Source organism: Citrus clementina, unplaced genomic scaffold (assembly GCF_000493195.1).
Source record: "Citrus clementina cultivar Clemenules unplaced genomic scaffold, Citrus_clementina_v1.0 scaffold_8, whole genome shotgun sequence".
Taxonomy (NCBI): domain Eukaryota; kingdom Viridiplantae; phylum Streptophyta; class Magnoliopsida; order Sapindales; family Rutaceae; genus Citrus; species Citrus x clementina.
Genome location: NW_006262022.1, coordinates 9,513,243 through 9,585,331, shown reverse-complemented (window position 1 = coordinate 9,585,331; position 72,089 = coordinate 9,513,243). Strand labels below are relative to the sequence as shown.

The 72,089-nt window shown below is 33.5% G+C and overlaps 1 protein-coding gene, 2 non-coding genes and 1 pseudogene across 3 annotated transcripts; 1 reads left to right on the top strand and 3 right to left on the bottom strand.

Moving 5' to 3' along the window:
* Window positions 1-18,880: 18,880 nt before the first annotated feature.
* LOC18033733 (geraniol 8-hydroxylase) lies at window positions 18,881-20,632 on the top strand. Its single transcript, XM_006423615.2, has 2 exons — window positions 18,881-19,902; window positions 19,969-20,632. The coding sequence occupies exons 1-2, from the start codon at window positions 18,991-18,993 to the stop codon at window positions 20,560-20,562; spliced, it is 1,506 nt and encodes a 501-aa protein (XP_006423678.2). The 5' UTR covers window positions 18,881-18,990; the 3' UTR covers window positions 20,563-20,632.
* Window positions 20,633-24,728: 4,096 nt separating this feature from the next.
* LOC112096549 lies at window positions 24,729-24,832 on the bottom strand. The gene has a single exon (XR_002904450.1). It is a non-coding gene; the product is annotated as a small nucleolar RNA R71 (small nucleolar RNA).
* Window positions 24,833-42,954: 18,122 nt separating this feature from the next.
* LOC18034961 lies at window positions 42,955-46,770 on the bottom strand (annotated as a pseudogene).
* An 18,198-nt stretch (window positions 46,771-64,968) lies between these two features.
* LOC112096622 lies at window positions 64,969-65,074 on the bottom strand. Its single transcript, XR_002904519.1, has one exon. It is a non-coding gene; the product is annotated as a small nucleolar RNA R71 (small nucleolar RNA).
* Between the last annotated feature and the right edge of the window lie 7,015 nt (window positions 65,075-72,089).

Below are 72,089 nucleotides of genomic sequence, written 5' to 3'. Positions count from 1 at the left end.
CCTTGTTCGAAACTTAAAGGTTGTGAGAGGTGGATTAGGTGAACATAGAGGCATGGAAAGTGAAAATGAAGAAGTCAATGTAATAGTTGAATCCAATGGCCTAAAAGTTGAACAATTGCCATTGAACATTGACAATTGGGGCGAAGGAAAAGTCAGATAGTTTTGGATGAAAATGCAAGAGACGAAAATGCAACGCAAGAAATCCTACAGTGAAGAAAAATAATGAGGATGTTTTGTGCCATTTAGGATTACAATTACAAGCATTTTTTGAGGTCAATCCACAGTGCTATCGCAAAAAAGAGGTACTGTAACATATGGTTATGTTGACATAATATAAATTATTATATAGTTGAATATGTCATTTATGTTTTTTTGATTATTTGGATGTTTCGATGCATGATGCAGGATATGATGAGCAAAGACAATGCAGTTGTTTCATCTTCAGTGAATAATCCGTTAAAGGAGGTTGTGGAGTTGCTTGTTGAGATGACCAATAGAGAAGTAACAGAACAAAAAAGGCCTTGGTGTCATTATGGCCATTTCAGAGTAGGTCCCCATGTTCTGACGTTTCCTGCTATAGAAGATGAGTGGAAGTTGATTGGATATATAATTAATGAACACCTTAATGGAAGGTATGATAAAGGGTGGTATAGTTTTCATAATAATTATCTAGTAATAGGTAACGAAATGTTGACTGGATATGAATAAGTCATTTCAAGTGAAATGATATATAATGACAATCATTTGTTGTGATTGTTGGTAAACTATTTTTCTTCTAAGAGTAATTTGTGATGTGTAATATTATAGTTTTGCAGTCATTAAAATGTTTTGTAGTGAAATTATTGTTCAACCAAAGATGAATTGGCTACGTGGGAGGGATTTATTGTCTTTATGTCCTAAAAGATGATCCATGGTGAGGTGAGTTAGGCCAATGTGTTGACAGTCTTACATAGTCTAATGTAAAAGAATTTTAAGTGCTTTGTACTCTTGAGTAATATTGTAATACATTTTTCATTTTGTAGAGAATATCACTTGTGGCTGAGATTTCGTCAAACGGCGAAAGCAAAAAAGTTTCAGACAGTCCATTTACCTAGTTTCTTCCCACCTACTTTGCGATTAGTTATAGTGATTGTGAATGCATAAAAAATCTTCATATTGTTGGAAGGAAATGTAGGCATATGCAACAATGACATTAATTGTTATTAGAAACAGTAAATGATTCTAATTCAAGGAAGTGATATAGCATGGCTAGGGAGGTGGAAGCACTCGAGTAAGTGCTACATGCAAGACTTGGCACAATGTGCAAAGGCATGCCTAGATGTTTGATGAAATAAAAGTAGCAGTAGTGAATTAACAGAATTAGAAAGTAGACAATATGTTTATAGAAATTTTATGAATAATAAAATCGTTAAATCCATCACATTTGTATATACAAATTGATACTTTAACAAACAATTAAGTTGTTGATATAATTATTTGAATTTATTATAAATAGATTGTCATTACCGTAAATCATAATTCATGGCACTGGTATGTTCTTGTTGTTGATATTCCTACTATATGTGCTGAGATTTGGGACTCATTACCAAGTGCCACCAAAAAAATGCATTAGTTGGAGAAGCAAACACAATGGTAAGTGGATCAAGAAATTTGGGTTTTTATGTGTTTTGATTTTGTTTATCTTCCAATATTTTCTTGTATTTATTTAAGTTAAAGTCTTACTTTGGTGATGTAGGATGGTTGTAAATTATGCATGGGATATCTTTCAGAGAGCATAACTTGGGCTACATGTGTTCGCTTTTGGCGTATAATATACCGTTTTGAAGCTTGCGATGAGAATGAATCAAAAATAAAATAGCTTCATCATTCTGCCCCATGGTCAAGTCGAAAATACTCTTTCTTTCCTGATCATTTTTAGTTTTAAAATATTTTCCTACATTTTCTGTTTCTTTTAGGACTTTTATCTTTTTTTTTTTTTCCTAGAATTCAGATTTAGACACCATTTGTTTTTCTTTTCTTATTTAGATTAGGAAAATTTTATCATAAAATAATATTTTAGATTTATCTATTTTGGTAATCTTTGTCAATCCATAATTATTCAATAAACTTGATTATTCAAAAACTTTGTTTCAACAATAAACTTTATTTCAACTATCTTCTACCTTTTATGTTTCCATTTCGTCATTTAGAGTACACACTGATTGCATTGTTTTTTTAATCACTATAGTTGAAAGCACTTAATGAGATATTGAAGGACAAATTCGGATGTTACATGGGAGCGACTTTAGATTTCAGAGTTTTCATTCCCATCACAAACAATAAAGAATTTCGAGACAGTGTAATGGGTATATATGTGGTATGTTTGTGATTTGGTGGATGGAGAACCTTACTATAGCACAAATTCCTGATTGCATGGTTAGTCAACCATTTGGTTTTGTGAAAATTTAGATTTTCGTGGATATCTTGAGTGGATAAGATTAGATAGAAATGATATTGAATCTGCATTGCACAAAATTTACTTGATCTTACTACTGACCTAAATTTTGTTTGTTTGTTATTTCAAAGAGTATAAATTAGAGGATGAATGGAGGAAGTTGGCTGTTCAATTTCTTGTGTCTAGAAGTAACGTGATGAAAAAGAAAATGATCTTATGTGCAAAAGAGTTTTTACGTGATGAACAACGCAGATAAAAGAAAGACTGGCCGGTATTATTAAATGAATTATCATGCGCAAGCAAAACATTGTACATGTAAGGGTCACGGGCATAAATTATAGATTTACAGGTGACTTAATCTTTAGTTTTCAGTTATTGCACAAGAAAAAGAGAAATGAATCATCGTTAAACTCATTATTAGGTTCTTTGAGTGTTATTTGAAAATTTGATAGGCTTTTTCCTGAAATAGTTTGGTAATTATTATGTCTTCCAGGTTCAATCTTCCTCTTTCGAGGTTGCTTTTAATTTGGTCCCGGGACTATCCTTTCAATGTTTTATGCAATTGTACATTTTCTTTAAACTTCATTTCATAAAAGGAAATTTGGCCTACACAATATTCTTAGATGAAATTTTGTTGTCCTTCAGAAATTAGAGAATATTCCATACTACCTGCTCTGTATGTACAAGTTTTAGTTATAATGATGTCTATAAAGCAGTATGCTAATACTTAGCACCAGTTCTTCACTGAGCTTGGAAAGCAAAATGATAATGCAGTTTTTTAATCCATGCATCTGCTGGACAAAAGTCATTGAGCTTTCATTTTCATCCCGAACATTAACTAGATATATGGTTCTCGCTAATTCTCCAACTTCGTTTTATAAAATGCCACATGTTTGATTTCTATATGTATTTTACCTAATGTTGTGGCTACAACATTTTGCTTATTCCACATAATAAGAAAAATGATATTTTGTATATGCAATTCATGAACTATGTAATAGTATTGTTAGAGCTGAACATGTCATATTCAAGCAAAAAAATTAGTTGACATTATCATTATGGTTATTCAATATTTTGCTCTTTGAAACTACTGTTGCAAATGGTGGATCATTTTATTTATTTGGTACTTTCACAAGTACGAATTTATGAGGTACGATCAACTTCGTACGTTGATAGGAAGAGAAGTCATGGTTGGGAGCACTTGTAGGAAATAAGATGATCTTCTTTGAGGAAATATTTTTGCTTAGAAAATCTATTGACTTTTCAGTCGATCTGCAACCAGTAACATTTATATTAATAAAACAACACTGTCATACGTTTTAAAATGTTACAAGGTAATAGTGGCAATCAAATCAATTTTAATACACCATTCGTCCACAAACTTATAGATCTAAAATGCGTTGAACAAAAGTTATAAATTTTTTTAAGCAAAACCGAAGGCATCCATTTATTCATTACATCATCACACTGATGTCCTTAAAACTTGAAATTTTAATAGGAAAGCATAAGCAATATGGATTTCAACTTGTATACAAAGTTTAGAACTATTCGAATCACCGTGAAATTCCTGAAAATACTAATGGACATATAAATGTACAACATATAAAGTTCTTCCGTCATTTTAATAGCACATGAGGTTAGCACATCAACCAAGAAAATCGATCAAGCAACAACTGCAGTAGCATGACTTGGAGCAATTATAAGAGAATGAAATACTGATAGGCTTCAATCAAACTTTCCAAAAATAAATTACGCATATTGAGTGATAACAACTTACCCTTAAAATTTGAGGTCATTCTGGTATTTATTGACAAGTGGTTTTTAAAATAGAAGGAAGTTGGAGAATCTGTAAAAGAAAAAAAAAAAACTAGCCACAGTAGTGGCAAACTTTGAAAATTCATCCAAAAAAAGTGACAAACTAAAATCACCTAAAAATTTATAGATCTTAATTATATACATAGAAGTACAATATCTCAAAATTTTAGCTCATTTTAACATTGTTACACTATTCTTCTTCAACATAAAACTTCGCACACGGGTAAATTTTGATAAGAATTGATAGTAATGAATAATGAGATGAATCCAATAATATCAGTCGTAAACCATTTTACTCCACAATTTCTAGAATTAGAACACAAGAACATTTATCTATCATTTCTCAACATTCACTATCAATCGTGTTGGGAAAAAATCAAGTTTTTAAATTTTTATAAAACCTTTTGAAGATCGCTCTCATATAATAAATAAGAATTCGTATTCTAGAAATCGTACCTTGAAAGTCCGAGTTGGCTTTTTCCGCTGAAGTGATTTAGGCTCCTAGATCACGATCCGCCACCACCACTCTTGTTAGATCACGATCCGTCACCACCACGCTTGTTAAATCACGAACTGTCACCAATGATCTTCCAGGTTATGACTCAAGTTCGATCTGCACTTGACGTGTGGTCGCCTTTATCACTACCAAAGCAACTAGCACAAGAAAATTTTTTTCTCAATCATGGAGAGAAAAATCTTATTCTCTGATTTGTATAAAGTGGCTTCTCTTTTTCTTTTTGAGAAAATAAGCCTTATATATCTCCCTTTAGTGAAAACCCTAGGCTCCAAATAATGCCCTAAATAAAACTCACGTTATTTTCTTTTTCAATAGGGGACCCACCTTGTAAAATAACATAAGGCCCCTTATACAAAAGCTCATTAAATGGAGCCTCTCACTAAATGATATATTTAGGCTTTTGACCCAAATAGCTAGTTATCTTACTTATTAGTCCAGTAGTGGTGCAGTCAATTAAATGAGCTAACCCGGGGATCATTTGGGAACATACAATAGTGGCTACAATAATTAGGCCTGTAATTAAACTAGCCCAATTATTTAATTCCAAATCTACTGCACTAAAAGATTGGAACTGACTTCCATAATTGTATGCTCGAATAATAATTCGTCCCAAGCCACATTGATTTCTTTACTGCACAATCCTTTGTACCACATCGTTAATTAAATTGATATCTCAACTGTCCAATCAATTTAATAACATCTTATTCTTTGATACTTACTGGTTTTCTCTAATGATCATTTTCAACATACTAAATATGTTGACACACTCTGGCCAGAGAATTCTATGATCAAGTGCTGAAAACCCATCAAGAGATGTGTTGTACAAATTCTATATTGTTAATCCATAACTCCAATACTCATAATTGCTCCCACCAAGATACCGGGTAATCTTGACCGCAAGGATGTGTCGTGTCCATTGGTAACTCAAATGGAATAACAATTACAATCATGAAATCATAATTAACTCAAGATTAAGATTACAGTAAAATCAATGCCTATGAGATTTAATAAGTCTGACAGTTATTACAAAGTTAATTAAATCTCACATGTGATCCTGTTCAATGTAGTCGTACTACATCAATAAATTCATACATGATTAAGACAAATCATTCAATGAATTTATTACAGTCTATACCTAAATAAAGTGCCCAACTTTATTTATCAACTGCGAACTAAATTTATTTAATCATAAGATAACTTGTATTTATGTCTTCTGTGAATCCACATGGTGATCACATAAATACATATAATATGATTAAATGGACTTTAATACAAATATTAATGCAATTAAGATATTTGAATAAAATACCTCATTTATTTTATTAATCAGAAAAATTATTTATTACAATTAAATAAACACATATGCTTTTAAAGAGCATATTTTCCCAACAAATTGAACATCAATTACGTAAGTTCTGATGCAATCAAACACAAGGCAAAATAGTAGATATGTTGAAATCGAACTTCTAAGTTAATAAATCTCTATATTAGAACCTACAACTTTCATTTTGATCTAGCATAATAGAAACACAATCGTCATAAACCTAATTCACTCAACATGTTAAAACAACAAACTATTGCCATGTATCACCAACATAAATAATATGAAAAATATAAATTCATAGTCAAGGTAAAATATTACCTCCTCGGTAGAAATAAGTGGTTAGCAAGGCATTTATATACAACCTTAGTATGCTAGACTGCTCCCAAATAGATTTAGCTCGGATGGTACAGTAATGCCAATTGATTGACTAATATTAAGCCATGATCCTGATGCTTGAGTCGAGGTAGGTTATGAGCTTCCATCAAAATATTTATTGGTCCAAGTGGAGGTATCAGGGTCTGATTCGTCCAGGAGATTGTTCGATAGGTGGTCACGGCAATTATTCTGGCTATATATGTAAGTTGGAATTGGTGACGGGTTATAAGTGCAAGTTCTAATTGTATAACCAGGGTTATCACATCGAATGCATTTGCCTTTTTTATTTTTAGGCCTTTTTAGGCTGGCTCAGTGCCCCTTTTGTTAGTACAAGCATAGAGTCTTGAATGAGGTTGGGATTTGCCTGAAAATCTAGTACACTTGTTCTGTCTGAAGGCAAGGACATAGACTGTAGCAGCAATGTGTGGTTTGGAGGCCTCATTCACTCCTCTTATTCTTCTACTATTCCTTAAAGATCGACTCCTCTGATCTAATTATCTGCTTGTCTTTAGAAAAAGTCCCAAACTTTTGTCACACTCTTGGACATAAGTGTTAGCCTATATGGCTATAAATATTGATTTTGATGATAACAAACCACATGTATTTTAAAAGCTTTGATAATGTTTTTAAAGTTTCGGATTTGGACTTATTTGAAATTATTTAAATGGTTTTGGGGTCATTATATAATTTCACAAAGTTTGGGCAAAGTCATAATTTCAGAAAGTTTGGGGTTAACGAAGAATTATTTAGAAATTCTGAAATTGGACTTATTTGCAAAGTTTCATAACGTTTTGGGCCATACTACAGTTTTATAAAGTTTTGGGGTCAAATTATAAATTTTGGGAAATATTTTACTGTAGCAGTTACTGTAGCAAGCGGCTTACCGGATACTGATAAACGGCAAGCCGGATACGGGGCAGTAAGCACCAGAACGAAAGCGGCTTACCGGATATGGTTAAACGGCAAGCCGGTTACGACAAAAAATGTGCATAACGGCTAGTAACGGCTAGTTTTTGAGTTCAAACTATATAAACTCAAAACCAATTCATTTTTGGTAACTCAAGCAAGCATAAACAAGTGCACACAACTTATATTGAGCTTCAAATTCGAAAATCTTCATAGATTAAATCTTCATTGAGCTATCATTTGTAAATCCACTCTTAAAGAGAGTTTTTGTTGTAATTTTCATTTCTCATCAAATTGTGAGAGTACAAGTGTGAGAAACACTTGGAGTGAAGAGATTGGAGAGATAATCTCTTGTTGTAAAGGTTCATTGACACCTTGAACTCAATTGTAAACGTTTGAAGCCTTGGAAAGGCTTGGATAGTGAAATCCTCAAGCCCGGTGTGCTTGGAGGCGTGGACGTAGGCGGGGATTGCCGAACCACGTAAAAATCCTTGAGTTTGCTTTCTCTTCCCTTGCTATTTAATTATTGTGCTTTGATTGAACTTATTGCTTTCAATTTTTATTAAGACATTAGATTGCTTGTTGTGTGGATTTGTTAGTATAATTTTTAAAATTCCAATTCACCCCCCCTCTTGGGTTGCACACTCATATTTCAATAAGTTCACCTCCATTGGTGTCTATCAACCACTCTTCCATATGTGGCAATAATTCTTTTAGAAAATATTGGCACTGATGCCATTTTTCAAACACATAATGAGGACACTTCAAGAGTACACTACTACAAAAATGATCTTTTATGACGGTTTTAAATGACATAAGATGACGGTTTTAAAACCGTCATCTTAGGCACCGACATTAAAGAGGGTATGTTTTTAATGACGGTTCACTAACCGTCATTAAATGTATATTTTTAATAACAGTTATTTAAATAACCGTCATTAAATATCTATTTTTAATAACGGTTTATCTAAATAACTATCATTAAATGTGTCATTTTAATGACGGTTTATTGTAAGAACCGTCATTAAATATATATCTTTAATGACGGTTTATCTAAATAACCGTCATTAAATGTGTCATTTTAATGATGGTTTATTGTAAGAACCGTCATTAAATATTGAAACAACATTTATTGACGGTTTTAGAAGAAAACCGTCATCTTTGTTGTAGAACACTACATTTGATGACGGCTCTTTTGAAATAACCGTCATCCTTATTATTTATTATTAAAAAAATAAATTTGAAAAATTTAAGGCTATTTCAAGCCCCTATTTTAATTCTAATTTCATATTAAATTCTTTACAATTATTTTTCACAAATGTTTCATATACAAAAAGATTCAAATGTTTCATATACACAGAGATAGCTCTACAAAAATCTCCAACAATCATTAAACTTCTACTAGTGAATGCACTAGCAACCAACAAGATTGGCATGTGTGAGTACATCTAATTTCTCATCAAGTTTTCAATTGCAAATGAATCTCACCAGCTTCAGCAATCTACATCATTCTTACAAAGAATAAAGAGAAATTAAGATATATTCATATATTATAAATCATAAATATTAAATCATTTTAGTGACTTAAGTTGTAAAACAAGACTTTAAAGTACCATATCACTATTAATTAATAGACTTACCTCAAGTAAGTTAATCAACCATGTGTTCAGATAATAAATGACAACACATTCGCCAAAATAGAGACAATAAAAAATTATTAACTACATCATCCATAAGAGATCCAATACCTACCCATTATACACTTGGAAATAAAAAAATTAAGGCCTGAAGTTTAGAATACTACATCTCAACCAAAGAATTAACAACATGCTTAGATATTATCTTGCAAAAGTTGTACCTGCTTATTACCAAGGGGGTAAAAGATTAAGTATAGACATAAGAGAAAAGAACTGAAGAAGGTTCAAAACGACATCTGAAATTATTAAGCTGTACTGTTAGTAGCAAAATTTCAGCGAATTAGCACCCAAAATTTCTAAGTGCAATTTTAAATACAAAACAACAGTAAAAGAAGCCCTTGAATGCTTCCAGGTGCTTTGTTTTTGCATAAAATGCAGTAAAAACAACACTTGGAAGTTTCCAGGTGCTGTTTTTACTGCATAATAGCAGCTAAACAAAACCTAGAAACACTTTTAGGTGCTATGTTTCTGCATAAACAGCAGTAAAAATAGCACCTAGAAACTTTCAGGTGTTGTTTTTACTGCATAACAGCAGTGAAACATTACCTGGACGCTTCCTAGTGCTGTGTTTTTACAGAAACAACAATAAAACAGCCTTTTGTGCTGTTGCACAGCAACAAAATACTGCAATTTAAACTGAAAAAATATAAGTGAGGACGGGTTAAGCAGCCAAAAGTAAATCCATCTACACAAGTGCACAAACAAAATGAACAATTCACTTTCAAAAGCTTCAATAATTTTTTTACCTTAAATGGAGGAAAGTTAAAGTGCATTAAGACAATTTCTTTGCTTTGCTAACTTGAACTAGTGAAATCAACCCACTGATAAAATTTTTGCCCTGCTTCCTTAGAACCATAAACATATATAATTGAATTAATTTTATGGGAACTTCATCAAACATCATATGTAAATGAATGCATTATTCAACTTCCAAATATAATCGAACTCTAAATCCATGAGATAAAGTCCAAAACCAAAATATCTTATCAATCACACAATTATCATGACATAAACTTGGGGTCTAGAAATATGGCTAAAAAAAAAAAAGGTTGAATACTAAAGTCTAACATCTTTTCTCTTCATTAGAATGGTTTCTATTTTAGATTAAACCTACAAGATACTAGATAGTAAATCTAAAATGGGAAAAAAAACATTTTACAGGTTTTTGCATGTCTAGCAAGAACAAATCCAAAATGCATCACATAGAACAGCCACGATCCAATAAAAATTTTGCGATGATTCTAACAAAGAGCTTGACAGTACATACCTTGTCCCAGATGTTTCCCCTGATGTTATTCTAACCTTCTTCCTCATAATGACTGCCATCATAAACCCAAATGTGAGTGTCATGCAAGCATTGTACATTTGCCAATTGAATTTCTAAATGAAATAGGTAATCAATCCATAGGCATAATCAGAAAAATTGAGAGCAAGACTTTATGGCATTAATAGGGCTAAACACTTTATCATTGGGAACTTTTGTATGGTCACTAATTAAGGGGACACAACTCAAAACAAATATTCCAGCGCCAAGTTAAAAGATTGTTTTATGTGCAAGCACATTCAACTAATTGTCATACTAATAAAAAAGAAAAAAAATTGAACATTAACAGGACAAAATAAATGATAGTTCAAGTTGTTAGATATGAAAACACATTCAAAATGTTTTTGATCCGTAGCAAAAATCACAAATCCGACAGAGAAAAAACTCCCAAATTCACTGTTGGAGATGAAAATATGAAATTAAAAGTAAGTAACTAACTAATTAATCACAGAGAACTGACCAATCGAAGCAATGGAATCAAAGCAATTGTCTAAAAGCTTCGGCCAACAAAGAGTGCATATATATTATCAAAAAACAGAGACTCTCCTAATAGAGTGCTTTCTTCAGTGAGTCAAACGAAGAGTGATGGTAAGGCTAGGGTTTATTTGGTTTGATGGTGATTGACGGTGGAGGCTTTAATTTCAAGCCATTAAGGATTGGGTTTTCTTCGACGGCGAGGGTTTGGATATGGGTTAGAGTTTTCTTGAGTACGTAAGAGGGCTATAGTGTTGACTTCGTCATAGTAGAGAGTGAGCATGAGAAAGAGGGGCTGTTGGTGTTGGCTTGCTGCTGCGTGTGCATGAGAGAGAGAGAGCGACTGCTGGTGGCCTGTTGCTACCGTGCTCGGCTGCTGTTGCATGGGCTAAGTGTGCCGGCGGCGTGCGTGCTATTGAGAGAAAGGGGCTGCGTGTGCGCGCGATTGCTTTTAATGTTCACAAATTATATGTAATTTTAGGGATTTGGTGTTCAGTATAAGGCCAATTTTCTTTTTTTTTTATAACTAAATCAATATATATGATGACGGTTGTTTTATACAACTGTCATTAAAAATGTCAATTTTTAATGACGGTTCTTAAAGAACCGTCATTAAAATTATAAGCATTTTAATTACATATATAATGATCGTTATATATTATAATAATCATTAAAAACTATGACTTTCAATGATGGTTTTGTTAAGAACCGTAATTAAAAATTATTAATGACGGTTTTTTAAAAACCGTCGTTAAAGATAGTATTATTTTAATTACACATATAATGACCATTCCATGTAAAAACTGTCATTAAAAATAATTATTTTTAATAACGGTTATTAAAAAATCGTCATTAAAAGTAATATTATTTTTAAAGAACCGTCATTAAAAATTATAAGCATTTTAATTACATATATAATGATCGTTATATATTATAATAATCATTAAAAACTATGACTTTCAATGATGGTTTTGTTAAGAACCGTAATTCAAAATTATTAATGACGGTTTTTTAAAAACCGTCGTTAAAGATAGTATTATTTTAATTACACATATAATGACCATTCCATGTAAAAACTGTCATTAAAAATAATTATTTTTAATAACGGTTATTAAAAAATCGTCATTAAAAGTAATATTATTTTTAACTATACATATAATGACGGTTGTATATAAGAACCGTCATTAAAAATAGTGACTTTTAATGACGGTTTTTATAAATGAACCGTCATTAAAATTATGTGTAAATTTTGTTTGACATTTAATGACGGTTTTATTACATAACCGTCATTATAAGTGGTATATATTATGACTATTTACATAATAACCGTCATTAAATATCTTTAATGACGGTTGTTTAAAAAAACCGTTATAACATATGGGTCATTGTTTTACATTTTTGTAGTAGTGGTAAGTGATTAAATCTCTGCCATGCTTCAAAGAATTATTCATCCTCTTTTGTATAAACTCTGAAATCTCCTTGCAAATAGCATTAGTCTTATGAATAGGAAAATATTTATTAAAACATTTATCAACCATTATCTCCCAAGATGTAATGTTATTAGCTGGGAATGTGATAAACCATGATCTAGCTTTATCTTTCAATGAGAATGGAAACAAATGAAGCTTAACATCATCTGTAGAAAAATCTTCATATTTAAAAGTTTTCCACATAACATAAAAATCATTCAAATGATTATAGGAATCTTCATCATCTAAATCATAAAAAGATGGGAGACAATTTAGGGAGCATTGGGCTTTATTTCAAAACTCCTAGCTGCAACACCTCGATATTGAATGCATGAGGTGCTTAGATTAGGGAATGGACCAAAGTAATTTTTAGAAGGCTTTTCTCGTGGCTCTTGAGCCATTTTGTCTTCAATTATATTTTCTATATTTTGGCCAACTTTTTCTTTTGAAGTAGCTTTCTTTTTTTTTTGATGAAAAGTTCTAATAATTTCACTATCTGTAGCTTTCAAAATTACACAGTAGAGATCTATTACGAAGCATGCAATCACACCAAAATAATAAAAACATAAATAATATTTGTGAAAAGGAAAAGAAAAGAAAAAGAAACTAATTTGATGAGCTATTATAAAAACGAACTACTAAGGAGAGAATTAGAATGTTCAGACCTATAACTTATTATATTTCTTTATCCCCTAGATTAATTTTTGTTGACTACAATTAGAAAATGTAAAAGGAAAAGAAATTAAAAGGCACTTACAGTAACAAAAGTAAAGACAAAATAAAAGAAACGGTTAATAATAAAAATAATAACAATAATAGTAGTATAACTAATCTAAACAAAAGACACATGACCTTTAAAAGAAAATTAATTAATTAATCCTAATCTAAAACTGACACTCGCGACTTAAAAGAAATAATAATTTAAATAAAATCAAATCTAAAACTTTAAACTACACAGTAATTGACGAATTGGAATTTCTTTTCATCTTTTTTTTTTGTTGAAATAACCTAAACTATGACTAATATATTTTGTTTGAGAAGATTATAACTAAAGATGCAATAATTAAATTAAAACGAGTAAATTAACACAAGAATTCAAGAGATTGAGGCTACCATCAAAATCTACCAAAGTTCAACTTAACAGTTATCTAATTACCAATCAATTCATAATTTTAAAGTGACAACTCGAAATCAATCTATGTCTATTCTTGAGCTCCATTAAGATTAATCTTATGTTTGTTCTTTTTCTACTTAATAATATAATATTTAAACATTCTATATGAACAATATTGAATCAACAAAGAATCAAAGTTTTCTAAGTATAGAAAACAATTTATGAAAGTCACATAATCAAAGACGGTCAGACATATATAAATTTTATAGATCCAAGCATATGTTTAGTCAAATATTAATCCTAACAATCAATAGTACATGACAAAATTGGTAAAAATATTTAATACTATTCAATCAAATATGTGAAACAAGAACCATAAGTATTAAGGCACACATTTAGAGAATTAATTGAATAAAAAATAATTTATTTCATTGAACGAGTCTTCATCCTTAACCATAGTATAGACAATTAGAAAGACACAAAGAGATTGAGCACAATAGAACCGATGGAAGCCATGGTCAAGCTGTGCTATTCAATTCTTCTCTATGCCTTGCTGATCATCTCTTCGTCTCCTTCTAATCGGCATGGTTTGCATCTCTTTAAAAATTGCTCAACTAGGCTGAGTCTTTTTCTAATTTGAATTACCCTCTTGGAGGCTAAGTGCCTGTTTAGTATGGCGCATCTGATGGCCATAAGTGTTTATTTAGTTCGATAAGCTCTTTTTATTTTATTTTTGTTTAGTTATTGATTGAGTAGAGTTTTTGAAGATTAATTAATTTATTTTGACTCTATTAGAAAAGTTCAGATTTTGGGTTTTTTGGAGTAGTGGTGAAAAGTTTTTTTAAAATGTTAAAATATTTAAAATATCTTTTACTTATTTTATAATCTTATTTCATTCTTTTCAGTTTTCATAATATAATTTTAAATAAATTACCAATTAAATAATTTACAGTTTTTAATAAAAGTTTTGATCGACAACCAAATAACAATAAAAAATAAAATCTACCCAAAATAAGTTTTATTCAAAAAGGTATATTAAATGGAGCCTAAGTCACTCATTTGATTAAATCCTATAGCTATAACTAAAATGAACCACCCCGAACCCCTAGAGTGAGTCTATGTAAACTCGTCTAACTGAATTGATAATAAATCTAATATCTAAGGATTCTACCGAAAATTAGGCATAGTCTCTCCTATAATTAAGACATTCCCACACTTGCAAATTATATAACAAACACTTCCAAAATTGCTCAATATTCAACCAACCTCTACAACAACTTCCTCAATCAAAATATCAAATGTCATCCAAACATCTAATGTTAAAATACAATAGGTTATCTTTAATCACAAATTATAACAAAATTATGCAATCCGAAATATCCCAACAAAAAACATCTAAGACCCCTGGCACCATCATGTGGCCATAATTTTAAAAATAACTATCATTGTTGAGTTGACTGTTGTACCTGCAAGTCTCCTATGGGGGGAAAATACAATAAAAACAGAGTGAATATAAAACTCAGTGAGTGAATAGTAGTTTTTTAAAAATAGATTTTCCTCAAAATAATTATTTCATTTCAGTGAATAATTTTACCAAATTACCATAAGAAACTTAAATAATTAATTTAATTATAAATCATAAACTGACATGAACATAATATATAATACCACATAAAAATTAAGGAAATCATAATACACTGTAATCTCAAATATAAAATTTTGAAAACTGTCACTAAACAAGTATCTAGGAGAATAATTTCGGCATACCTGGACCTCGACCGATGGGCAATCGGGGAATCTTATGCCCTAGAGTTACAACGGGTAGATAGGGAAATGTTATCTCATATCTTATCATATTTGCGCATGCTTAAATTGGTCCCCAAAGGACAAAGGACTATATTTGGACCAAAGCCTTTGTGTGCACTCAGACGGGCCGTAAATACTGAACACACATAGAGGCTTTGGGCCATATGTTCACACGAGCCCCAAAGGCATATATCTCATCTCATCTATATCACTGTATTTAAAAGGAAAATATACTGTCTAATAATTTTAAAAACATTCCTTATATTTATATACCTTTTAATCATACTTTAAATTATACTTTTCTTTTTATTAACACATTTAAATATACTCTTTCTTATCTTTAAAAAAAAAAAATACTATCATTCTTTATTTAAAGTCGATACGGAAAACTATTAATAACATAAGCTAACCGACTTTAAAAAAGCCAAGTTTATTTCCATATTCTTTAAGCCATTCACGTGCATGCGTGATTTAGATTTGCAACCAGTTAAATTTTGGTTATTTAGCCTTGAATTCCACGTGTAAGTTGGCCCGATTGCTCCCAAAAACAATTTATCTCTCATGCTTCCCAAATTGGTCATGCACTTTTTATCCATAATCTCCAATTATTTTTCTGTTCATTAAATAATTCAATTAACTAAAAATAATTAATAAAAATAACTAATAAATATATAAATAAGAGTAAAAAATATGCATATATTATATGCTCCTCAATAAATGTTATCATATCTAAGGTAAATTTTAAGTCATCCCAAATAGAAGGATCATATTAATTTATCTCTTAAAAGTGTTGAAAACTTTAATTTATCCCTTATTTTTTATTTTAAAGATGAGGGCAAATTGGGTTGCACTTATAATTTCTGTACCTAGAAGGCATGGATGATTGCCTTATAAGCGAAGGAGTTTTCGTCATGTTGAGGATCGATCACCCTAGGCATCCGCTGGTCATCAGTGAGTGATCCGTGGTCATCAGATGACTGTTGAGTCCTGAGCTTGTACAAATTGATATTAATCTCATGAATTTTGGGTTTGCACGTAATTAATGGTAATTAAAGAGACACACAATAAATGCTCTGTAATTTTCTAATTAATTTTCCTTAATTTTTTTCTTTGTTTTTGGAATCAGGTTGATATATAATTGCATTTGTGTAGTTGAATTTTCAACTGTGGAATGAAAATTTTCCAACTCCGTGTGAAACGTCTCTGATTGTTTCCTACTTTATGGTGCGTTATCTTATGGGAATGAGAAATTGGAATTAGGTATTGGATTGATTGATTGATGATGTTTCTTTTCCGAAAATACAATCCATAATCGGAGTCAAATTTGTGGGCTCCATAAAATTAGGAATGTGAAATGAAAAATCTCATTTTCATCTTTTTATAGAATAAAATTTTATTTTTTGAATTGACATTTTTACCCTCAAAGAAAATAGTAATAATAGAAGTAACAACAAAAATAATATTAATATAATAGTACATATATTTCCCTTTAAAAAAGTTTACGTCTTTATTTTATTAGTAAAAAATATATGATTTTAACTAAGGAAATTTTTTTGTAATTTGTTGATAATCCATTCCAACTATAAGATAAAGTAAACACATCAAGAAAAATACTATTGATACTGATTACAATTTTTGTAACTCAAGTAAATAATTTATTCTAATTATCACTCTTCGTCGTGATTCTAATCCATTCAGATCTAACTCATTCTGATTCTAACCTATTCTTATTTCAAGTAAATCTACCATTGCATTCTATTAGTGTACTACGAGAACATATTTTACAGGATTTGTGTTACAGCTAGGCCACAAATTGAAGGGTGCTCAACTTCAAATGTGTTCATCTTATATTCATCAACCTGCTGCAATGACGTAGGTGCACTTCTAATTCCTAAGTAATTGTTAACCCCAGTATTTTGTCTTGGAGGAAGATTTTTGAAATTTTGATGCCTTTGCGTTTTCAAGAGCAGGTGTATTAAATTCGTCATCATCTAGTTTCATTTTGACAAAATACATTTGATCATTACATTTCCGTTCCTCTTCTGCCAAGTTTCCTTCCATTGCTATCAATTCAGAGAAGTCGGTGCCCGCTTATTGACCCATAAAAAAGGGACCAAATCAAGTCTGACCTTGCAATCACCAAATTAGCCCTTTGGTAACTTGCAACAGTTGCAACCATCATTGTCCACAAATTTTACCTACGGTGTAGCATCGTCGTACGTGCACGCAGAACAGCCAAGAAATCGTTGCCAGCATTTTAAACTCATGCATACTTTCGTTTGCAAGAAAGTTAAAAGCATCATTCAAAATAGAAAATTTGAAACGTTTGAAACTAGCTTACACGATTAGCCACACAATGAATTTGTGGCTGAGCTTATTAAACGAAAAAAGAATAATGATATTTGATCTAAAGAGTACCGGAGGGTAACAGAAATAGAATGATTATGCAACAAACAGTTTCATTGTAGCATACGAAAATGGTGCACTGTGCACGCACAATAACAGCGTTTATGTCGCCAGTCTATCAGGGCTTCGGCCAAGTATCATTATTCCTAAATTAAAAAATAATAATAATGGCAAAAGCACTATTTTATTGAACATTTTATGCCAGTTAAAACCTTGAAATGAAATTAGCTAAATTTCTTCTTTGGAGTGGACATTTAAAGCCCTGCAAACTTTCAAATTAAGTGAAACTAGCTAAACTTCTTCCTGCAAAACGCATGCGAATTGTCAACTCTCATTTTCCGAGTTTAGAGAAAATTAATTTCTCAACACAATGGCACTAACCAAGTTGCATTATCTCAACAGTTGAATTAAAATATCAAATGAGTTTTCATAAAGGATTTAGTAAAGGATTAAAATGATCCTTTGTTATTTCAAGTTTTACATATGGGTGGAGATATTTCCAACCCACTATTTTTGTAATCCAACCCACTTTTAAAAAATAATTACAATGAGCTCAATTTTTTTAATAACTACAAATTAATAAAAGGTTTTGTATTATTAATCAATTAAATCCTTCTATTAATTTTTTTCTTAGGTTTCTTTGACCATTTTGATCATAAACTTTAAGATAAGTTTTATTTTATCATTTTATGATACACTACAAAACAACCAAATTATCCCAATAAACATGAGTTATTGTATCTAATAGTTTAGGTATTTAATTTTGTGACTTATAATCTAATATTTTTAAATGAAATCTAAATTTTCACTATCCTTACTTGTGAATTACATAAATTTAACAATCTAATAACTTATTACATGAGTATTGTGATATACATACATTATGTTAGTTTAATTAAAGATTAATAATCATGCTAATAAGGTAGTATTAGAAACAATGAGTTTTGTATAAAATTAGAAAAATATTGAAGTAAAAGTAAATTCTTATTAGTTTTACTTTATAAGGATAAAATACTCAATTCAAACTGATGCCAAAACATCTTTGTAATCAAATATAATAAAAAAATAAGTCTAAAAAAGTAAACTAAGATAGATTTAATTAATTAATTCTTCAAAATTCTTCTTTATTTGAAAATTTTAAAAACATTGTGCACTTTTTGTAACTATTTTCTGAAAAACGGGTGGGTTTACGAAAACTATGAGATGGAGATATCAAGTAAATGCGTAGTGGCAAATTCTGGCCGTTTTATTTGAAATGCTAGTTAAATGACAAAGAAACGAGTAAACCAATACTAAAGTCCTCTCTATAAAGATAGTGATCGATTGTTAATGAGAGTTTTAAAGATGGATCATACGTTAAGCTGCATATTATGGCTTCTATTCACTTGGCTTTTTGTGATGGCTTTGAGTTCCTTTTACAAGAGACGCAAAGCAGGATCCGAACAGCAGCCGCCGGGGCCTACGCCTTATCCAGTGATTGGAAACCTCCTCGAACTTGGTGACAAACCGCACAAGTCACTAGCCAAGCTTGCCAAGATTCATGGCCCCATAATGACTCTAAAATTTGGCCAGGTAACCACCGTAGTGGTTTCTTCAGCAAGCATGGCAAAAGCTATCCTTCAAAATCATGATTCATCATTCTGTAACCGGATGGTCCCGGATGCAGCCTGTTCCTACAATCACCAAGAAATTGGGATGGTCTGGCTTCCTGTCTCAACACCGTGGAAAAATCTACGAAAAATATGCAACTTACATATTTTCTCTAGTCACAAACTTGATGCCAATGAAGACATCCGGCGCAAGAAAATCAAGCATCTACTTGCTTATGTTGAAGAAAATTGCCGTGTGGGGCAAGCAATAGTGATTGGCCAAGCTGTTTTCAATACTTCACTTAATGTGTTATCCAACACAATTTTTTCCGTCGATTTGGTTGATCCCACTGCGCAAGAGTTTAAGGATATAGTTTGGGGTATCATGACAGAACTAGGAAAGCCTAATCTGTCCGACAATTTTCCTCTGCTTAAAAAGCTTGACCTGCAGGGGATAAGGCGTCGCATGACAATTCATTACAGCAAGATATTTGAGGTCTTTGATCGCTTGATTGATCAAAGACTGGATCAAAGACAAGAACATGGTTACAATACTAGTACCGAATCTTCAGATTTGCTGGATACTCTTCTCAATATTAGCCAAGACAAGAGTGTGGAGATTGATGGAAATGACATCAAACATTTGCTTTTGGTATTGTTTATTTTGTTTCCTTTCTTGCACAAATTTCAAGTTATCTAATAAAATTTTATATGACAGGATTTGTTTGTTGCGGGGGCTGACACAACCTCGAGCACATTGGAATGGGCGATGGCAGAGCTACTCCATAGCCCAGAGGCTTTATCAAAAGCAAGATTGGAGCTGGAACAAACAATTGGCAGGGGCAAACCACTTGAGGAATCAGACATCACTCGATTACCTTATCTACAAGCAGTACTCAAAGAAACCTTCAGGTTGCACCCAGTAGCTCCCTTATTTCTCCCCCGTAAAGCCTCAACAGACGTAGAGATCGCTGGCTTCACAGTGCAAAAAGGTTCAAAAGTTTTAGTCAATGCGTGGGCTATTGGCAGAGATGAAAGCACATGGGACAACCCTCTCATTTTCATGCCCGAAAGGTTCTTGGGATCAGATCTTGATGTCAAAGGCCGCAATTTTGAGCTAATCCCCTTTGGAGCTGGGCGACGCATTTGTCCTGGTTTGCCATTGGCAATCAGAATGTTACATATAATGTTAGGTTCACTTATTAACTCTTTTGATTGGAAGCTTGAAGATGAGAAGATGGACATGGAAGAGAAATTTGGTATAACCTTACAGAAGGCTCAACCCCTTCGTGCTGTCCCTATGGCCATTTAGCCCCACATCATATATGTATATGTATATATAGTTTATAGCCAATAAAGCACTTTATCATTGGTTATATTAATTTTGTGTCTTCTTATTATTATTATTAATAAGAAGCTCTCTTATTAATCAGCTTAATCCACTTTTGATTGGATTAATATTGTAAGCAAATAATATGTAAGGGAAGAATCGTGCTAAATGAACAAAGGGAAGACAAAGGGATGATAGAATATGAAAAAAAATATTAAAATAATGAAAAGAGAATCAAAAGTAACGAAAAGTAAATGATAAAATAAAAAAGTAATGACAAAAGCTAAAATCGTCATTATTCCTCAAACTCGACGAAGCCAAACTGACGAACTCATAGTTGCATTTGCATTAATAAAAGAAAATTGAAGTAAAATCAGTGGCCATTATCCGAAGATCTGCATTCATGGTACCAAAGACTACACACCAACAACATTGATGAAATTGTAGCGGGATAATTGCTAACTTTCACTTTCCCATTACATTAAAATAAAATTAATTTTTGGTTGTGTTCTATATATTTAAGTTGTTAGAATTTTTTTCAGTTTAAATTGTTAGAAAGTGAAGGATTAAATTTGTAAAAATTCTTGGATGCGTGCGTTTTATATGTTTAAATTGTTATGAATTGTTATATATATTTTTTAGTTTGAATTGATAAAAAGTACTGGATTAAATTTATAACAATTTTTGGATGTGTTTTATATATTTAAATTGTTGGATTTTTTTTATTTTAATTGCTGGAAATAATGGAATAAATTATAAAAAATTGTGGATGCATTTTATATATTTAAATTGTTAGGATTTTTTTAATTTAAATTGTTAGAAAGTAATCGATTAAATTTAGAACAATATTTTGATGTGTTTTATATATTTAAATTGTTAGAATTTTTTTTTAAATTTAGATAGTTGGAAATAATGGAATAAATTTATAAAAAATTAGTCGATGTGTTTCATATATTTAAATTGTTAGGATTTTTGTTATTGGACAAAAATGTAATACAAATTTATAATTACTTATTCTTAATGCAAATGTTAATTATTTTGTAGAAATGGAGAATTTGGAAAATGGGCATGCATTTGAAGAGTTAGAAGAAACAGGAGCTGACAATGCAGTTGGAATTGTGCAACCAAAAAAATATGAGTCAATAGTTGGAATGTTATTTGCTAGTAATGAAGAAATGTTTGTATTTTACGAAGCCTATGGTAAATAAGAAGGGTTTTTTGGGAAGGTTCGAAGTACTAAGAAAGGAACTAATGGGATTGTCAAATATAAAATATTTGCATGATAGTGTCATTAAGGTGCACCAAATTTAAAACCTTACCACTAATATAAATAATTAGTACAGAGCGAGTAAGGATCGATCCCACAAAGACTATGTAGTTATATTTATTATCAACTCTAAAGCAAGATTTAAAATAAAATAATAGTAGTAATAATAATAGTAATATTAATATAAATTAATCTAACTAAAGAAAATGCCAATTATAAATAAAAAGGGGGTTTATGAATTTTTAACTAAATAGTAAGAAGTAAAGAAATTAAAACTACGAACAAGAATTTAATAAAAACTCTAATTAAAGGAGAAAGAAATAATAATAATGAAAACTTTGGTTAAAGGATCATTCGCCACCACCAAACATGCACATAATATATCAATTCTATTATCAATTTATATTAAGACTATCAACCGTAGACAACAATAAGCTCTGTTAGTCTCAACCTTTCCTTAGTGTGTCGTTAGGCAAAATAAGCTCTTCACCTAATCTCTAACCATTAAATAATTTAAAACAAGCTCTTTAAATTTAAGATAATGGAAGCATTAAATAGAGAAAGATATTAGGTTGATCTAGGCAATAAACACACAAGCTCGGATTATTTAACCTAGGTTATGTTCTTCAATTGAAATTGTTGAGTGTTAGAAAATGCATATTTATAAAGGAGAAAACCGTCATTTTACATTTCAAGTTTTACTAACAACCCTTACTTTTATGTATTTAACCTTCTTGTGATTTAATTACATGTGTTTTATTTTAATTAAGTATTTTATGTATTTTAGGGGCATTATAGTCATTTCACAATAAAAGAGAGATCAGACGGCAAAACGGACATCGCTTTTGAACTCAGGACGGTCGAAAACCTTAGGAGGAGCATAAAAGGAAAAATGGCACTATTCATATGTATGGTACTATTCACGTGTACGGTACTAACTACGTTACTGTTCACAACACTGTTCACATAGACGGATCGATGACGTGGCATTGACCGATGATGTGGCATTGACTGATGAGTTGTCACGATCTTGTTGGGCTAAAATTCTTATGTACTGTTGATGGTGACGTGGCAGCATATCAGTGGATGAAAAATCTCGCGTACGGTACATGCATCACACAGGATTATTTTCAACCAAACCGCGTTACTGTTCACCCAAGTCAAACCGCGTTACTGTTCATCCGAGTCAAACCGTATTACTGTTCATCCACGTGGTCAAACCGTTGACTGATGACGTGGCGCAATCCTGAGCGTCCAAACTGTTTTTAATCTGATGGCCATGATTTACTCCATGTATCTATAAAAAGGGGGCCTCCCCCCCCTAATTTGATATTTCTGAATCCATTTTTGGGATCCATTTTCTGTAATTCCTTCTCCATCTTGTATTTTCTTTGTATTTTAATAAATTTCCATTTTGCCCCTAGTTCAACTATGAGTGGCTAATTTTCTTTCAAGCTTGGGTTGAAGGTGAAGTCTCAACATGTGTCATGGGCTTAATTTGGTAAATTTATTTTCTCTTCCCCTCTAATTTTTGTGGATGTTTTGACTTCTCGTCGACAAATAATAATAGTCTTGTCTAGATACCGCCTTGGTTACACCGGCTCTCTAGTATAAGGTTATTATTATTTGGCACGATAAGCCCTTGGCACCATATTGATTAGAGCGTGGTTCATGAGGTGTGGATTCCCCCCTCATGATTTAATTGGCATTAATACGGATTATTTAGCCCATGATGCATGTTGATACGGATCCAGATACCCAAGTACGTCAATTTAATAGATTTTCTCTTCAATTTATTCTCTCCATTGCAATTCCAATTTTAGAATTTATTCTCGCCATTTTAATTTAAGTCTTAGCATATTCCAAATCATTTCCACCATAAATCCAACAACCCATTTACAAAATTAATTCTATACACATAATTAAAATCCACCTTCTCGTGGGATCGACACTCGTCACCATTAGTCTATACTATAATAGATTCGTGCGCTTGCGAGTACATTAAAATTTGCACAACAAGTTTTTGGCGCCGTTGCCGGGGAGGTAAGTAATTTTAATTCATAGAATTAATTTTTGTGAATAATTCCATTTAAATTATTTTCTTGTATTTTTTTTTCTTAAAAAAAAGAGAAAAGAAAAAAAAGTGAATCTACATTTAAAGGTTAGTATTTTTTTTTCTTTTTCTCTTCTTTAAAATTCTGTAATTTAATTTTCAATTTATTTTTCTTTGTAATTTTTTTGTTTATCTTATTAATTTATTTTTAGTTAATTTATTTCACGTATTTATTTTTGTGTATTTTATAGAAAGGTTTTAATAGCGTAATAAGGTTAGTATCGTAATTTCTCCCTCTTTTTTATTTTTATTTATTTTGTTCCCATCTTTATTTTTTTATTTTATTTGTTTTGCATGCATGGTCGAAGGTCATTATTACCCAATCTTGAACCTATAGACCTTGAACTTGAGAAAACACTTCGCACACACAAACAAATTAAAAATAAAATGGATTTGCAACCACAGGAGAGGCCATTTAAGGATTATTTCAGTCCTTTAGCAAATTTGAGCACATCATGTATAAGATACCCAAATGTAACTGTTAGGAGCTTTGAACTAAAACCTAGTGTGCTAAATTGTCTCTCCACATTTTATGGCCTAGAAAATGAGGACCCATATAATCATCTGAATGATTTTCATGCTATTTGTTAAACTTTTAAATACGAGAATTTTTCAGACGATGATGTTAAACTTAGATTATTCCCATTTTCTTTAAAAGATAGAGCTCGTTCATGGTTAAATACTTTACCTGCTAATAGCATCACATCATGGGAACAAATGGTAACAAAATTTTTAAATAAATATTTCCCAGTGCATAAAACCAATGCTATTCGCAGGGAAATCTCAGAGTTTACTCAAAGAGAAGACGAGCAGTTTTTCGAAACATGGGAGCGATTCAATGGGCTACTCTTGAAGTGTCCACATCATGGGTACGAGAAATGGCACCAATGTCAATACTTTTTGGAGGGATTACTACCGAATGTGCAAGAATGGTTAATGGCAACAAGTGGAGGAGAGCTAATGTCAAAAAGTGCATCAGAGATTTGGGAATTCTTCCAGCGACAAGCGGATAATTCCCAACAACGGAGTCGATCACTCAGGAATACTAGAAGAATTAAGGGAGTAAATGAGGTTCACATTGGCGAATCAAGTTCAGAAATTAAAGAAGTCAAAGCGATAATTGAAGGTCTCTCTCGACAAATAGCATCATTATCGACTGCTAAATCAACAGAGCCACATGACCATGACTCATACTCAGATCAAGCCAATGCCATAGGTGTAATGAGAAAACCATCGAATTACAACCCATACTCCAACACATATAACCCTGGATGGAGAGACCACCCCAATTTTTCATGGTCTCAAGGATTCCAACAGAACGGACCAGCAGCTCCAGCTCCACCAATTCCACAAAATCCTCAAGCCTCTCAGCCACCATTTAGACCATACAATCAGAACCAGAACCACTCTCAACCTAGACCATGGGAGGATGCATTCCAGAATTTCAGGAATGTTACTCACTCCACGATTGAGCAACAGAACCGCACCATTGATGGACTACGAAATGAGTTGAGAGCAGGCTTCAACTCACAAGCTCAATCAGTTTCAAGCCTCGAGAAGATGGTGGGACAACTTGCTTCTTCAGTTCAGACCTTGGCAATGACTGTTGAGAAAGGCAAGTTTCCAAGTCAACCAGTGCCTAACCCTAAAGGAGTGCATGAAGCAAGTACTAGTTCACCACAACAGCATGGAGAGGTCAAAGCAGTCATGACCTTGCGAAAAGGAAAAGAAGTCGACAACAAAGTGGAGATGCCGGCGAAAAAAGAAAATCAAATTGTACCTATAAATGTTGACGACTCATCACTGGAGGAGAAAGAAGAAATCAACCCACGAGAATACGTTCCCAAAGCTCCATTCCCCCATAGGTTAGCTAAAGGCAAGAAGGGAAAATCCACAGGTGAGATTCTTGAAATCTTCAAACAGGTAAGTGTTAACATCCCTTTACTTGATGCTATTAAACAAGTTCCATCTTATGCCAAGTTTCTTAAAGACCTTTGTACTAAAAAGAGAAACATGCATGTTCAAAAGAAGGCATTTTTAACAGAAAACGTTAGTTCTATCCTCCAACATAAAATTCCTTTAAAATGCAAAGACCCAGGCTCCCCTACCATTTCATGTAGCATAGGGAACCACACAATTGAGAATGCTTTGTTGGATTTAGGAGCTAGTGTAAATCTTTTGCCTTACTCTGTATTCGTGAAACTTGGACTGGGAGAATTACACCCAACTCCAGTAGTGTTATAGCTTGCAGATCGGTCCACGAAAATACCTTGTGGTATTGTGGAGGACGTGTTTATCCAGGTAGACAAGTTCTATTTTCCTGTTGATTTCATTGTAATTGACACTCAACCAATACAGGATTCAAGGAAGCACATCCCCATTATTCTAGGCCGACCTTTCTTGGCAACTGCGGATGCTCACATTCAATGCAGGACCGGAAATATGCAGTTGTCCTTCGGCAACATGACTATGGAGCTGAACATCTTCAACATTGCCAAACAATCTCACAGTGCAGATGATGGAATTGTTGATGTGGATTTAATTGAAGCATTAGTTGATGATACTTTTGTTTCAAACCTTAGTGATGATCCTTTACAAACATGTTTAACTCACTTTGGTTTTGATTTTGATATTGACAGATCGGTTGATGAGGTCAACGCCCTGCTTGACTCAGCACCATCCATGGACGCTAATAAATGGAAGTCAAGAGTTGAACAACTAGCACCATCAGAGAAGAAACTCATCCCATCATCAGAATCACCACCGAAACTCGAGCTCAAACCATTACCCAACACTCTGGAATATGTATTTTTGGGAGAAGAAAGTACTCTGCCGGTAATTATCTCATCATCCCTAAATGACGAACAAAAAAGTAAGTTGTTGGATGTTTTAAAAGAGCACAAAGGAGCATTAGGATGGACCATAGCAGACATAAAATGTATAAATCCAATAGACTGCATGCATTACATTCACCTTGATGAAAATGCTAAATCTACTAGGGAAATGCAACGTCGGTTAAATCCTAATATGAAAGAAGTTGTTAGAACAGAAGTCCTTAAGCTATTAGATGCAGGTATCATTTACCCAATTTCTGATAGTTCATAGGTCAGTCCTGTACAAGTTGTCTCCAAAAAGTCAGGAGTCACAGTAGTTACCAATGCTGATAATGAATTGATACCCACTAGAGTAACTACAGGATGGCGTGTATGCATTGATTATAGGAAGTTGAATTCTGTCACACGTAAAGACCATTTTCCTTTACCATTTATTGATCAAATGCTTGATAGATTAGCAGGCCATGAATTTTATTGCTTTCTAGATGGTTACTCAGGATATAATCAGATTCCCATAGCACCAAAAGATCAAGAGAAAACTACTTTCACTTGCCCTTTTGGCACATTTGCATATAGGAGAATGTCATTTGGATTATGTAATGCACATGCTACATTTAAACGATGCATGTTGAGCATTTTTTCTGATATGGTGGAACGATTCCTTGAAGTCTTTATGGATGACTTTTCTGTCTTTGGTGATTCGTTTGATCAATGCTTACATCATCTAACACTAGTTCTGCAGAGATGTATCAAGAAGAACTTGGTCTTAAATTGGGAGAAATGCCATTTTATGGTAAAACAAGGTATTGTTCTCGGTCACATCATTTCGAGCAAAGGTATTGAGGTTGACAAAGCCAAGGTAGATCTCATTTCTAATCTTCCTCCACCCAAAACAGTCAGAGAAGTAAGATCTTTCCTTGGGCATGCTGGTTTCTATAGACGTTTTATTAAAGATTTTAGCAAAGTTTCTAGACCCTTATGCAATTTACTTGCTAAGGATGTACCTTTTATCTTTAATGATTCATGTCTTATGGCGTTTGAAAAATTAAAACAGTTGTTGACATCATCACCCATCATTCAGGCCCCAAACTGGAGCTTACCATTTGAGCTAATGTGTGATGCATCTGATTATGCAGTAGGAGCAGTATTAGGACAAAGAGTTGATCGAATTCCCCACGTTATTTACTATGCTAGTATGACATTAAATGATGCACAGTTGAACTATTCAACTACTGAAAAGAAATGCTAGTAGTAGTGTTTGCATTGGAAAAATTTCGATCATATCTCATTGGTTGTAAAATAATTATATTCACGGATCATGCTGCTCTTAAATATCTTCTCACAAAGAAAGATGCAAACGCCAGACTAATTCGTTGGGTGTTACTTTTGCAGGAGTTTGACTTGGAATTCAAAGATAAGAAAGGCACAGAGAATGTTGTGGCGGACCACCTCTCTCGTCTCCATTTTGACACAATTACAGAATCATTACCATTGAATGAGTCATTTCCAGATGAACAATTAATGAATGTGGAAGTATTACCTTGGTATGCTCATATAGTTAATTATCTTGTTACAGGTAAACTTCCAGAGCATTGGACCAAGCAAGACAAGGCTAAATTCTTTGTAGAAATAAAGAATTTCTTTTGGGGTGACCCGTATTTGTTCAAGTATTGTGCAGACCAAATTGTTAGACGATGCGTCCCAGAAAATGAAATTCAGAATATTCTTTCATTCTGCCATGAACAAGCTTGTGGAGGCCATTTCAGTGCTAAGAAAACAGTAACTAAAGTTTTACAATGTGGTTTTTATTGGCCAACTATATTTCGAGATGCTTACACTTTTTGTTCTTCATGTGATAGGTGTCAACGAATGGGAAGCATTACACGAAGGAACATGATGCCACTAAATCCAATTTTAGTGGTTGAGATTTTTGACGTATGGGGTATCGACTTCATAGGACCCTTTCCCCCTTCTTTTGGCCATCAATACATATTGGTTGCTGTTGACTATGTATCAAAATGGGTAGAAGCAATTCCATGTAGGACCAATGATCACAAGGTGGTGATAGGATTTTTGAAAAGCAACATTGTCTCGCGCTTTGGATTCCCTCGAGCAATAATCAGTGATGGTGGTGACCACTTTTGTAACAAAGCATTCAAAGCTCTTTTGACAAAGTATTCAATCACACACAAAGTGGCGGCCCCGTATCATCCGCAAACCAGTGGCCAAGTTGAGATTTCCAATCGAGAAATAAAGCACATATTAGAAAAGACAGTGAGGCCGGATAGAAAAGATTGGTCATTAAGACTTGATGATGCCTTATGGGCATATAGAACGGCTTTCAAGACCCCGATTGGGATGTCACCCTACAGGCTAGTATATGGAAAAGCTTGCCACCTACCTGTGGAACTCGAGCATCGTGCATATTGGGCCATCAAGAAATTCAATTTTGACATGCAGCAAGCCAGCTTAGAAAGAAGATTACAACTGGCAGAACTTGAAGAAATTCGCAATGATGCATACGAAAATGCCAAGATTTACAAGCAACGAATGAAAGTCTTCCATGATAAGCAAATTATGAGAAAATCATTCACTCCAGGTCAGAAAGTGCTTTTATTCAATTCTTGCTTGCACCTATTCCCAGGTAAGTTACGCTCTCGTTGGTCTGGCCCATTTATTGTTCATACTGTTTTTCCACATGGGGCAATTGAAATTAAGGACCCAAAGAATGGTGTCACATTTAAAGTTAATGGTCAAAGATTAAAGTCATATCTAGAATACCAACCACATGGAGAAGACACCGAAGTAAATTTGAGTGACCCACCAGATTTGAATTGATTTTTTTTTCTTTTCGTTGATTTGATTTTTTTTCTTTCTTTATATTATTCTTCTGCTAATTAAAATTATTTTTGCATAAGTGTGTTTGTTTAACTATTAAGTTTTCTTTTATCGTTTTTAATCATGAGTACCTTACTTAGACCGTTCCTCCTGAACATTCTTAAACCACTTCAACGTGTCAAAACTCATCTCAAAAGGCAGATTCAATTTTGTAAAACACATCGCATTTGGGCTCTACAACCACTAGAGTTAGTAGCCTATGTTGAGGGTTTAGAAAGCCAACTCAGAGACATTGAGAGAAGTGTTTACGACATCCAGTTAGAGCTTGAGGTAAATTCAATAAGAGGACGATTTTAATTTTCTTTGTGTGTTTTAATTTGTTTTTCTGTTTGTGTGCTTTAGTTTGTTACCCCGGTGAAGTGGCGGATAACGGTACTCCGTGACAATCAAGTCGGTTACTTCAGTTTCCCATAATAACTGATATTCTGAGGCGAAAGTATGGACAGAAACGAGATTCTAGCGAAGCTTCACAAGCAATTCCCTTCACTTCCTCAGAATGCCCTCCTTACGATCTATAAAGCTCGGTCCGAACGCATGCGATTACTCATGAGGAATAACATACCTGCTGACATCCGTTGGTTAATCGAGGCTAAAGTACGATTGGCAGGTGAGTTACCTCCAAAATTTATTGCATTCATGCCTGGTTGTGGTAAAGGAAATTATGCAAGAAGACGACGAGCTCGAAGAATTTCTGTTGCTTGTCATAACTCATAAGTGTGCCAGAATGAGTTGTAATAAAAACCCATGTTCTTTAGGAATGGTGTCTGATAACAGGGAAGATAAGATTCAATTCATTAGGGATGGCTTGAATAAGGAGTCATTGGATGATATCCTTTTGTCTCTTGAAACGCATCCCAGTGGATATGTGCAAGGAGCAATTCTCCAGTTATGGCCATTATTCCAGAAAGAGCATGCACGATATAGTCTCGGGAATCTGACTATAAACGACCCTGTTTGCCAGTTTATAAGAAAACTGGATAAGAAGCCTATCCTCGACCCATAGAGGGCGTTCAAGCCGTTTCTGGACGTAAAACCAGAGGAAGATGTGAGCCACAGTCGCAACTACCTGTAAATATCCTTTTACTTTATTGTTATTTTATTTCACTATTGTCTTATTGTTTGCATTATTGTCTTTAATAATTTTATTACTGTTTGCTTTTTCCTTTTTACTGTTTTCTTTTTGACTTGCGAGCCACGTGCTTTACGCATTATTTGACACTGACATATTACCTCATACACAACCATGACCCACTATCACCGAGACTCTTAAATGTGATTTTTTTTTTTGTCAAGCACTCACAAATTGTTTTTGAGAAGTATCACAATGTCAGCTACTCCCAATAGACAATTCAAGAACATTTGTGTGCTTTCTGGATTTACATATGGCAAACATAAAGAGTTCGTTGAGGCAGCCATAGATCTTGGTCGAAGCATAGCAGCGAGAAAATTACACTTGGTGTATGAAGGAGGTAATCGAGGGTTATCAAAAATGGTCTCAGAAGCAGCTTTTATCAGAGGAAGTCAAGTGTTAGGCATCATCCTAAGAGTCTTAAAACCATTGGGCAGTTCGTCTGACTCATCAACTGGAGAAGAGTTAGTCGTCTCAGGTATGCAAGAAAGAATAACTGAAATGCTTAATCATGCTGATGCTTTTATTTTCCTTCCAGGAGATCTTGTAACACTAGAGGCACTTATCACGCTAGCATCTTGGGCCCATCTGCACATCCACCAAAAACCCATCGGTTTGTTAAATGTCAATAACTTTTATGATGTCTTTATTGCATTTCTTAACCATGCAATAAAAAACTATTTCATTCCTTCTAATGTGAAAAAACTTTTTATTTGTGCTCACACTGCTAATGAGCTACTTGATATGTTACAAGCTTATAAACAGGAGCCAGACCCCTGGACCTTTGTGTTGGAGCGCCCAAATAATGATGGTAACAGTAGCCGCAGTAAGAAGTACAAATTAGATTTAACTCTCCGCTTGTAAATATTGTTTTCTGTGTTGCACCACCCAAGTGATGTCTTCTAAACTCTATTTCTTTCCTTTCAAACATTGAGGACAATGTTTCGTTCTGGTTGGGGGGAGGGAATAGTCGACAATTGTGGAATTTTGGTTAAGTTTTTACTAATTTTTGTTGTAGAAACTAATTGTTGCTAACTTTTTGTGTCGAAGATGGCTGAATATGGAGTGTAGTGACTCTAGAAACGCATCTTCATCGTAAAAAAAAAAATTAAAAAAAAAAATTTCAGACATTTTCTTTTTCTTTATTATGTTTTTATGTTTATTTTTCTTCTTTTTAATTTCTCCTCTATAAATATACATTTTCCAACTTGTGAGTCGAAGATGGCTGAATATGGAGTGTAGTTCCCCTAGAAACGCATATTCTTTAAAAAAAAAAATTTTCGTTTTCTATTATTTTACGTGTAACTTTTCTAATTAGTTTTTATGCATCATTTTCACATTTCTGCATGCATATTTTCCTTTCATGTTTAGAATAGGTTGGGGGGTAGAATGTTGTTTAAAAAAAAATTGTGTGATTTGTTTTAACATTGAATGACATGATTAATTTCAAATTTTAGTATTTGTATTATCTTTGGTCTCAAGTGATGTTACGCTATGTTTGCTACTCTACATGTTGATGTCGGAGACAAATATGAGTTGCTTGAAGGAATGAACATGTCATAATAAGTACCAAGTGAGTTTTTGAGCCTATTATTTTTCTTGGAGAGTAACCCTTTTGCCCATTCTTTATACAACTTAACAATTTATTATTGTATACACGATCTCTAGATTTCTTTTGAGTTAACCCTTAAAAAAAAAAGAAAAAAAAAGTGTGTTGCTACATTGGGAGGCCCATCTAACTAGTAGATATGGATGATTATTTAGAGCCCTAAAAGACGATGGAAAGGCCATCTTTGATTCGTTTGAGCCTTTCTAGCCATCCCTTTTATTAAATATCCATAGTTAACCATTTTGAGCCTTTAAAAATATATATATATATATATATATATATATATTTTCTTTGTCAACTTATCATCTTGACCCACTCTGATTTGGAGTATTACCCGATGCCTTATAAGTTCCATCACCTATTTATGTTTGAGAAAATGTAAATAATTATTTTGTTCAGTGAAGTTATGCCAAAAAGCAAAAAAAAAAAAAACAACAAAACAAAAGTTGTTGTTTCAAAAGAATAAAAATAACAATAATAAGTGAAATCCACCTTGCAACTTCCAAAAAAAAAAAAAAAATTCTCTGCATTTTTCTCAAACATACACTTTGTTTTCCTTATTTCCTTTCTTTGTTAACCATGTCCCTAGCCTACGTTACATCCTAATAAAAGTCCTTCCTGATTTTAGGGAACTATAATTTGAAGTAGAAGCTAGTTATATGGGCTAAAAAGATGTAGTGGTGCATATAAAAAAAATAAATAAATTGGGTTGACTAACAGTTTTTATTTGACTTGAGATCGTATTATTTTTAAGCTGAGGGCATATTTATTTCATCTTGGTGAGAGCATGTGATATCACTTCTTCATTATTTTCTCTCAATTATCATTCATTGGAGTGACTATTTTTATTGGGTTTAATTTCTTTGTGAGACTGTCACTACTTCCAGTGAGATTTTGGGGTTTGACATGTCATTCTTAAAAGTAGCTATAACAAAGTCTACTGGGTTGATTCATGTGGATGGTTGATGTGGGTGTGATGTTACTTTAGATTGGAGATAATGCTTATACTTTTATTTGATTGCTATCATTAATCTAATTGAATAAATACGAGTGTTTCTATTAAAAAAAAATATTTTGAATTTGAATTTTGTTTTCGCTTTATTTGCTAGGGACTAGCAATAAGCTGGTTGGGGGGTGTGTTGAGTGTTAGAAAATGCATATTTATAAAGGAGAAAACCATCATTTTACATTTCAAGTCTTACTAACAACCATTACTTTTATGTATTTAACCTTCTTGTGATTTAATTACATGTGTTTTATTTTAATTAAGTATTTTATGTATTTTAGGGGCATTATAGTCATTTCACAATAAAGGAGAGATCAGACGGCAAAACGGACATCGTTTTTGAACTCAGGACGGTCGAAAACCTTAGGAGGAGCATAAAAGGAAAAATGGCACTATTCATATGTACGGTATTAACTACGTTACTGTTCACAACACTGTTCACATAGACGGATCGATGATGTGACATTGACCGATGATGTGGCATTGACTGATGAGTTGTCACGATCCTGTTGGGCTAAAATTCTTATGTACTGTTGATGGTGACGTGGCAGCATATCAGTGGATGAAAAATCTCGCGTACGGTACATGCATCACACATGATTATTTTCAACCAAACCGTGTTACTGTTCATCCGAGTCAAACCATGTTAATGTTCATCCGCGTGGTCAAACCGTGGACTGTTGACTGATGACGTGGCGCAATCCTGAGCGTCCAAACTGTTTTTAATCCGATGGCCATGATTTACTCCATGTATCTATAAAAAGGGGGCCTCCCCCCCTAATTTGATATCTCTGAATCCATTTTTGGGATCCATTTTCTGTAATTCCTTCTCCATCTTGTATTTTCTTCGTATTTTAATAAATTTTCATTTTGCCCCTAGTTCAACTATGAGTGGCTAATTTTCTTTCAAGCTTGGGTTGAAGGTGAAGTCTCAACATGTGTCATGGGCTTAATTTGGTAAATTTATTTTCTCTTCCCCTCTAATTTTTGTGGATGTTTTGACTTCTCGTCGACAAATAATAATAGTCTTGTCTAGATACCGCCTTGGTTACACCGGCTCTCTAGTATAAGGTTATTATTATTTGGCACGATAAGCCCTTAGCACCATATTGATTAGAGCGTGGTTCATGAAGTATGGATTCCCCCTCATGATTTAATTGGCATTAATACGGATTATTTAGCCCATGATGCATGTTGATACGGATCCAGATACCCAAGTACGTCAATTTAATAGATTTTCTCTTCAATTTATTCTCTCCATTGCAATTCCAATTTTAGAATTTATTCTCGCCATTTTAATTTAAGTCTTAGCATATTCCAAATCATTTCCACCATAAATCCAACAACCCATTTACAAAATTAATTCTATACACATAATTAAAATCCACCTCCTCGTGGGATCGACACTCGTCACCATTAGTCTATACTACAATAGATTCGTGCGCTTGCGAGTACATTAAAATTTGCACAACAGAAATCACAAATTCCAACCTGCTACTTATGATTAAAATCTCAAGACAATTACGGATCAACAATTTTAATCTAGCAATAAAATTTATTCAAGTTCTATCTAATTGACCACTCAAATAAAACAAGAATAAACCATGAACATTAATTATAGAAGAACATAAACAATCTCAATTAAATAATTTGAATGATAGAATTTAAATTTAATTGCATAGCATGTTTAGGGTTTTGAATTCACCCTCAACCAAATAAAAAATCTAGCCTAACATAATTGAATTGGAAATAAGAGAATTGACAAAACCAATCATGGAGATTAATTCAAGCGGCTGTCGATTTTCCTCTTGCTGCCGAATTGCCTCTAGATCGGTTTTGCTCCAAACTTGCAGTTGCTGCTCTTCTCTTCTCCCGATTCCCCCCTCTTTTGCTCTCTGGCAGCTCTCCTTTTATAATGCTCTAAATCCTCTCATGAAAAGGATTAAAAACAAAAGTAAAGCCGCCACTTTTCTTTGGATTCACGTGCAAGGCCATTTTCCCTTTTTGTTTCACTTTGCTTTCCATAATTCAATGCCATGCACGTTCCATTTCAATTCTTTATTTCCAATGCTTTGTCCACCAATTGTTTAGGCAATTCACGTGCATAAAATATGGCGATTTCCTTTTTTTTTTTTTTTTTGTTCAATTTGCTTCACATATTAACCAATGAGCAAGCCAAAGCCACTTTAATGCTTGCACATGTTATTACCCTTTAAGATTCTTGATTCCAATTAAATGAAGCCGCCAAATTGAATTAAATTCAATTCCCTCTTTAATCTCCACGTGATGGTCATAATCTTCTGAATATGCATGAATTAACTTTGTTGGCTTCGGTTTTCTTGGTTTCCAAAAATCTCTAATTATTTCCCTTTTCTAATTCCTTCAAGCAGATCTCTTCTTAAATGCTCTGATTTAATTTCTCTTTAATTCCAAAATATACCTAAAATAACAAAATAAATAAAACTAAGATAAAAATTAACACAATAAAATATAATTTACTAAATTAAAAATTAACTAAAATAACTAGAATATTTAAGACCAAAACAAGAAAAAGATAGAGAAATTAATAGCAAAATATATGGAAAATATGCACTTATTATTGCATGTGGCTGTAACGGCAAGTCAGAAAATAAATATGCTAATGCATCTTTTCCCTTTTCACATTTTTCCAAAATAAATTTTGTACTTTCTAACGTATTGGATGACTCTGGCAATTTTTCATGCATTTATTTGTGCTCATTATATGTTGTTTCGTCATCCAACAAAGATTTATAAGATTGATAAGCATTCCCTTTGAATTTATTTACTTGCTTCTGACATTCAGGCCAAGAATTATATATGCTCAGCTTTCGTCCTTTGAAAACAACATAACAATTTTGAGTAGGCATTTGGTTTCTACATTGGAAAAATTCATATAAAATATAATATGCCCAAATTACTTCTTGCATTCCTAATCCTAATTATATGCAAAATGCAAAATATTAGTAAGAACTGTGTTTCTTAAAAGTAGTAAATAAATTTAAATTTCTAAGCATGCATCTCATGATCCTATTAATATAGAATTGCTAGAGTGAAAAGTTCAGTAACTATCCTCTTAATATGTATAAACAAAACAAATCATCACTAATTACTTCTTAATAGGTATAAATTGATCAATATCGACATTTAAATTAAACATTATGCAAAATACAAAACTAATATTGAAATCAAATATTATGCAAAAATTCAGTGCATTTTAGAGCTAAAAGTTCAATGCATTTAAGCATTAATACAATATTTCCCAAATCAACTTATCACACAAAAATTATCACAAATCACGTAATTAATATAGATATGATAATTCTGTAAAATGCATACATACATACATACATACATACATACATATAAGCATTCCCTTTGAATTTATTTACTTGCTTCTGGCATTCAGGCCAAGAATTATATATGCTCGGCTTTTGTCCTTTGAAAACAACATAATAGCTTTGAGTAGGCATTTGGTTTCTATATTGGAAAAATTCATATCAAAATATAATATGCCCAAATTACTTCTTGCATTCCTAATCCTAATTATATGCAAAATGAAAAATATTAGTAAGAACTGTGTTCCTTAAAAGTAGTAATAAATTTAAATTTCTAAGCATGCATCTCCGGATCCTATTAATATAGAATTGCTAGAGTGAAAAGTTTAGTAACTATCCTCTTAATATGTATAAACAAAACAAATCATCACTAATTACTTCTTTATAGGTATAAATTGATCAATATCGGCATTTAAATTAAACATTATGCAAAATGCAGAACTAATATTGAAATCAAATATTATGCAAAAATTCAGTGCATTTTAGAGGGGATGAGTGGAGAAAGCAACACGTGAAGAACAAGTGGAGGGGCCGAAGTGAGTGGAGAACTTTTTATTCTTTATTTTACTATTTATTGTCGGTCCCACTAAAGGAACAAAATTGGATGAAGGAACATGTGAAACGGCAGGCTACCGTTTCTGTCATCCCTTTGTCTCCCCTTTGTTCCTTTATCATTTCTCTTTACAAAATCAAACCATGAGAAATTCTAGAATTTGCCACGTATGCATTTAATTTGAAAAAACCACCATAGAAATCTTACTTATATTAAATTCATCTATATATTTTATACAATTACCAGTTGGTTGTATTATCTTTTATGTATTAAGAAAAATACTAAAGAGACAAATGCTAACTTTATCCATTTTATATTGTCAAACAATAAGCAACTAAAATGGCCCCATTTAGTGCTTACAGTTATCTTATCAATGTTTTATCTAATTTTTTGTCACTTCAGCAATGCTCATTTATCAAAGACTTTATTTTTTCTGTTGTCATAAATTTGGAATATTGCCATGCTTTGCTCCAATTTTTTTCCTTTTTACTGCTTATCCTATCCGATTACAAGTCATAATAATATTTCATATTTCTAAATGCAACTGGGTATCTACAATAAGATGCGCATTAGTGGCATGGTAAATGTGGCCAGAATTAAGAAACCGGTCTGATATAAATTGTTTTGATCAAGAAATTGCAGAGGACATGAAACTGTTGGTTGTATTGTGTAATTGTGAGGAATGAAAAATGTAGAGAAATACAATAATAATGGTGGAACTTTAGTATGTAAAGTAATGTGTTTACAAAGCTATATGTAGGAAAAAAATAATAGTTATAGGTAAACTGTAGAAAATAATGTGTACTTCAAGGCACGTTTCAAATGTCATTTTCCTTAAGACGTTATTTGCCCCCACCAATTGAGTGATGCACATGGGTTAAGCAAATACGCCTACAGGATACAATAAAGCACTTGTTTGTTTACTTATCGTTGTGTATCGATGAAAGCAAACTAGAATACTCTTGAATGTTGCAAGCCTGCCAAGAAAACAATATATTTTTCCTATAGAAAACAATATATTGGATTTTTAATGAACAAAAATAAGAGTTTTATGTTGAATTTCGTTCTAGAAAAGAGGGATAAGAAAAGAGTAGTGTGGGATCATTATTTTCATGTCTAAATGACTTAAACATGACCTCTATTTATAGGCATACTTGTGCCCCTTCATTTGGGTTGTCATCTTTCATGATACCCATTTATTCGTGGCCATTAGATCAATATTTAATTTTAATTAATGGTCCAAATTGAACCATCACCATTTCAAACGAAATCTCACCATGAAATGATGCATCTCTAAGTGAAAAGTCATGGAAGGTTATATTCTTAAGTGAAAAGATGCCTTTTCTATAAGACATCATTCATTTAGACATATCTTTACAATAAGACATTATTTATTTAGACATATCTTTACAATAAGACACCATTTATTTTGAAAATTTTTCCAACAATCCCCCACCATTTTTAAAATAAATGAATTTTGAAAAATTATCTCGCACAGGCTTGGAAAACTTATGCATAGATGAAGGTGCCTTTTGGACTTAAACCTTCACTTAGTGACAACACATCAAAGTTAATCAAGTGGCATGGTAGGCAAGCTTTGAACCAATGACCTTATTCGACTAACCGGATATGTCTCACACATAAGTTTTCAAATTCTCAAGTATTCTTTAGCCAAAACGTGGATTGGCCCTGTGTCTATATCCTATTTTTATGAGCACTTTAGTAACCAGCCAAGTTACATAGGAAGCGACACCACCTCCTACACTCACATCGGTAGACTTATCTATAATGTCCTTGTAACTAAAATATTTATAAGTCTGTTAAAAACTAAGTAGCTTAATATTTCCTATATGTTACAGGTATCAAGCACAAACCTTATGGGATGCTTCTTAAAATAATATAGTGCTTGCTATCACAACATATGATGTGCTTTTGCTCATTGAACCCAAGATCTTGACATTTCAAGTGTTGGGTTGAGTATTTATCATTGGTGATAAGATGATGTTGGCTTCATTCCCATCCGCTTAGAAGTTTTTAATACAATATCCCTTGCAAGGCATTTAATTAAGGGGTCCGCCAAATTTTGGTATGATTTCACGAAGTCAATTGTGATTACTCCATCTGTAAGTAATTGTCTCACATAACTATGTCTTAGACCATTGTGCATAGACTTTCCATTATAGATTTGACTGTTTGCCCTTAGACAAAGTTGCCTCACTATCACAATGAATGGACGCGGGAGGCATTGGTTTAGGCCAAATAAAAATTTCTATAAGCAAATTCCTTAACCATTCAACATTCTTGCAACGTGAAGCCAAAGCTACAAATTCTGCAGCCATAGTGGAATCTGCTATACAAGTTTGCTTCTTTAAGCCCCATGAAATAGCTCCTCCACTAAGATTAAAAATCCAACCACTTGTGGAAGTATGATCATATCAATAAGTAATCTAGCTAGCATTTGAAAATCCTTCCAAAATTGAAGGATATCAAGTGTAGTATATACCATAATCCATTTTATGTTTTAAATATTTTAGAATTATGTACACTGCTTGCCTATGTGCTTGGCTTGGATTATTAGTATATCTACTTAGCTTTCTAATAGCGAAAGCAATGTCAGGCCTAGTACAAGTCATCACATATATAAGACACCCAATAACACGTGCATATTTTAATTGAGATATTGATCTGCTAGTGTTAGGGTACAATCTTATGTTTGAATCAAAAGGCGTTGACACAGGCTTACAATTATAATGATTGAATTTCTTTAAAATTTTCTCAATATAATGTGGTTGGGTCAATACTAGGCCATTCTCATTTTTGATAATTTAAATCCCCAAAATCACATTAGCAAGCCTCATGTCTTTCATATCAAAACTAGATGACAATAATGATTTAGTGAGTTTAATGATCTCACTATCAATAGCAAAAATTAACATGTCATCTACATATAAACAAATAATCATACCTTTATTTCCTTTGAATCTACTATATACACATTTATCAAATTCATGAATATTAAATCCATTTGAAACAATCACTTTGTCAAACTTTTCGTGCCACTGCTTTAGAGCTTGTTTAAGGCCATATAAAGACTTGACTAGTTTACAAACTTTATGTTCTTGTCCTGGCATAACAAATCCTTCTGGTTGTTTCGTGTAAATTTCCTCATCTAGCTCTCCATTTAAGAAAGCAAGTTTTACATCCATTTGATGGATTTCAAAATGATAAATTGAAGCCAAAGCAATCAAGACTCTAATAGTAAGAATTCTTGCAACATGTGCATAAGCATCGAAATAATCAAGACCTTTTTTTTGTGTAAAACCTTTCGCTATTAGTCTTGCTTTAAATCTTTCAATTGTTCCATCAACTTTTTTCTTCCTCTTGAAAATCCATTTACAACCTATAGGATTAGATCCAGGTGGTAAATTAACTATTTTCCAAGTCTTATTACCCATAATAGAGTCCATTTCATCATTAATGGTCTCTTTCCAAAAGGCAGCATCTTAAGACTTCATTGCCTCTTCATAGGTGAGGGGATCAAACTCTATAGTAGGTGTTGTTAACATATATCTTTCCATAATGTTGATTTTGATGATAACAAACAAGATTAAGAATGATTAATCTATTAAGCTCAAATTATTTTTTATACATTTTAAATAAATCATTATTTTCACATTATAAAGGTTTTATATTTAATGTAAAAATGATTTTATGAAATTAATTATTTTTCAAGTTTATGGTTTAATTGAAAGAGTTTTGAAAACTTTGAAATCAACAATTATTGCTTGAAATTTTGGAAAAGGACTTATTTGAAAAGTTTTATAGTATTTTGGGCCATATCATAATTTTAAAAAGTTTTGGGAATAGCAAGCAATACTTAGAGATTATGAAATTGGATCTATTTACAAAATTTATAACGTTTTGGGCCATAGTACAGTTATAGAACATTTTAGGGTCAAACTATAATTTTAAAAATAGTTCACTATAGCAGACATTGTAGCAAACGGCTAACCGACATCTTGATAACGGCTAGCCGCCATCGAGTAGAATGGAAGAGTATCCTCTGGACACTAACGACAATCCGACATCTAGAAAACGACGATCCAACAATTTGAAAATTCAGCCTAACGGTCATATTGATCAATCAAAACAGCGATCTGCCAGTGAGCAGAAAGTCAATGACGGTTAGTTTTCAGCTCCAACTATAAATAGCTCAATCAAATTCAAACAAAAACAATTCCAACGATTATCATTGAGCAAAATATTAAGCATACAACTTTCATTGAGCTTTAAATCCTTGTATTCATCTTATTCATTCACACATTGAGCTTTCATTTGTGATCAAACACATTGTGTGAGAGAAATTCATTTGTAATCCTTTTTGTAAAATCAAGTTAAGAGATTGTAAGTGTTGTGATATACTTGGGTTAAGAGATTGTGGATAGTATCTTGTTGTGAAGGTCAATTGACACCTTGTAAGTCAATTGTAAGCATTTGAAGCCTTGGAGGCTTGCTTAGTAAAATCCTCAAGCCCGGTAAGCTTAGAGGCGTGAACGTAGGCAGGGATTGCCGAACCACGTAAAAATCATTGTGTTTGTGGAATGCTACTAGTGCCTCTCTTTTGTACGAAAAGAATGTTTGAGGGAGAAAAGCCCGCAAGGGATAAAGTTAAGAGTTTTGAATACTCAGCCATTTTTTTCAAGGAATATATCAAACAACCATGCAAATAACTAAAATAAAGTTGTAAAATAATGCTAGTCATACTCTCAAATTTTATGTGATAACTTCTCCATTAGGGGAAAAAAACGTAAAAAATAACCAGATAAAATTTATAAATTGTTACTAGCCTTGTAATTTTCCGTATGCTCTAAATATTTCACCCATAAAATAATATTATAAAATCTCACAAATAATTTCTTCAAGTATATAATTAGATTGAACGACTCCATGCTGTGCGCAAAACTTCATTTGCCAATTTCATATAACATAGCCGACATTTTGACAATTGCATTTCCATGTTTCCTCTGCCAAGTTTGCTTCCATGGCTAAACAATTCAAAGACGCTGGTGCCCGCCAAGTCTGTGTATGATCAAAATCATGCAACCACCAAATCAGCTTGAAGACTTGAAAATACGTCCAAGCAAAGAAGTCCACAGATTTGCGGTGCCTCTTCACATGTAGCATTTATGGGCATCCAAATAAGTCAAGAAGTCCTTTGCTTGCGGTTACAATCTAATAAAAGACATTTAATGCGAAGGAAACGACAATTATTCAGAATAATTTTGGGGCTAGAATCAACATAGTTGGCCACGTTTTTGTGGCTAAGAATCTGCCAAGGAAAAATATGCTTTGGCCCAAAAAAGCAAAAAAAAAAAAAAAAATCATTATTCATGAAAGTTTTTCGTTGCCTAAACTTTTTTAGGTCAAACTTTGTGTAGGTTAGCAAAACGTTTTTCATAACAATGTTTCTTGGCTAAAAAAATTCGAGTTTCTCTACTGATCCAAAGTTTTGCCTTCAAAATTTGAATTATGGCTAAAAAAATCGTGAAAAAAAAACACCACTTCCTTTATTATTCAAAGTTCTACGTATTACTTTCTTACAATATTCATTCACTCAAAAAAGTGAATTATGGCGATCAATTAGATAGTTACCAATGGTTTATTGGATACAATTAAATGCACTCCACCGACACAAAAAACTAACTATAGTATGCGACTAAATGACAACAGGGACAGCACGAAGGGGTTGAGCCTTCATTATGGTGATGCCAAATTTCTCTTCCATATCCATGTTCTCATCTTCAAGCTTCCAATCAAAAGAATTTATAAGTGAGCCTAACATTAGATATAACATTCTGATTGCTAACGGTAAACCAGGACAAATTCGTCGCCCAGCTCCGAAGGGGATTAGCTCAAAATTCTGGCCTTTGAAATCAACATTTGACCTTAAGAACCTTTCGGGAATAAAAGTGTGAGGGTTGTCCCATGTGCTTTCATCTCTACCAATAGCCCATACATTGACAAAAACTCGTGCACCTTTTGGCACTGTGAATCCTGCAATTTCAATATCTTCTAAGGCTTTACGGGGGATTAATAAGGGAACTGGCGGGTGCAACCTGAAAGTTTCTTTAACAACTGCTTGTAGATAAGGTAACCGAATGATGTCAGATTCCTCAATTGGGTTTCCTTTGCCAACGGTTTGTTCTAGCTCCAATTTTGCTTTCGATAAAGCCTCAGGATTGTGGAGTAGTTCTGTCATTGCCCATTCCATTGTAATTGAAGTTGTGTCATTCCCGGCAATAAACAAATCCTGGTATATGAAGTCTGTTAATTAACTTGTGATTTGTACGGGAAATTAAGAAAAATAAAAAAGATATATTACCGCAAACAAGTGCTTGATATGCTTTATGTCAATCTCAACGCTCTTGTCTTGGATAATATTGAGAAGAGTATCTAACATATCTTTAGGGTTCGATGCTAATACTGCAACCATGTTCTTGTCTTTGCTTCAATCGTTGATCAATCAAGCGATCCAACACCTCGAACATCTTGCCAGCATAAAGTGTGTTGCGCCGCCTTATCCCTTGCAGGTCAAGCATTTTCAGTAGGGGAAAGTGGTCGGACAAGTTAGGCTTTCCTGCTTCTTCCATGATACCCCAAACTGTATCCTTAAACTCTCACTCATTGGGATCAACCAAATCAATTGAAAAAATTGTGTTGGATAACAAATTAAGTGAAGTATTAAAAGCAGCTTGGCCAAAATCTATTGCTTTACCCGCACTACAATTTTCTTCAACATAAGCAAGAAGGCCTTTGATTTTCTTGCGTCGGAGGTCTTGATTGTCATCGAGTTTCTGATTAGTGAAAATATGCATGTTGCATATTTTTCGAAGACTTCTCCACAGTGGTGAGACTGGCAGCCAGACCAAACTGAATTCATGGTGCTGGTATGGCTGGGACAAGATTGATTCAGGGACCTTTCGATCACAGTGTTGGAGAAAAATTAGGTTTTTAAATTTTATAAAACCTTTTGAAGATCGCTTTCATATAATCTATAAGAATTCATATTCTAGAAATCGTACCTTGAAAATCCGAGTTGGCTTTTTCCGCTGAAGTGATTTAGGCTCCTAGATCACGATCCGCCACCACCACTCCTGTTAGATCACGATCCGTCACCACAACGCTTGTTCGATCATGAACTATCACCAATGATCTTCCAGGTTATGACTCAGGTTCGATCTGCACTTGACGTGTGGGCGCCTTTATCACTACCAAAGCAACTAGCACGAGAAAATTTTTCTCTCAACAATAGAATGAAAAATCTTATTCTCCGATTTATATAAAGTGGTTTTTTTTTTCTTTAGGGAAAAATAAGCCTTTTATATCACCCTTTAGTGAAAACCCTAGGCTCTAAAAATCCAAAAAACAAAACTCACGTTTATTTGCTTTTTCAATAGGAGACCCACCTTGTAAAATAACATAAGGCCCCTTATACAAAAGTTAATTAAATGGAGCCTCCCACTAAATGATATATTTAGGCTTTTGACCCAAATAGCTAGTTATCTTACTTATTAGTCCAGTAGCGGTGCAGTCAATTAAATGAGCTAACCCGGGGATCATTTGGGAACATACAATAGTGGCTACAATAATTAGGCCTGTAATTAAACTAGCCCAATTATTTAATTTCAAATCTACTCCACTAAAAGATTGGAACTGACTTCCATAATTGTATGCTCGAATAATAATTCGTCCAAAGCCACATTGATTTCTTTACTGCACAATCCTTTGTACCACATCGTTAATTAAATTGATATCTCAACTGTCCAATCAATTTAATAACATCTTATTCCTTGATCCTTACTGATTTTCTCTAATGATCACTTTCAACATACTAAATATGTTGACACACTCTGGCTAGAGAATTCTATGATCAAGTGCCGAAAACCCATCAAGAGATGTGTTGTACAAATTCTATATTGTTAATCCATAACTCCAATACTCATAATTGCTCCCACCAAGATACCGGGTAATCTTGACCATAAGGATGTGTCGTGCCCATTGGTAACTCAAATAAAATAACAATTACAATCATGAAATCATAATTAACTAGTTATCTTACTTATTAGTCCAGTAGCGGTGCAGTCAATTAAATGAGCTAACCCGGGGATCATTTGGGAACATACAATAGTGGCTACAATAATTAGGCCTGTAATTAAACTAGCCCAATTATTTAATTTCAAATCTACTCCACTAAAAGATTGGAACTGACTTCCATAATTGTATGCTCGAATAATAATTCGTCCAAAGCCACATTGATTTCTTTACTGCACAATCCTTTGTACCACATCGTTAATTAAATTGATATCTCAACTGTCCAATCAATTTAATAACATCTTATTCCTTGATCCTTACTGATTTTCTCTAATGATCACTTTCAACATACTAAATATGTTGACACACTCTGGCCAGAGAATTCTATGATCAAGTGCCGAAAACCCATCAAGAGATGTGTTGTACAAATTCTATATTGTTAATCCATAACTCCAATACTCATAATTGCTCCCACCAAGATACCGGGTAATCTTGACCATAAGGATGTGTCGTGCCCATTGGTAACTCAAATAAAATAACAATTACAATCATGAAATCATAATTAACTCAAGATTAAGATTATAGTAAAATCAACGCCTATGAGATTTAATAAGTCTGACAGTTATTACAAAGTTAATTAAATCTCATATGTGATCCTGTTCAATGTAGTCGTACTACATCAATAAATTCATACATGATTAAGACAAATCATTCAATGAATTTATTATAGTCTATACCTAAATAAAGTGCCCAACTTTATTTATCAACTGCAAACTAAATTTATTTAATCATAAGATAACTTGTATTTATGTCTTCTGTGAATCCACATGGTGATCACATAAATACATATAATATGATTAAATGGACTTTAATACAAATATTAATGCAACTAAGATATTTGAATAAAATACCTCATTAATTTTATTAATAAAAAAAATGTTTATTACAATTAAATAAACACATATGCTTTAAAGAGCATATTTTCCCAACACACAGAATAATGAATCATGTTCTTTAAGGATAGTTTTCGCCATGCTTGGAGAAGAAACTACTACTGTGGTCACCTGGCCAAGTCTTAGACTCATTATGGGGCCATGAATCTTCGCCAGCTTGGCCAGTGACTTGTGAGGTTTACCACCCAGTTCCAGGAGGTTTCCGATCACCGGATAAGGCCTCGGTCCTGGTGGAAGCCCTTTGCGTCTTCCACTGGAAATGAAACTTAAAGCCATCACCCAAACCAATGTGAACAAGAGCCACAGTATGCAGCTAATTAACAAATCCATCTTTGAATAGAAGTTTGTATTTTGATTTCTCTTTATTTGAAGCTCTCATTAACACCGGCCCCTTCACTTTCTTTTATAGTAGCTGGATTCTGCAAGTTGCCATTTCAAGGTCCAACGAAACATGAGATTTGAATCGGAGTTGTTCCCAGTTCCCACCCAATTGATTACCCACAGTAATTACACGACCTACGAGACTAGCGATGGATGCAGAAAAGTCAAATAAGGGCAATATTGAAATTTTACAAGTCAATTAACAGAAATGTAGTGAAACATTACTTTTTCTAAGTTAATGTTAATAAAGCACTAATTTTTCATAGTTAAGGGTATAAAAATGTTAGACGTCGACAATTGTTGTAGTGGTTTATTATCTTGACACAGTTGGATCAATAAATAGACAATAACTATTAATTTTAATTAAAAGATAAAAAAAATTATTTTACATTTACATAGATTTAAATTTAGGGCGGGGCTTTTTTTTATTATCTCAAATTTTAAATAAATTAACTAATTTTGACTTTTTAATCTTCGTAATTTCATTGGTGCAATGGAAGTAACATAGTTTTATGCTATAATAAGGTTAAAAATTTTTGTTTTATGAAAATAAATTTTAATGGATTGAAATGGCTGTACATTTGCTTTTTGACTTATATAATACTTTAAATTTATTTTAATTGCAGTAATTTATTTGTTTTATTTGATTTGATTTTTAGCCCTAACATTAAAAACTTATCAAATATTTATGTTCTGATAAAATTAAGTTAAAAATTTAATTCAACAGTTAATGCTAAATGCTCAATAAATTATTTAACTGTAACACATTCAAAACTACTCTTACCGGCATATATTTTCTACCATATAAAAGATTAATTATTTTTTTCTTTTACAGAATTAAATATTTATGATAAATATTTATCATCAAAATTTAAAAATAAATCACACTTACTACTATTAGAGAACTTTATCTTTATTTACGTAAAATAAATTACATTTTCAATATGATTTTTTTTCAAATAATTTTTCTTTCTTGTAGTTCAGCGTTTATTTTAATAAAATGAGGACTTCCTCATTAGGAGACACTCTATATATAAATTTGTATTTATATATTGATAACAATATATTTTTTAAATTTGTATTTAAATAATTTGTAATATAAAATATACAAAAATAAATTTCTGGCAGAGACATTCTCTTATTCGAGTTAGGCTTAGTTAGTTTACAAAATTTAACTCAAATTTTTATAAGAACATTGACGAGGAGGAGAGAGGATAAAAAAAATAAATGTCATAGTTTTAATGTATTTTGTTATATGTGTCATATCATCTAACCCGTTAGAACTTAGCCATTAAATTTTGTTTTGATGTAAATGTAAGTGTGAGGTTTGCTGGTGAATCAAACTCATCAGAACCAAACGATGACGTTTTGGCAATTAAAGGAGAACTTAAAAGACACGAGAAAAGCACGTGTGTTGTCACTTAAGATTAAAGGTTGAAACGGTAGTTCATCCATGTCATTTAAAGGAAGCTTATAAGTGATGCACGTGACAGATGCGTGAAAGGCTCATCTCAGTTCGTTAAGTTTGTTATGCTACGTGTAAGCAATCTGTTCGATCTGGGTTTAAGCTGGTTAGTTGCTCTGGTTGCTATAAGAGCAGGCTGGTGAAACGAATTAAGAAAGCTTGTGAGTTCATATAGGAAGAATGGTTGAGAGTTCTCTAAAATCTTGTAAACCATTCTCTGTAAAAAAGATCCTCCATTGTTGATTAATATAAGCTCTGCAGAAAACTTGTCCCGTGGATGTAGGTTGTACCAATTGGTGCAGCTGAACCACGTAATTGATTCTTGTGGTGTTTGTGATTGGGATGTTTCTTGATTCTTTGTTCTTTCAAGTTCTTGGGTACATTGTTACTTATCTGGGTTCACTCTTCAATTGTGCATCTTGAGTTGTTCTTTATCAAAGGTCCTAGGAAGTGTTTTCATTTGTCTTGAGGGTTAGAAGCAGATTAAAACACTACAATTGGTATCAGAGCCTGGTATCTTTGATCAAGACCAAGAATGGCGACACCGAAGATAGATCTAGAAAAATTCAATGGCAAGAATGACTTTAACATGTGGAAAATAAAAATGGAAGCCTTGCTGATCACTCAAGGTTTGGGGGATGCACTCGAGCCTGTTTGCAAGAAGGAGGGAAAAGAAGTTTCATCCTCCAAGATTGCAGAGGAAGTAGCCGAAGTGGATAAGAAGGCCAGAAGCATTGTAATCCTCAGTCTTGGAGATGCAGTTATCAGAGAGGTGGCTAAAGAAAAAACAGTTGCTAGTTTATGGGCTAAACTAGAAGGAATCTATATGACCAAGTCACTAGCAAATCGTCTCTACATTAAAAAGAGAATGTTCACTCTGAAAATGGAGGAAGGGTCATCTCTGGATCATCATGTAGATGAATTTAATAAAGTTTATGATACTTTAGAATCTATAGATGAGGGCCTGGATGATGAAGGGAAAGCATCTCTTTTAATAAGCTCCTTACCAAAATCATATGAGCATTTTATGGATGCCTTGATGTATTGAAGGTAATCTTTGACTCTTGATGAAGTTAAAGCTGCCCTTAACACTAGAGAGCTACAAGGAAAACAAAATGCTGCAGAGAGTGGTGTTGGTGAAGGTCTGATAGCAAGGGGTAGATTGATAAACATGATGAAAAGAAGAAGAAAGAAGGGAAGCAGAAGAAGAAACAGAAGGGCTGGAAATGTTTGCAGTGTCACAAAGAGGGACACCTTAAAAGGGATTGCCCTGAAAGAAAGCTTAAGCCCAAAGAATCAATGAATCGAAGTGGAGATGCAGCCATAGTTGAAGAAGAAGGGTATGAGTCAGCAGGTGTGTGTGTAGCAACTGATTTTAGCCAAAAAGGTAAATGAATCTTGGACTCAGGATGTACTTTTCATATGACCCCCTTTAAGGATTACTTTATTGAATACCATAAATTTGATGGTGGTAGGGTAATGATGGGGAATAATGCCATGTGTAGGGTCATTGGTATTGGTACTGTTAAACTTAGATTACAGGATGGAACCCTATTGATGATTAAGCAAGTAAAACATGTGCCTGACCTTAAAAGGAACCTTATCTCCTTAGAGATGTTTGATCAAATAGGGTATAACATTAGGCTTGAATCTGGTGATCTAAGGGTATTAGATGGCTCTAAACAGTCTTAAAAGAGAATAGGAAAAATGAAGTGTATGTCCTTGATGGGGAAATCATAGCTGGTGAATCAGGCTTTTCTGGAAGTGTCAAAACAGATCACACCAGGCTGTGGCACCTTAGGCTGGGTCATATCAGTGAAAAGGGTTTAAAGGAGTTAGAGAAATAGGGTGTATTGGGAAAAGAAAAAATAGGCAGTCTAGAGTTTTTTGAAGACTGTGTGTTTGGCAAATCTTCAAGGGCAAGCTTTAAGAGATCAAACTAGAAGTCAGAAAATGTCATAGACTATATACACTCAGATCTCTGGGGACCAGCTCAGGAGTTATCTCTAGGAGGGAATAGATATTTTGTATCTTTCATTGATGATTTTTCTAGAAAGGTCTAGACTTATGCTCTAAAGCATAAGGATCAGGTGTTTGAAAAATTTAAGGAATGGAAGAACCTGGTTGAAAATCAAACAGGTAAGAAAGTTAAGAAGCTGAGGACAGATAATGGGTTGGAATTTTGCAACCAACAGTTTGGGAGTTATTGTGCAAATGAGGGCATAATGAGGCACAGGACAGTGAAGTTCACACCCTAACAAAATGGGCTAGCTAAAAGGATGAACAGGACACTTATAGAGAAAGTAAGATGCATGTTGATACAGTCCAGGCTTCCAAAGTCCTTGTGGGCAGAGGTACTGATGACAGCTAGTTATTTGGTGAATCTCAGTCGCTCCTCAGCACTGGACTTCAAGACACCTTTTGAAATGTGGCATGGTAAACCAGCAAGCTATAAAGGCCTGAGAGCATTTGGATGTTCAGCCTATGCTCATATCAAACAGGGAAAGCTTGCACCAAGAGCATTGAAAGGAGTTTTTGTGGGCTACCCAGATGGAGTGAAAGGTTACAAGATCTGGTGTACTAATCTAAGACCCCCAAAGTGTATAATCAGCAGGGATGTAATGTTCAATGAAGATGAGTTGATAAGAAAAACTCACCTAGCTGAAGAAACTAACTCAAGTTCAAAACCTCCTGAGATGCTGAAATTTGAGGTGGAGCAGCCTGATCAGAGGAACATAGAAGAAGCAACATACTTTGAAGATGTTGAAAATGACTCAGGGGAAGCACAAGCACCTCATCAACATGTGGAGACAGAATTAAATCCTCAAATAGGAGACTATCAACTAGCCAGAGATAGAAGGAGGAGGCAAATCAAACCATAAAAAAGATTTGGTTATGCAGATCTAACTGCCATTGCTTTAGCTGCAGCACATAATATAGCTAATGAATAACAAAAGACCTTCAAGAAGGCAGTGCAGAGCTCAAATAAAAGGGAATGGTTGGCAGCAATGGATGATGAAACTGCTTTTATGTACAAAAATAAAACATGGGAATTGGTTATGAAGCCAGCAAACAGAAGAGTGGTCGGATGCAAATGGATCTACAAAGTCAAAGAAAGTTTAACTCAGGCAGAACCAAGGAGGTTTAAAGCTAGACTTGTAGCTAAGGGGTATACTCAAAGGGAAAGGGTTGATTTTAAGGAGGTGTTCTCTCCAGTAGTCAGACATGCCTCAATAAGGGTGATCCTAGCCTTAACAGCAGTTGAAGACATGGAGCTTGATCAACTTGATGTCAAGACTGCATTCCTACATGGGAGACTACAAGAAGAGATATTCATGAGTTAACTAGAGGGGTATGAAGACCCTAAGAAGAAGGACTGTGTTTGCTTGTTGAAGAAATCACTCTATGGGCTCAAGCAATCCCCTAGGCAATGGTACCTCAGGTTTGATGAATTCATGGTGTCAAATGGGTTCATGAGGTGTAACTATGATTGCTGTGTTTATTTTAAAAAGATAAATGTCAGTGTATATGTGTATCTACTGTTATATGTAGATGACATGCTACTGGCAAGTAAGGATAAAGAGGTAATTGAAGAATTAAAATTACTGCTCAGCACATAATTTGAAATGAAGGATCTGGGCAGGCTAAGAAGATTCTAGGAGTAGAAATCAGAAGGAACAGGAAAAGTGGGCTGCTATTTCTGTCACAAGAAAGCTACTTAAAGAAGGTGTTGACCATCTATGGAATGACTGATTCAAAACCTGTCCAGACACCTTTTTCTTCCCATTTCAGACTCAACAGCTCCCAGTGTCCATCTACTGATGAAGAAAAGCAAGAGATAATGTCAGTCCCCTATCTGATGTATGCCATGGTCTTGACAAGACCTGACATAGCACACACTGTCAGTGTAATAAGCAGGTATATGGCCTCACCTGGAAGGGAACAGTGGAAGGCTGTGAAGTGGGTAATGAGGTATCTAAATGGGACCTTGAAGAAAGGTCTAGTATATGGGAGAAACAGGGAAAATGGAGATAGCTTGTGGGGGTATGTTGACTCAAATTTTGTTGGAGATTTAGACAGAAGAAGATCTCTGACTGGATATGTGTTTATGTTGAAGGGATGTGTTGTTAACTGGAAGTCTGCATTACTGCATGTGGTGGCACTCTCTACTACAGAAGTTGAATATACAACTGCTACAGAAGTTGTTAAAGAAGCTTTGTGGCTTAGAGGGTTAATATCTGAGCTGGGGAAAATGCAAAGTACAGTCTCTATATTCTGTGATAGTTCCAGTGCTATTCATCTCTACAAAAATCCAGCACACAATGAGAAGACAAAACATATAGACATCAAGCTGCATTTCATAAGACATGAAGTCTCAAGGGGTGAGATAAAAATGGTTAAAATCCATATTGATGTAAACCCTGCAGATATACTTACAAAGATTGTTCCTGTAGCTAAGTTTGAGTTAAGCTTAGACTTAGTGGGACTAGGTATTGTTTAAACGATACTTAGTGTTGGAGAAGGAGTATGCAGAGGGGTATTGATTCAAGGTGGAGAATTGTGAGGTTTGATGGTGAATTAAACTCATTAGAACCAAACGATGACGTTTTGGCAATTAAAGGAGAACTTCAAAGACACGAGAAAAGCACGTGTGTTGTCACTTAAGATTAAAGCTTGAAACGGCAGTTCATCCATGTCATTTAAAGGAAGCTTATAAGTGATGCACGTGACAGATACGTGAAAGGCTCATCTCAGTTCGTTAAGTTTGTTATGCTACGTGTAAGCAATCTGTTCGATCTGGGTTTAAGCTGGTTAGTTGCTCTGGTTGCTATAAGAGCAGGCTGGTGAAACGAATTAAGAAAGCTTGTGAGTTCATATAGGAAGAATGGTTGAGAGTTCTCTAAAATCTTGTAAACCATTCTCTGTAAGAAAGATCCTCCATTGTTGATTAATATAAGCTCTGCAGAAAACTTGTCCCATGGATGTAGGTTGTACCAATTGGTGCAGTTGAACCACGTAATTGATTCTTGTGGTGTCTGTGATTGGGATGTTTCTTGATTCGTTGTTCTTTCAAGTTCTTGGGTACATTGTTACTTATCTGGGTTCACTCTTCAATTGTGCATCTTGAGTTGTTCTTTATCAAAGGTCCTAGGAAGTGTTTTCATTTGTCTTGAGGGTTAGAAGCAGATTAAAACACTACAGTAAGTGTGTATTATTATTTTTTTTTTCTAAGTAGACGGGTAGACAATAACACAAATCAATTTTTTAATCCCTATCTTTTAAGGATTCTAATTATAGTGGTTAACTAAATAAAAATAGTTGAAAATCACTAAAAGAACCTTTTGGGAGCACATACATTAGAATATGTAAGAATGCTCGTATATAAATATTTCTTATCATTTACCTCATTCTATCCCACCCCTAATTTTTTAATGCATTCTCTTGGATTTTTAAACCAGTGACCTTTTAATTGTTTCCATTATGAAAGTCTGATCATGTGAGCTATCCTATCACCTTCATGTAACATAAAATTAAAATTTAATTATCTTAGAAAGCGTTTGTCACTTTGTTACAGTCATATTTAGAGTATTATCTAATTCAACATTTTCTCTTATTTGAATTAACTCACACCATTTCTAGTTTACTCTACTATTTTGTTAATTATTATGCTTGTCTTTAAAACTTTACTTCTCACTATTTTTATCACAAATTTGTTGCCTCTTTCTAGAGAAAATGTATAATTAAGGGTATGTTTTTGGCACCTGGTTTGGGCAAGTATGGACTGTGCAAATCTATGTGCACTATGCAGCAGATTGAGAATCTATGGTAAATGGGTGCTCTATTTCAGATGACACTAGTAGCATTGCATAGAGCTCAAAATGGGAATTCTTATCGTACTAATTTGGCATAAACGGACCTCGTTGTAAGTTTCCGACTATAATCGGTGGTCGTCAATGGTGATTGTCAGTTATTTTTTTAATTTTTGCTAATAAACCGATCAATGACAATTTAATATTATTTAAAACACACAATCCAACCCATATACTACAACTAATGTACTACACCAAATATATATAATATTGTATTAATAATCCAATACAATATAATTTAATGTAATCTCTAATACAATCCGGTACATCAAAAGCCACCTAACAAATTATGAGAAGTGAGGAAATGAGTCCTTTGAAGTCAAAAGCAATTAAACTATGAAAATCAGTACGTGGCCTGCGTTTGCTCTATCTTGACTGTTATTATATAAACTTGTTAATTCTAAATAATTTTATATTTTTGTGCTTCCTTCTTGACCCGAATTTTGTTATTGGCATCATTGTGTAAATAATGTTATAACTTATTAATTTCTTTTATTAGGGATTTTTCCGAGATTTATCTAGTCTTGAAAATTAATTAAGATTAGATTACATGAACTATTGGAGAATATTTTTGGATGCATAAAAGAAGCAAAATGACATATAAATAGGATTCCATATCAAGTGCTCCAAATAAAGATGACTACTACATTAGCAAGTATATAAAGTATTTATGGAATATTGGACTCTTAGGGAAGTATACCCTGATATCAAGTATTTTATAGAATATCGAACTCTTAAGGTAGTATGTCTTAATATTCCTCTACTAGGGTTTAGATGAAATACTACTCCTACAGAAAGAGAAGTATTTCACACAATGGTGAAGTGAAGAAGAAATATCATATTTTGTATTAGAGAAGCAGCAAATGCAGAGAATGAGAAGAAACTTATTTGGCCGCATATGATGTTTCATATCTCAATGATGTTTTAGTCTTCTTCATCAAGTCTTTCATTAGACATCCTTTATATTTACGTTGGTCTCTTCAGGATGAAGCGGTCGTTTGTTGTGTTGAGAGGATCTCAAGGAAAGCAGCAAACATAATTGAAGACGAGGGGTTCTCACTAAGTAAGGTTAACTAAGTTGGATACAATGAGGTGGTGACTACTGTAAGCGGGTGTTGGAAATTGTGTAAAAAACTAATAGATTGTAATCTTTTCATTAATTAATGAATTGCTTATTGTCTGGGTCTAGTCCGTGGATTTAAGATTGTGATTTGAACAACGTAAAAATCCTCTGTGTACTTTATTTTCTATAATTTACTACTTGTAGCATACTTATGACAAATGAACAGTAAAACTAAAAATTTCAGTGAATAGTTACAATAAACAAATATGAACAATACTTGTGAATAGTAATCGGTATGAACAATATCACATTATCGATAATCGGTGAATAGTGTTTTTTAGGATTAATTAATTAGGTGAATTAATTTGTCTATTGTTTTGTTTTACCCTCATTGTTTAAATAAATTTAAATTCTTTACACCTTCTATTATATTTAAAGATTTCACTAACAAAAAAAAATAGGAATTAGTGATGGAAAAACAATTTGGGTCTAGCTTGGATCGACAGAGATCCAAAAAAATCAATTATGCATAATAAAAAGTACGGATCTGGATGTTAAAAATTAATATTTACATGAATGCAAATCTATATATAGATGGAAATACATAAGAAAAATAAAAAAAATTGGATCCAATTTATTTTTTAATTAAATTATTTTTTAAACCAAAATAAATTAAAAATATATAAGGTAAATGAAAAAAAATCAAATGTAACCAGCTAATCATAATACTAAAGACATGCATGCGTGGATCTGTGTGGATTTATGGTGGTGTTAGACTCAGATTTATGTTATTCTTGATATTTGATTTATGTTGTGGTAATTTTATTTATGGATATATGGTGTTGTATTCTAGGTGTTGAATTGCTGATTGTTGAATTATGATTGGATTTTATTAGGTAAATTTGTTGAGTTTTAAATTTAGCATTATATGAATCTAAATATCTGATTTCATCTGCAATCCTCAAAGGTATTACTCACATCCATATCCATATTTTTTTAATTCAAATCTCAAACCAAATTTTGCCATCCCTAAATAAGAAAAAGCTTTGATGCCCCGGCTGCCCTATACACCCATTTTTGGTAAATTACTTCACGGTCTCTCTTATGGATTAAGTGGATATTATGTTGTTTCCAAAAAAAAAACAAAAAATAGGTGATGATACCCCATAGTTTTTATAAACCCACCCCATTTTCAAAAAATAATTACAAAAGGTGTAAATTATTTTTAAAAAATTAAAAAATTTCAAATAGAGATGAACTTTAGATAATTAATTAATTAAATCTATCTTAATTTACTTTTTTCTAATTTAGATTTCCTTTCATTATGTTTGATTACAAAGATTGCTATGACATAAGTTTAAATTGACTATTTTATACTTATAAGGTAAAAGTTCCAAGAATTTACTTAACTTCAATAGTTTTCTAATTTTATACCAAACTCATTGTTTCTAATATTACTTAATTAGTATCATTATTAAATTGTAAATAAACTAGCATAGGGTCTTTATGGCACAATACTCATGTAAATTATTGGGCTATCGAATTTATGTCATTTATTTATAAGGATGGTGAAAATAATAATCAAATTTCGTTTAAAAATATTAGATTCTAAGTCACAAAATTAAATAACTAAATTATTATATACATAATTCATGATTACTGGGGCAAATTGGTCATATAATAATAATTAAATAGTAATATAAAACTTATATTAAAGTTTATGATTAAATATGGTCAAAAAATAAGAAAAAAATTAATGGAAAGATTTAATTGATTAATTGTACCAAAATTTTATTAATTTATATTTTTTTTAAATATTATGAACTTACTGTTGTTAAGATAATAGAATTAGTTAAGATGGTTTAGTTAGTTAAGCTTAGTTAATTTGATTAAGCAAGTTTGTTATGAATGCTGACTTGGCAGCTGAGCTGGAGGAAGGTTGTTATGCTGTTAGCTCAGTCTCAAATAGCATGTAGAAGATTCGAGATACCTGTATAAATACATGCTTGTAAAACCAGTCGATTTAATTCAATGATTCATATTCATCCTCTCTTATTATTTTCCCTCTGTTTCTCTTTGTAACTTTCTTAAAAACCAAACAAATACTTTACAGTTTAACATGGTATCAGAGCTATACTAAAAACAAAAATGGCATTATCAAACTTAACTCCAAACACCGCAATCTTTGTTTCTTCATTTAATTTCACTTCTCCTATTAAGCTTGATCGATCGAACTACACAATCTGGAAATCTCAGATTCTCTCTTCAGTACGTGCAAATGGTCTTGAAGATCATCTTGATAGTTCTAAATCATGTCCAGATCAATTTCTTCAAAGTGAATCTGAGAACTCTGAAGTTGGAACTCAAACAAATCCAGCATTCACCACTTGGAAAAGGAAGGATCAGATGCTGCTAAGCTGGATGCTATCTTCCATAAATCTCGAGATTCTTAGCCTAGTGGTAAACTCTGAAACTTCACTTGAACTTTGGTCTAGTCTTGTGCAACAATTTGGGTCTGAAACCTTTGCTAAAAAGGTTCATCTTAAGGTGATGGTTAATAATCTTAGAAAAAGTTCAATGTCTATGACTGAATTTTTTGGAAAGCTGAAAACAATAACTGATGATTTAGCAATAGCTGGAAGCCCTGTTAGTCCTCTAGATTTTATTACACATCTGATCTCTGGGCTAGGTCAACCATACTACCCTGTGGTCGTGTATATTGAAGCAAATCTTGCAAAAATGACTGTTAATGAAGCTTACTCAATGCTTTTAACTCGTGAGGCTAGATTAGAAGCACATCAGTCAAATGCTAGTAAGGAAACTAAATTGACCTATGCTGCAAATGTTGCTCAAACTGGAACCAATACTAAATTTGGAGGACAGAATAATGCTAACTGGATTAGGAATGGAAACAATAATAATGGTGGCAGAGGAGCTTTTGGTAGAGGCTTTTCACAAGGCCGAGGTAGAGGAAATTGGAATGGTTGGAATAATGGTGGCTGGAATAATAATGCTCAGCCTGGAAATTATCAAGGCAGAGGTGGATATGGTGTTAACAGTGGAAATAATTTTGGTGCTAATAATGGAAATTTTGGTGGCTTCACTAATGGAAAAGGTGCTTCAGATCCAAATGGAGCCGCTGTAATCTGTTAAATATGCTTTAAGCCAAAGCATACTGCAGCTGAATGCAGGAACAGGTTCAACAAAGAATTTGTGCCTTATTACAATCCATATTCAGGCTATAATTCATATCAGAATCCTGGACCAAGAGCTCTCTATCCAAATTCAGCACCAAAAGCTGCTTTCCTGGCAACCTCTGAAGGTGGCATGGCTGATCAAGGCTAGTATGTTGACAGTGGGGAAACACATCATCTCACCAACAATCTGCAGAACTTGAACCTTGGAAGAGAATATTCAGGTAATCAGTTACTGCATGTTGGTAATGGCCAAGGTCTGAAAATTACACATATTGGATATACTTGTCTCCCCACTTCCAGTGATTCTTTTCTGCATTTACAAGATATATTATGTGTACCTCATCTCACTAAAAATCTCATAAGCATTTCCAAATTGCTTGAAGATACCAATTTAATCATTGAGTTTGTTGCCAATATGTGTTTTATTAAGGACAAGAGGAAGGGAGTGCATCTGGCTCAAGAGATTGCTAGAGGAGGACTGTATAAGTTGCTGTCTAAGGATGACTGTCTCTCCAGTTCATGTGTCACCAATCATAATCCTAGTTCTATGCTTTCTGTTTTTAACTAGTTAGCTTGTAACTTTTCTGGTTTGTCTTTGAATAAAGTTTGTACTCAAACAAGTAATTCTCAGAGTCATTTGAGCATTGTTAATCCAGCTATGTTTGCTAATGTGTTACACCAAAGATTTGGTCATCCTAATAAACATGCATTGAAAAACATATTATCCTCTCTGGCACTTCCTGCATCTGTTCCTGATTTTTGTGATGCTTGTCAATATGGTAAAATGCACCAACTTTCTTTCTACTCTACAGGCATAAAAACAAAAAATCCTTTAGAGCTTGTACATACTGATCTTTGGGGTCCAATATCTATACCATCTCTACATGGATATAGATATTACATTATTTTGTGGATAATTACAGCAGATATTGCTGGATTTTTCCATTAACCCTTAAGTCAGAAGCTTTCGATACATTCAAGTATTTCAAAACCTTAGTTGAAAAACAACTTGGTTTCTCTCTGAAGTCTTTACAATCTGATTGGGGAGGGGAGTACAGAAGCTTTGAAAAATTTCTTGAGGCAGAAGGGATACATTTTAGGCATAGTTGTCCTCACACACATCATCAAAATGATGTAGTTGAGAGAAAGCATAGGCATGTTGTAGAAACGGGGTTAACACTTCTTGCCCAAACTAAAATGCCTTTATCTTTTTGGTGGAAGTAATTTCATACAACTTCCTTTCTCATTAACAGAATGCCAACCCCAGTGTTGAATAATGTTTCCCCTTTTGCCAAACTTCATGATAGACCACCAGATTACAAGTTCCTTAGAACCTTTGGTTGCTCTTGCATTCCTCTTCTCAGACCCTACAATAACCATAAACTCAATTTTCATACACAAAAATGCCTAATGATTGGCTATAGTCCTATACACAAGGGATACAAATGCTTGGATTCCACTGGTAAAACATACATTGCTAGATATGTTTAGTTTAATGAATCAGAATTTCCTTATTTTGAACTCTTTCCTACAAAGTCTGATTCACAACTTTCATCCATCCAATCAAGTCAAGTTTCTTTTTCAAATATTCCATTTACAGAAGTCATTGTAGACAGCAACAATGTACAATCCTCTGCTATTCCCTCATCTCTAGATACAGGACCTGATTCAAGTCACTCCCATACACCTTCAGCACATTCATCTCCAAGCCATTCATCTCAAAATTTATCACCACACATCCAAGTTCATCAGCTAGTACAGACATCTACAGTTCAGAACAATCATTCTATGACTACCAGATCAAAAGCTGGTGTGTTTAATCCCAAGACATACTTAACAGTAGCTCAAGAGCTTGAACCTTCATCTGTTAAAGCAGCTCTAGCAGACCACAAATGGCAACAAGCTATGCAAGATGAATTTGACGCACTACAAAAGAATCAAACCCGGGTTCTTATTCCTCCAGAAATAGCTGGGAAGATAGTTGGAAACAAATGGGTATTCAGAATTAAATATAACCCTGATGGCAACATATCAAAGTACAAAGCCAGATTGGTTGCAAAGGGGTTTCATCAGACACAAGGTGTGGATTTTTTTGAAACTTTCAGTCCAGTTGTAAAGCCCTGCACCATCAGAATAATCCTGAGTCTTGCTGTCATGAATCACTGGACAATCAAGCAGCTGGATGTTAACAATGCCTTCCTTAATGGCATTCTTACAGAGGATGTTTTTATGCATCAACCTGAGGGTTTTGTTCATCCTCAATTTCCAGCTCATATCTGCAAACTCACCAAGGCACTTTATAGACTCAAACAGGCTCCAAGAGCCTGGTATGATAGGTTGAAAGCTTCCTTAATTCAGTGGGGTTTTGTGACATCCAAATCAGATAGTTCCTTGTTTATTCATCATGTGGCAGGAGAAATCATTGTGGCACTAATCTATGTAGATGATATTTTGATCAATGGCTCAAATTCTGTTTTGGTAGAGAAGGTGATACATCAGTTGGGTGCCGAGTTTGCCTTGAAAGATCTTGGGGAGTTTAATTACTTTCTTGGTCTTGAGGTAACTCCAACTGTGGATGGGCTGCACTTATCACAAACTAAGTACATTGGTGATCTGCTCAAGAAAGCTCAAATGGTGAACTGCAAGGGCTGTCCAACACCAATGAGTTCAACAGAAAAATTAGTCAAAGACAAGGGTGCAGTGTTTAAGAATCCTTCTCTATACAGAAGTCTGGTTAGCTCATTACAATATGTTACACTAACAAGGCCTGAAATTGCTTTTACAGTGAATAAACTCAGCCAATATCTTTCTAATCCATCAGTACTTCATTGGCAAGCTTGCAAAAGGGTGCTGAGGTATCTGCAGTATACAGCAGATTATGGCCTGCAATTTTACTCATCTGGATCACTTAGGCTTACAGTTTTCTCAGATGCTGATTGGGGGTCTGATTTGGATGATAGGAAGTCAGTAGGGGGATATTGTGTTTACTTAGGCAACAACTTGGTATCATGGTCCTCCAAGAAGCAGCATATAGTGTCTAGAAGTACAGCTGAATCTAAATACAGAGCTTTGGCTTTGACAACAGCTAAGGTATTGTGGATCACTTATCTTTTCAAAGAATTAAAAGTGTCTTTGTTGCAGTCTCCAGTTCTCTACTGTGATAACAAAAGTGCAGAAGCTCTTGCTAGCAATCCTAAGTATCATTCTAAAACTAAACACATTGAGCTTGATCTGCATTTCATTCGAGATCATGTATCTAGAAAGGAACTGCAGATTAGTCATGTTCCAAGTTGTGATCAGGTAGTAGATATTCTTACTAAACCATTGGCATTTGATCAATTTCATTATCTACGGTCTAAGCTCAATGTTCTTCCCAGACCTTGAGCTTGAGAGGGGCTGTTAAGATAATAGAATTAGTTAAGATGGCTTAGTTAGTTAAGCTTAGTTAATTTGATTAAGCAAGTTTGTTATGAATGCTGACTTGGCAGCTGAGCTGGAGGAAGGTTGTTATGCTGTTAGCTCAGTCTCAAATAACATGTAGAAGATTCGAGATACCTGTATAAATACATGCTTGTAAAACCAGTCGATTTAATTCAATGATTCATATTCATCCTCTCTTATTATTTTCCCTCTGTTTCTCTCTGTAACTTTCTTAGAAACCAAACAAATACTTTACAGTTTAACAACTGTAATTATTTTCTAGAAATAGAGTGAATATACAAAAGTAGTGGGTTAAAATATCCCTACCCAAAAGAAAAATTATCTGATGAAAAGCTTTTACAAGTTATTACCTTTATGCTATCACTAACTTTAATAATCAAATTAGGTGAATTGACCAAAATATAAATATTTGAAACACTTCAAAATCATGTGTCGAATTTTAAAATTTGAATCAATGCAAAATTATGTGTCAAATTTTAAAATCTTCGAACTTTTTTGTTTTTCCAGAGAACAACGAACATCAATGTTAGAAACTAATGAAAATACATCCGTGCCGTTGAAACAAATGGGCAACTCGTACAAGAACAAATGGTGTACCATGCACCACGTGCACACTAGCTGGAACCCAAATATTAGGTCGGTAGTAGCTTTCCACTAATTTATTTGGTCTCGGTAATCATACAAACCCAAAGTCATTATTGCCCTTTTGAATAGGAAAGTTCCACGAGCATAAAGATTTGAATTTGCAACTATTAATTTCCAAGTTCTTGCTGACTTGAAACATCCACTTGGGAACTTTCATGAATTAATACAACGTTGTGCAACTATTAATTTCCTAGTTCTTGCTGACTTCTTCAAACATCCACTTTTTTCATGAATTAATACAACGTTGAACAGTCGCCCGACGACTTTCTTCAATCATTTTATACTGCACGCTAAAAAGTGAAGAAATCCTTGCGTGAATTACAAAATCTCCTACGTGCTTTGATATCAAACATTTAATGCTATACGAACGTTTTCAAATGAAACTGATAAACACGTCCAATGCATCTTCTACCTATGTTTTTCTGGTCAAAATAAAACAACAAATTTAGCTATTGCAACGAAATTTATTGGTGGCTTCAATCTCCTTCCAGCCCAACAGCAAAATATCTCGGACGATAAAGTCAAGAGGTCTGGAATTCATCTTGAGAAAATTGAGATGTCATTATTTTACGAGGTAAACTTTAATTCATCCCTCAGATAAAGGTTCAGACAATGAAGTTAATTGCATATAAAACCAAATCTATCACAAAACTTTAATACGGTCAGCATCAAGAGTGAGTGGAGGATGCCACCAAAGGATTCTAGGAGAGCATCAATCAGATCTCAAATCTGATTTCTTGTTTTCTTGTTTTCTTGTTTTTATCTTGTTATGATGAATTGGTTATGGCTGAAACTATTTTGTTTCTTATTTTATCAGAAATTATGAACTAAATTTATTTTTAGTTGAGTGATAAACAAACTTGATGGTTAATTGACTGATATTTTGTGTTGCTGGATGTTTGCTATAGCACGTTGTTTTGATAATATTTATTTCAATTCACTATTTCGGCTGACCACCCATTTAGTGATACTACTTAAGAGAGAGCCTCAAAAAGGCCTGTCTTAGTAGAATATACTAGAGCAATACTTGGTTTTATATAAGGTTTCCTGAGTTGGGTTTAACTTGATTCGAAAAAGGCCATGCTTAATCTAAAATTAGTGATGAACTAGATACATGGATTCAACTTGTAGGGTACTTAGAATCTAAAATGCGTAATGCTATATTTAATATCAGCCTAAAAATTGGTCACTATTAAGTTGTATTTAGATATAAGAAATCCAACATGCAACAGCTGAGAATACATAAGGATTCTACCCAGTGCTGTAGCAACTGATCCAAACAGTAGGAGAATAGTCAAAATCATTAAGTGAGTTTAATCACTTAGCTACTCCACGCCCATTGATTGCATCTTTATATTTACCGTAATAATTTATTTTATTGCATTTTTCTTATTACATTTATTTTAATTAATTTATTAGTTTAATAATTTATTTTAATTCTATTTTAGAATAAAAATGGCAGTGATAAAATTATTGTACCAATTCCTGTAACAACAATCCCTGTGGAGACGATCTTGAATACTTATCATTATATTACTTGTTGTGTACACTTGCACATTGACACTAATAGCATTAGAAAACGTACAACAAGCTTTTGGTGCCGTTGCCGGGGATTGGTGCTTATTGTGATTTTTTAAATCAATTTTAGTTGTTGTGTACACTTGCACATTGACACTAATAGCATTAGAAAACGTACAACAAGCTTTTGGTGCCGTTGCCGGGGATTGGTGCTTATTGTGATTTTTTAAATCAATTTTAGTTGTTGTGTACACTTGCACATTGACACTAATAGCATTAGAAAACGTACAACAAGCTTTTGGTGCCGTTGCCGGGGATTGGTGCTTATTGTGATTTTTTAAATCAATTTTAGTTGGTGCAAGATTTTGATTTTCTTTTTATTTACTGTGTTTGCAGAAGTGCTCTAGCAACCCTTGCATGCGCAAATATAAACCTATTGAATTCCAATTTGATCCAGAGATTGAAAAAGCTACAAGGAGATTTCGAAAAGAGAATAGGAATTCAAAAGTTGCTGTAGCAATGAACAATCATGGAGAAATACAACCAGTTAATGGCCAAGAAAGTCAGAATGGGCAAAATATTCAGGGGCAACTAGGAAACAACAATATTATCTACATGACATATGATAGAGATAAAGCCATTAGAGACTATGCCGTATTGACCCCTCAAGTTATACAACCTGAAATAGTTAGACCTGAAGTACAAGGTGCTAATTTCAAACTCAAACCCGTGATGTTTTAGATGTTACAAATAGTGGCGCAATTTAATGGATTGCCATCAGAAGATCTTCATCTTCACCTTAAACTGTTCTTGGAAGTAAGTGATTTTTTCAAGTTTGCAAGAGCATCACATGAAGCATTGAGGCTCAGATTTTTCCTGTTTTCTTTGAGAGATCAAGTAAAGGCATGGTTGAATTCCTTGCCACTAGACTCCATCACCACATGGAATGCTTTGGCTGACAAATTTTTGATGAAATATTTCCCATTGACAAAGAATGCAAAATTGAGGAATGAGATCACATCTTTCCATCAACTCGAAGATGAATGCTTGTATGATGCATGGAAAAGATTCAAGGAGTTACTCAAGAGATGCCTCATCATGGTATTCCTTGTTGCATACAATTGGAAACTTTCTACAATGGGTTGAACTCAAGCACTAGATTTATGAGAGATGTTTCAACAAATAGGGCCTTGTTGTCTAAGTCATATAATGAGGGTTATGAAATTTTGGAAAGGATAGCTAACAATAACTATCAATGGCCATCAACTAGACAAGCTGCAGCAAGAGGAGCAATGTAACATCCCAAAAATTCACCCATGAAAGCACAAGGGTAAAATTGGAATGAAACCTCACATCCTTTATTCTTATTAATAAACCTCGAGATAAACAATCATTATTCATACTCCAATTGAATCCTTACATAAAACATCTGAGATAAAGTCTCCAAAGAAAAGTCTCTAATCCAAAATAAAAAGTCTAGCCAAATTTAATCTTTAACGCAACTCCAAGGGTCCACAAAAAAAATCTACATCTAAGTACTCAAGCCACATCTATAATCAATATGCAAAAAAAATAATAATAAATAAATAAATTGGAGACGAGGGGTGAGCTGTCAACTCGGTAAGCAAATCGATGCACAATATTTGAAAACCTTTGTCATTATACCTTTAAAGCAACTCCAAGTTAAATTGGAAGTTTATTTATTGCATATCTTGTAATAGAGATTAATTTATTAATTCCCTAATTTAGTGAGATTTCAATTTATTAGGAATATTTATTTCATAATTTAATTAGATGTCTAATTTAGAAAGTCAATTAATGATAGAATTCTATAATTGGCGCATGAGATCTATTTAGAGCAAGAAGTTGGTTCAAACAGGCAGTTCATTAAATGCTCTAGATATTTCTTGGGAGACAAGCAAGGCAAGAAGATCAGATTTATTCCTATTTAGATTCATAGGAATTATAAGAGGAAATAAACTCTTATTTGGAAAGTATCTAAGTCTTTTAAGGCTTGCTATTTTGGTGAAACGCTAGTGCCTATATAAAGAGAGATATTTCACAATTGAAGGCACGCACAACATAGAGCATAAAGCAGAGAAGCAAAATTTGGCCTCATCTCTAGAGAATCCGGATTTGGCACATAATGTTGTGTTGATTTGTTTTCTTATCTTCTTTTCATCTCTGTAGAGAGTCTATGTGGATATTGGATCACTAGACATTGAAGAATTAAAGAATTGCTATTGATCACTTTGCGAAGTGCCTTGAGGATCACAGATTAATATGGGTAGTGATTATTCAAGAGAAGCAGATTCAGTCTAAGGTTGAGTAAATTGTATGGTGATAAACTATAAGTGAGAGTCTTAAGTTTGATAAATTCATAGGTCGTAATATCTCAACTTAATGAATTGCTTTTCATCTGGGCGTGGTCTCATAGATGTAGGATTGATTAATCTGAGCTACGTAAAAATGTCCGTGTCATTTATTTTCTACATTTTATTGTGTTTTTGGAAATTAATATTTTTTATGCAGATGAACAGTGGCTCCTACGGTTCAAAAAGGTTCTTCTAACTCTAATTTTAAATTGTTTGATTTTAACAAATTTGAGGGTATTCAATGCAGAGAATGTGGAGGCATAGAACACATACAAGCACAATGTGCTAACATTCTTATGAAAAAGAAAGCAATGCAATCCACTTGGAGTAATGATGATTCTACTGATAGCATCAACGAAGAAGACCTTGTTGGAGGACTTGTTGTCCATAATGACGGCAATAAAAAGGAATCAAACATCATAGATGCATCCATATCTGAAGCCTTGCACTTAGCTTCTTGCAAAGAAGACACTGATTCCCGTCTTGACATGATAACAAGGATAATGATTCTAATAGCGACGTCAGTGACATTGATATAAATGACAAGAAAGCTTTTCATGAAAGCTACAAGATGATGTTCGCTAAATGGGAAGAATTTTACAATGACAATGTGACATTGATGACTTACGTATCCAATCTTTTAGATGATAAGGCGAAATTTGAAAGTGAGGTAATTCATTATAAGTCTTTACTTACTGATAAAGATAACCAATTGCTTGTAGTGACGACAGAATTAGAGAATACCAAAAAGTCACTTAAGATGATGAATTCTGAGACACAGAAGTTAGACCATATCTTGTCACTTGGCAAATCTAGCTCAGATCATCATGGTCTTGGATATCAACATGGTGAAGATTCGAATTCTCAAAGTGTGTTTGTTAAAGCTTCTTCATAAATAGCTTCTCCACCAAGAGTTAAACTTTCAGATCTTCAAAAAGGTAAAACTATTGCACATTCGTCACTAATTCATCAAGGTAAGAACAACAAGTTTATTCCCACTTGTCATTTTTGTCATGTGAAAGGACATATAAGACCTAATTTCTTTAAGCTCATTAAATATACGAAAAAGGCTATGTTCTTTAATTATTCTCATGGAAAACCTAGGATGACACCTAAACCTAAGGTTGAGATAAGTGAAAATAAAACTAGAACTACTTGGATGAGTAAGACTGATTATAAAGCTTATGTTTCCTTTATTTTTTTGAGAACTTGCACTACTATTTTTTTATGCTTTGATAATGGTTGTTCTAGACACATGACAGATGATAGAAGTGCCTTGATCAATTATCAAAAACTTGATCGAGAAAATGTAACTTTTGTTGATGGTGTGAAAAGTCGAGTGCTTGGAAAGGGAACTTTGAATGTGGAAGGTTTTTGAAAACTTGACAATGTTCTGCATGTTGAGGATCTCAAAGCAAATTTACTTAGCATTAGTCAAATTTGTGATCAAAACTTGTTTATCAACTTTGACAAGAACAAATGTCGCGTTCTTGATGTTGATGGAAATTGTATTTTAGAAGGACATCGATCATCTAATTATTGTTATAAATTGACTAGCTCAATTATTTGTCATAAGACCACTCTTGATGACACAGAATTATGGCATCAAAAGTTGGGTCACTTGAACTACAGATTACTGACTAGAATTATGAAAACATGTGCTCTAAAAGGAGTTCCAATGCTTAAAAAGAAACAACCTGGAATATGTGGTTCATGTCAATCTAAAAAAAAAGAAAGAAAGGGAGTCACATAAAGCCATTCCGGATAAAGCAACATCAAAGGTACTACAAATACTTCATATGGACCTTATAAGACCAATGCAAGTTGAAATTTTGGCTGGAAAAAAGTATGCATTTGTGTGTGTAGATGATTTCTTTAGGTATGTGTTGTATATTTTAAGCTCAATTGCTATTGGTGTCAATGTGCAAATGCACACAATAAGTAATAAAGTGATGAGTATTCAATATTGTCTCCACAGGGACTGATGCTACTAGAAATGCTACAGCAATCACAACAGTGCAAACTTTCTTCTATCTTAACTTGATAAAATTTAATAAGATTGACTAACTAATGAGAATAAAAACTCAATAAAGTAAAAATTAAATCATAAATTAAGTTGTATGTTTAACACAAAGAGAATTCAATAGGAGTAAGTAGTTGAATGATCAAAGTCTCTTGATAGGGTGACTGTTTTGTCAAATTAGTACCAGTTGCTACAACATTTGTTTTAGCACTGGGCATAATTACCTTGCATCTTTAGTTATCGCATGTTGGACTTCTTATACCTTTATGCAACCTAACAATGACCAGTTGTTATGTCAACACAAGATACAACATTACAAGCATGTACTCTCTCTACTCTACAAGGTGAATCCTTATAGCTAGTTTATCACAAATCTCAAATCAAGTGTGGCCTTTTTTGGATTCAAGTTAAACTCAATCCAGGAAATTCAACCTAAGATCAAGTATTGCTCTAACAAGTTCCACTAAGATAGACCCTTTTATGGCTCTTTCTTAACTGATATCATTAAATGGGAGGTCAACTGAAATAATGAATGTAATAAGATTTATTAAAGCAAAGTGCTACAGCAGGCATGCAGCAACTCATAAGGACAGTCAAGAACCCATCTAGATTATTTGTCACCCAACTACATTCAAATTTAGTTCATAACTTGTAAAAGAAAAACAAACGACAAAGTTCCAGCCATCAAGTATATATTTCCAACTAAAGAATAAAGAAGAATAACAAGAGTTGAATGAGAAAAGTTGAATTCCAAATATTCTGCAGATTTTGTTATTAGTGCAAACTTGCGTCATTCTCTTCAATCTTCTCTTTTATTTCTTTCTTGTTTTTCTTTCAATTATGATTGACGGCTCTACCTCTTTCCTATGACGTGTGCTCCTTTTATAGCTGAAAACTAGGGTAAACGGAGGCCTAGGTCGCGTGTCTTCTAGATTAGGAAACTGCAGATCACGATATTCTGCAAAATCTTCTCTGTTGTTGTTTCAGGATTGCTACAGTAATGGCAATGGTTGCTATAGCAATGATTACTACAGTAGTGACTATAACAACTGCACAATTCCAGATTTATTTCAATTCTTCTATAACCAAGTTCTTTTCCATCTTTTACAAGCCTATTGTATTAGCATTACTTCCTTGAAATTTGAGCTTCCAGTCACCTACAATTATGCATATGATTTAAGCACACAATTTATTCTAAATGAAACAAAATTTATTAAGAATATACTAAAATGGTTATTCATGCAAAATAAAACTAAAATGCAATAAATATATGTCGTATACTTTCAAAGTAATCTTGATTTAAGTTTAAAAGTGTCATGACAACTCTCATTTCATAGAGTTATCACACCCCAAAACTTAAACCATTACTTGTTCTCAAGTAATGACATCAACACTAACACTTCATTCACATAATCATGCAACCAAAAACTTAGCTCTGTCATCAAATTTATAAGGATTCTTCAACCCTCAGATCACACTCTCAATCATGCAAAATAGCCATGGTAGTTCAGTTCTAGACTCTAGGCATCATTATGTCCAAAGTGTGTGTGTGCCATTTTGATCAAGTTCCAAAGATGTTGTAGCATTACACAGACATTGCATATAATTCAAAGGTAGAACACAAATATATTCACATATGGGGGAGCAGAATTCACAAGTAACCTCAAATTATGCTACAATTTTTTTTAACTTAAACTCTCTTCAATATATCATTAATTTTTCATATAAATATCGATCACTTGTAATGATGATACCCAATTACTCAACCAATGCACAGCTCAGAGTTGCTGCAGCAATCCTCATAATATAGTCTTATCTAAAGATATCTTTAACTCAAGGCTGAATATGGGGCTCACAAACAGACTTAGTTACTCAATATCCTAAATAGAGGACCTTTTTTTTTCTTTTAATAGTTGCTACAGCAATGCTCATAACTCTTGTTGCCTTTGGACTCAAGTTTGCATATGGGGTGCATACTCAGCCCTGGTTACTCAGCAACTTAAGCCATTGGAGCAAAATTTATTTCATAATACGCACAGTTCAACAAAATTTTCCCCCCAAACTTGAGATATTTTCTACCATTTGTTTTTTTGTTTTTTCTGGCTCTTCTACAGTATACTCATGAAATGCAACCAAAGTCTAAGTGTTGGGATAGAATTTCAACCTCCATCTATAAATTATCCCTACTTGGCATTCACAAATATTGAATCACTCAATTTATCTTCATAAGGTTTTCAAATCCATACATAAATACTAGATAACAAAGCTTCACACCATAACACAAGCACAAAACACAAAACACACCCCCCAAACTTGAGAGGTGTTGTGTCCTCACAAGCACACAAAATAAAACAACACAAACCACACATACATGCACTAAATAAAAGAACCTACAGAATGAATCAGAAAATTAAAACTAAAAGAAAGAGAAGTTTTTCAGAAGGAAGTAAAATAAACTGGTGGGTAGGGGGTACTCCCTTATTTATGGCATCAATACTGCAACAGAAAGCAACATATTCACCGCTTTTTGGAGGAGCTCCGCAGACGATCCTTAAGAGATCCTTGCGGTGAGGTAGTGGCAACATCTTTTTCTTTCTTAGTAATGGGTTGTTTGGGGGAGTTCCAGTGGGTGCAACCTCTCGGGGCGGAATAGATCTGGTCCTCTTTTGCGCTGGTGTGTCTGAGGTAGTAACACCTTCAGAAGTGCCCCATTTTCTCTTGCTAGGTCCTTCAGGACTAGTTAGAATGGATTTGCTGGGAGTTTGTTATGAGTTAGCTGGGTTAGCTTTTTCGACTGCAGACCATTAACCCGTGATTACGGTAATAATATCGAGTAGGTGCTTTGTTTCTGTACTTGTGCAAGTAACCCTGGTTGCTGGAGCTTCCAGCTCTATATCAATGTCTTCTACTTCATCTTCGGATGCAGAAGGGTTGTTCACTTTTTCTTTGTCCTTCCGAGAGAGGACTGGAATGGGAGGCTCCTCACTGTGTTCATCATCCTCCTCTCTCATGATGTGCTTCTTCCTGGACTTGGAAGATGTCCTTTTCGGGGGATCCTCGAGTTCTGTTTTGGGGTCTTCATCCGCCTCTGTCGAGGCACTATCGATAATAGACTTAGCACCCTCTTCTTTAGGCTGGTTTGATTGATTGTCAGCATTTAAATGGGCCTCTATTTGCAATTCTGTTGCAACTTCTTCCTCAAGTTCATCTTTACTGGCTTCTGCTGGGGCATCTGTGGTGGAGGTACCAAAGTCGAACTGCTGTAGCAATGAATAAGGGAAATTATTGTGGGTATTTTCATGCATACAACAAAACTGATTGTTTTCCCTCTGCTAGGCTTTAGCACATTGAGTGATACTGGTGCTCAGTTCCTGGATTCTCCTCTCCAAACCAACAACTCTTCTCACCCCTGCTACAGCAGCCGATTTTGGTGGGGCAGCAGTAGCTTCACTAACAATTCGCTCGATGGTGCGTGTAATGAGAGCACTATCATTCTTGTCATTTATTTTCTACATTTTATTGTGTTTTTGGAAAATTAATATTTTTTATGCGGATGAACAGTAATAATAAACATTAAATGTCAACAGTTGCGATGAACAGTAACGGTGAACATCAACAGTAAACAGTACTTCCGAAAAATTAATTAAGTTATTAATTTTTTTTGTTTTTAATTGCCTACATCTATTTGTGATAGATCTAAATTCCTTTCAGTAATATTCATA

Coding starts and splice junctions, on each gene's coding strand:
- LOC18033733 (XM_006423615.2), top strand. CDS start 18,991: ATGAGAGTTTTAAAGATGGATCATACGTTAAGCTGCATATTATGGCTT. Junction 19,903..19,968: donor ACATCAAACATTTGCTTTTG/GTATTGTTTATT, acceptor TTTATATGACAG/GATTTGTTTGTTGCGGGGGC.